Source organism: Arachis hypogaea, chromosome 20 (assembly GCF_003086295.3).
Source record: "Arachis hypogaea cultivar Tifrunner chromosome 20, arahy.Tifrunner.gnm2.J5K5, whole genome shotgun sequence".
Lineage (NCBI taxonomy): Eukaryota > Viridiplantae > Streptophyta > Magnoliopsida > Fabales > Fabaceae > Arachis > Arachis hypogaea.
In genome coordinates, this window is record NC_092055.1 from 24,358,089 (window position 1) to 24,430,177 (window position 72,089).

The 72,089-nt window shown below is 35.4% G+C and overlaps 1 protein-coding gene, 1 long non-coding RNA gene and 1 pseudogene across 4 annotated transcripts; all 3 read right to left on the bottom strand.

Moving 5' to 3' along the window:
• Positions 1 to 9,152: 9,152 nt before the first annotated feature.
• Positions 9,153 to 34,520, bottom strand: LOC112785614 (glucose-6-phosphate 1-dehydrogenase, cytoplasmic isoform-like; annotated as a pseudogene).
• A 66-nt stretch (positions 34,521 to 34,586) lies between these two features.
• Positions 34,587 to 37,361, bottom strand: LOC112785615 (protein FAR-RED IMPAIRED RESPONSE 1-like). Its single transcript, XM_025829069.1, has 5 exons — positions 37,338 to 37,361; positions 36,466 to 36,589; positions 36,206 to 36,288; positions 34,871 to 35,592; positions 34,587 to 34,758 (listed from the first exon to the last, which is right to left on the bottom strand). The coding sequence occupies exons 1-5, from the start codon at positions 37,359 to 37,361 to the stop codon at positions 34,587 to 34,589; spliced, it is 1,125 nt and encodes a 374-aa protein (XP_025684854.1).
• Positions 37,362 to 48,062: 10,701 nt separating this feature from the next.
• Positions 48,063 to 51,954, bottom strand: LOC112783150 (uncharacterized). Of its 3 annotated transcripts, XR_011878350.1 has the most exons (5): positions 51,392 to 51,949; positions 50,644 to 50,732; positions 50,376 to 50,473; positions 49,117 to 49,218; positions 48,063 to 48,444 (listed from the first exon to the last, which is right to left on the bottom strand). It is a non-coding gene; the product is annotated as an uncharacterized lncRNA (long non-coding RNA). The 3 variants fall into 3 exon arrangements; XR_011878351.1 differs by lacking the exon at positions 50,376 to 50,473 and having other exon boundaries at positions 51,392 to 51,954; XR_011878349.1 differs by lacking the exons at positions 50,376 to 50,473; positions 50,644 to 50,732; positions 51,392 to 51,949 and having other exon boundaries at positions 49,117 to 50,322.
• Positions 51,955 to 72,089: the final 20,135 nt, after the last annotated feature.

Here is a 72,089-nt window from a genome sequence, read left to right on the forward strand (position 1 = left end):
ACAGTTACCAGTTATACAGAATTTAACAGATAGGAAAACAAAAACAAGTATCCACACCCAAACAAAGCAAATAAATGCAACATGATACATGTGTGTCCTATTGGCCATGAGCTCACATGTCAGTTAAATCGCCAGAACTCGACACATCTGGTAGCTAACCCAGACATTTGTTTCTAGGTTACGCATCTCTAGGAGGATCATAAATGAAGGAGAGTGCCTTTGCACATCGAAGAAGCATGCCTTTCCACCTTCTCCTGGAGGATATACGAAGGAGAGTGCCTTACAAAGGTTAGAGTTAAATGAGACAGAAAGTAAACTGTAGGGTTAGAGTTACATTGTGACCTAGGTACCTTAGAGAGTTTTACCAAATTTATGGTTCAGTTTATTCTTCTAAGTTTATATCTGAATGTCGAAGTTCTAGGATTGTCTTTGGCTTTCTGATACCTTATTTATTATGTATGTGGGCACCTTAACCATACGGAGAATCCTCGGTTCTCATCCCATAGGATATTGTTGTTTTTTCAGATGCAGGTCGAGAGGCACCTCGGTAAGCGTCTGAAGTTCATTCTGCAAGTGAAGTGTTATATCTTAGAACTCCGTATTTTTGTCGCTTGTCTATTTATTATTCTGTATTTAGATTATCCTAGGTATATTTAACTTTATTTTGTCCCTCTTAGAGGTTGATGTGGAGAAACAGGTTGTTGTTTTATCTGTTTTGGAATATTTTTGGCTATATATATTTATGTAAATATTCTCCAGCTAACCTTGGCTTCGCAGGTTGAGCCTGGAGCTTGAATATTTGTATCTTTAACACTCCTTTTTTATTATTCATATATATATATATATATATAGGTCATAATACCTCACTTTCTCTATCTTATGACTTAAGCTTAAGATTCTGTGTAGTAGGGTGTTACATTATGAAACAAGGAAGAAAAGCTGAAGCTTTTATTAATTGTGGGCTTGGGTTGGGCCTTGGGCCCGGTTCATCCGGTTCGGCCCGTTCGGCTCAATTTTGGGCCAAATTCTTTAAAATTAGTGTCAAAATTCTTATTTTAATTAGTTCCACATCACTAAACCATCCGAGCATCTTTTGAAGAGGTATGGTTCATCCCATAAGTAGTACTTTGCATCATGCATGAGTTTTCGAGCTTGCTATCTACTGTATTCATTGGGGATGAACCTTATGGCTTTGTAGTTAGCAATGTCTGCAAACCAAGGGGCTATCCAAATTGCAAAGAGTTGCTCATGAGGAAATGTTTCAGATACCTCAGTAGAGGAAAGTGCAGTCCCTGCTACTAGCTCAATCCGAGATAAGTAGTCTGCCACTTGGTTCTTTAACCCTTTCCTATCTCTGATTTCTATATCAAACTCTTGTAGGAGTAGTATCCATCTTATTAGCCTAGGCTTAGAATCTTGCTTGGTGAGAAGATACTTGAGAGCAGCATGGTCAGTGTATACAATGACCTTAGATCCTATTAAATAAGATATGAACTTGTTAATGACATAAACCATTGCGAGTAGTTCCTTCTCTATGGTAGTATAGTTCTTCTGTGCATCATTTAGAACACGACTGGCGTAGTAAATGACATGTAGGAGCTTATCATGTCTCTGTCCCAGGACTGTGCCAATTGCATGGTCACTGGCATCACACATCAGTTCAAATAGCAAGTCCCAGTTGGGTGCAGAAATGATGGGTGCAGTGATAAGCTTGGCTTTCAGAGTTTCAAAGGCATGCAAGAACTCCTTATCAAAAAAAATGGAGTGTCAGTGATCAACAGGTTACACAGGGGCTTTGCAATTTTCGAAAAATCCTTTATGAACCTCCTGTAAACCCTGCATGTCCTAAGAAACTTTTGATTGCCTTTACATTAGTGGGTAGTGGTAATCGCTCAATTACTTCCACCTTAGCTTGATCCACCTCTATCCCCTTGTTTGAAATTCAATGTCCAAGAATAATTCCTTCAGTTACCATGAAGTGGCATTTTTTCCTATTTAAAACTAGGCTTGTTTCTTGGCAACGTTTCAGAACTAGGGCTAGATGGTCAAGGCAGGTTTCAAATGAATCTCTAAAGACAGAGAAGTCATCCATGAAGACTTCAAGGAACTTCTCCACCATATTAGAAAAAATGGAGAGCATACACCTTTGGAAGGTGGCAAGTGCATTGCATAAGCCGAATGGCATTCTCCTATAAGCACACACTCCATATGGGCATGTAAATACTGTCTTTTCTTGATCTTGTAGATCCACTGCAATTTAATTATAACCAGAATAACCATCTAGGAAATAATAGAATGCATGCTCGGCTAGCTTCTCTAGCATCTGATCTATGAATGGTAAAGGAAAATGATCCTTTCTTGTGGCGTTATTGAGTCTCCTGTAATCATTACACATACGCCACCCTGTAACTGTTCTCGTGGGAATCAGTTTATTTTTTTCTTTGTGAACTACTGTCATTCCTCCCTTCTTGGGTACAACTTGGACAGGGCTCACCCAGGGGTTATCCGAAATAGGATAAATAATCTCAGCCTCCCAGAGTTTTATAACTTCCTTTTGCACTACTTCCTTCATAGCTGGATTCAGTCGTCTTTGTGGTTGCACCAGAGGTTTGGCGTCATCTTCCAATCGCATTTTGTGCATGAATCAAGTTGGACCATTGCCTTTGAGGTTACTTATAGTCCACCCAAGAGCTGTCATGTGCTCCTTTAGCACTTGAATCAACACTTCTTCTTCCTGTAGTTCTAAAGCAAAGCTTATAATCACAGGATAAGTGCCCGCATCTCCTAGAAATGCATATTTCAAGGATGATGGTAATGGCTTGAGCTCGAGTTTAGGAGGCTCACCCTCTTCTTTAGGAGCCTTTTAAGGTCTCCTTCCTTTCTTCTGGTGCTTTTAAATCAGGCTCGACATCATAAAGGATGTCCTCTAGTTTTTCTTTGAGTCCATTGACTATATTCACTTCTTCCACTAGAGAATCAATGATATCAATGCTCATGTATTCCTCTAGGGTGTCTGGATGCTGCATAACTTTAACAGCATTCAGCACGAATTCATCCTCATTGACTCTCAGAGTTACTTCCCCTTTTTAAACGTCAATGAGGCTCCATCCCGTGGCTAGGAAGGGTCTTCCTAAAATGAGGGATGCACTTTTATGCTCATCAATTTCTAGCACCACAAAATCTGTGGGAAAAGCAAATGAGCCAACCCTGGTAATCATGTCTTCCACCACACCTAGTGGAAACTTGATAGAGCCATCAGCTAACTGAAGGCATATGCGGGTTGGCTTGACTTCTTGAGTCAAACAGAGCTGCTTTATTAATAATGCAGGAATTAGGTTAATGCTTTCTCCAAGATCACATAGGGCCATCCTTATGCAGGCGTCCCCTAGGGTGCATGGTATCATGAAGCTCCCAGGATCCTGAAGTTTCTCTAGTAAGTTCTTCTGGATTACTACACTGCAATCTTCAGTGAGGACGACTGTTTCTACCTCTCTCCAATCCTTCTTGTGACTTAATATGTCTTTCATGAACTTAGCATAAGAAGGTATCTGTTCAAGAGCCTCTGCAAAAGGAATCTTGATTTCTAGTGTCTTGAGATAGTCTACAAAGCGGGCAAACTGTTTATCTTTTTCTACTTGACGGAGCTTCTAGGGAAATGGCATCATGGTTTTGTACTCATCAATCTTAGTTGATGTAGGTTGAGTGCCTACAGTACTAGAAATGGGGTTATTGGCTTGCTTAAGAGAGGTGTTATCAGCACTTGTATGTGTCTGATCACCCCTACTTGGGTGTTCAACGCCCTTGCTACCCCCTTCTTGGCATTCAACGTCAAGAGCACTACCCCCTCCTTGGCGTTTAACGCCAGGAGTACTTCCCCCCTTGGCGTTCAACGCCAATGGCCTTCCTTCTGGGCGTTCAATGCCCTCAGAGGTGTCCTGGGCTGCCGTTTGCTTATCTTCTGTCAACCTTTCCTCCCGTTGTCTTCTACTGTTCTGAAGCTTGGTGTTTAAGGTTTTTCCACTCCTTAGTTGGATAGCCTGACACTCTTCTTTTATCTGTTTAGATAATTGCTACCTAGTTTGACTCAACTGTGTCTCTATATTCTTGTTGGAAGCCTGAGTTTCTTACAAAGCCTCTTGCAGTTCCAACAACTGTTGTGCAAGAGCCTGTGGCTGCCGAGTCAATGGGCCATTTTGTTTTGGAGGGTTGGATTCTGTAGATACTGCTTTTACCTCTCCTTTTATAGATGTCTCACCAAATGAGTACAGATGTTGGTTGGTGGCAACTGTCTCAATGAGTTCTTGAGTCTCTTCAATTGTTTTTCTCATGTGTATAGAACCACCAGCAGAGTGGTCTAGAGACATCCTAGCCACGTTTGTGAGTCCATAATAGAAGATGTTTAATTGCACCCATTCTAAAAACATTTCAGTGGGACATTTTTGTAACATCATTCTGTACCTCCCCCAAGCATCATGAAGAGATTCATTATTCTCTTGTCTGAAGCCTTAGATGTCTAGTCTTAGCTGGGTTAACTTCCTTGGAGGGAAGCATTGATTCAAAAACTTGTCTACTAGTTGCTTTCAAGTTTTCAAACTAGATTTGGGCTGGTTGTCCAACCCCTCTTTGCTTGGCATCTCACAGCAAAGGGGAAGAGTAGCAATCTGTAGACATCCTGATGTACTCCTTCAGTGTGTATTGTGTCAGCAATCTATAAGAAATTTGCCAGGAATTCAGTAGGTTCTTCTTGTGAAAGTCCAAAATACTGGCAGTTTTGCTGTACTAGAGTGATTATCTGAGGGTTTAGTTCAAAATTGTTTGCTCGAATTGAGGGTATGCTTATACTTCTTCCATAAAAGTCAGGTATGGGTGTTGTATAAGATCTAAAAGTTCTTTTGAACTGTTCATTCCCATTTGGGTCCATGGTGAACTCTTCCTATTCCTGTACACTCAGGCAAAAAAACAAGGGAATAGGAAGGTAGGTCTCTCTATATTAGGGTATAGAGCACTTCCAGTGAGATGTCTTGAGAAGACAAGAAGAATGGAGGTAGGGAGAGATGGAATTCGAAAATTAGAAGTAAAAAGGGAAACTAGAATTAAATTTTTTTTGTTTTTATTTTATTTATTTAAATAATTTTGAAAAAAGGAAAGAAATTAGAAGCTAAGATAACTAATTAACTAAGAAGATTTGAAAATTAATTGTTGTTTTTCGAAAATAGGGGAGAGAAAAAGTAATTAGGAAGTTTTTGAAAATAGAAGAGAAAGAGAGAAGAAAAAGAAAATAGAAAGAGAATAAGGTAAAACAAGTAACTAACTTAATAAACAAGAATTGAAAACAAAGTAAAAGATTTGAATTTGAATTTGAATTTTAAAAAGAAGGTAGAGATTTGAAATTTAAAAGTTTTAAAATTTAAAAGTAGATAAGATAGGAAGGACTCAAAGCAAGAAGATGTGATAAAGAATTGAAAAAGATTTGCAAAGATAAGATTTGAGATTTGATTTTTGAAAAAGATTTGATTTTGAAATTTGAAATTTGAATTTTAAATTTTGAAATTTTGAAGAAATTTTTTTTTAAATTTGAGATTAAAGTAAGATAAGATAGGATTTTTGAAATTTAAAGAAAGATAAAAGATAAGATAAAGATTTGAAATTCAAAATTTAAACTTTACTGACAAGAATACATCAAACTTAAAATTTTTAAATCAAGATAAGAAAAAATAGTTAAGATTTTCGAAAAATTAAAGAAAGATAAAAGAAATTTTTTTTTATTTTCAAATTTTAAGGAAAAAGAAAAACAACTAAGAGACACAAAACTTAAAATTTTAAGATCCATGGACACCATTTTTCAAAAATTTGAAAGAAAAACACCAAAAGACACCAAAATTTAGAATTTTTGAAATCAAACAAGAAAAATTACCAAGAACAATTCTGTTCCGGAGGTTACCTGAAACTGGAGGTCGATCTCGGACGAGATCTTCTGGAATGGTCAAGGCTGCTGTGTCTGATTTGTTGGAGCAGGGGGTGCTGATGATCCTTGGTCACCGGAGGGTGGTAGTACCTGTAAGAGACTCCGATGCTTAAGTTAGCAAGGGCTTTAGGCAGGTTTTTTGTAGAGTTGGAGAGTGAGTTATACCTGGGTGTTCCAGTGTATTTATAGTAAAGCTTGATGACCTTCCTTTGAGATAATTTGGTTATCTTATCTTATCTTTTGTGGAAGAGATCCTTATCTTTTTGGTCAGCCGCCTTCTAGTGGGCAGTGATCCTTCGTTCTGGGCCTTCTTGGGCCTCTGTTGCGATCTTTCGAACTCTTTGTGAAGAGGTTGGTAATGGGCCAACCTTCCAAGAGGTCGGTCCTGTTGTCTTCGGCCAACTCGGACCTTGTAGCTCGGACTGGTGTATGAACAAATTCGAATACTAAGATGAACACTCAAGAACAATTTCGAAAATTTAAAGAAAAGATGAACACAAAAAGGGACACCAAACTTAAAAACTGACACAAGACTCAAACAAAGAAAAAGATTAATAAAGAAACGAAAAGGTTTTTGAAAAATTTTTGAAAAAGAAAACAAAATACACAAACAAAAGAGTAACTAAACCTTAAAAAGTACCTAATCTAAGCAACATGATAGTCCGGTAGTTTGTCAATCTCAGAACAGTCCCCAGCAACGGCGCCAAAAACTTGGTGCGTGAAATTGAACTCTGCACAACTGAACCGGCAAGTGCACCGGGTCATCCAAGTAATACCTCAGGTGGGTGAGGGTTGAATCCCACGGAGATTGTCGGATTGAGCAAACAATGGCTATCTTGTAAATCTTAGTCAGGAAATTAGAAAAGATTGTTGTTTGTTAAGGAGCATAAACGAAAAGTAAATAACGAAATACCATATTAGTGTAAAAGCAATGATAGATATTCAGTTAAGGCTTTGGAGATGCGTATTCCTTCTGGATTAACTTTTCTTACTGTCTACTTCAACAACGAATGATTCATTCAATGGTAGCCGTAATTGACTAACTCATGTAGCATCCTCATCAAGTTAGTCTCTTCTAAACTATAGCAGTCCACCATATCCGAGCAACCCATGTAGCATCCTCATCAGATTAACTCATGGCTTCACGCTATAGCTGAAGGTAAAGACCTAAGCAATCCACTCCCTTTGTGATCCTACCCAAAACGCCACAGACAAGGTCGGATCTTTCGCATCAGAGAATGCTGCTTCTTATATGTCACATATCCAAAGTTGTCCAGGCATGCTCTTGGAATCTACAGTGCATTCTCTAGCTGTGGTTCAATGTTATCCGAGTCAAGACTCACACGGAACCCATGTAGAACAAGGATGATTGTCACGGGTCATTCTCAATTCATGAGATGAAGAACAAAAATGTACAAGAGAATGGAACCAAAAGTGTATTGAAATAGAACAGTAATATTATTAATTCATGAGAATCGGCAGAGCTCCTAACCCTAACTTAGGAGGTTTAGTTGCTCATGCTTTTATAGAAAGTAAAACGTGTAAAGAAAAAAGTGAGGCAGAAGATCCTAAACATGGGTGTTCTTCTCCTATAAATAATAACCTAATAACTAAGAAGTACAGAAATATGATAGAATAGACTAGAGGTGTGAACATCCATCCTTGGGCCCACTTTGGTTGAGTACTTGGGCTGAGCTTGGCATCCAACTCTGAGGAATGGGTGTTGAATTCCCATTAGGGGGTGATGGGAACTGCCTTGTGTCTTGGTGGGCGTTGAACGCCAGGAATAGGGTGGTTCTTGGGCGTTCAACGCTGGCTTGTCTCTTTGGGGTGTTGAACGCCAGCCAGGGGGTAGCTCTTTGGCGTTCAACGCCCAATATGGGCATGCTCCTTCGAAGAAAAGTATAAACCATTATATATTGTTAGAAATCTCTGGAAGTTAGCTTTCCAACGTCGTTGAGAACGTGTAATGTGGACCTCTGTAGCTCCAGAAATGCTTGTTTGAGTGCACAGAGGTTAGATCCTAACAGCATCTGCTATGCTTTCCTTACCTCTGAATTAGACTTTGCCAAAGCTCCTCAATTCCAGGCAGAAATTACCTAAAATTATCATAAAACACAACAACTCAAAGTAGAATCCAAAAATGTGAATTTTTCACTAAAACCTATGAAAATATAATAAAACTTAAACAAAATATAACTAAAACAATATAAAAATGATGCCAAAAAACGTATAAAATATCCGTTTATCAATTAACTTTTAAATTTATTTTTATAGTGAAGGTTCGTGTTACACACGAGAAATGGTCATGATTTCCTGGTTTAAAACTATGATTGTATTTTGATTAGAATGGATACTAACATCATGAGGGATGCTTCATCTATCATTGATGAATCATATGATTTTATTAACTCTCTTGCTTATGTTCACCCTCTTCATCATTTTAGAGAAAATATTTCTTGGTTACATTATCTTTAGTTAATTTGATAAGAAAATATATTAGGTGAATGGCAAGTGTACTTTGTAAGTTTATATTCCCGTAAAACTTGGAATTTAAACACTTGATATACTAATACACTCCGATGACTTTGCTGGTAGTGTTCCTTCTTTGAGAAGTGGAAATTCATCTTCTTAAAAAATCAGATGTCATTGTGTTAAGCTCTTGAACTCTAAAATCTTGTGTGTCTGGTATGCTTTGATTTTATAGTCAAATTATGCAATGGTTTATGATGTCTTAGGGTAGATTTTAAATTTGATGTCCTTAGCTTTGTATTCAGAGAGATATATGTCCTGTGATGTAAATACTTCCATATTCAATTGTAATTTACTTTTGTTTTTTTTATTTTATCAGGACCTTCAATTATAATTTTGACTATTAAAGTATGGGTTTATCTATCTGGTGTAATAAGAATACATGCTAAGATTACAAATTGAAAAAAAAAAATTATTGAAAATAAAAAAATTTTAAATTTTCAATACATTTGTTTTATATTTATTAAATGAAAAAATTAAAACCTTCCACTAACGTAAACTTATTATTATATGTCCTAAGGGTTTTTTTTTTTTGAAACAAAGGAAGCTCAACACATTAAAGTGGAGCAAATAAAAGAAAGAAGAAGACACATAACCAGCTACCAACAAATAAACCAACCCCTACTATCCCCAATACTCTCATCCTCCCCCAGGATCACCACCACTCCATTCCGTGTAGCTCATCAACGTCCTTGTGTGTATGACCTCCAGGCTTGCTCTTGCATTCTTGAAGATTCGTGCATTCCGTTCCAACCAGATGTTCCAAATCACTGCAAAGAACACTGACATCCACATCTTCTTCCCCTGTTGTCTATTATGCATTCCATGCCAACTCTCAAACATTTCTTTAACATTCCATGTCCTAAGGGTATATGTTATATTTAAACCCTTAAACTATTAAATTATTCTTTCATGTTTATGGTTGGAAGGGATCTGTTGGGAAAGAACAACAATGTGATTTTGGTTATTGGAGATGGAGCAATGAGTGTAGGGCAAGCTTGAGGCCATGAACAACGCAGGGATCTCGTTATGTTATTGCTTATTAATTCATTCATCTTGACTCAAGTTATGCATAATTTCTTATAATTGAACAAAAAAAATATCTGTTGTGTGTGCTAACTTTTCGGTGTACCTCCTTATTATTTATAGCGTTAAATAAATGAAAATCATCAATTAAACAAATGCTCAAAATTATAGTCAAGAATATAATGATCAAGATATATCTAGTCAAGATATATTTCAATAATCCAGAATATAATGATCTTATTTTCGTTGTTCAAAATATTAGAATTGGCTATATCAATTTATAACTGTTTTTACTAAAGCTCACCTAGAAGAGAAAAAAAATTCGTATACAATAACCAAAATAAATAAATAAAGTTCACCTCTACAACCTAGCTCAGCTTGGACAATGGAAGAGAAGCAAGAGGCAGAGTCAAACAAAAACTTTATCTTTAGTTTCTGGCCGGTTCAATAGTTCACCATCGGTTTTTTTATCAACGATCTTAGGAGACTAACCGGATCATGATTGCTACTAGTTCATGGTTAGAATCGGTCGGATCGGCTGGTCCAATTCGATTTTTCAGAACTATAGTTATATCAATATATCCCTAATTGTTAAAATCGAAAAATCGAGCTAGTGATCAAATCGATCAGGCTACTAGTTTACTAATTTATTAGTTTAATTGGTGGATCACTAGTTAAACTGTTTAAATTATAATCAATAAATATACATTTTTAAAATATAATTTAATTTATATATGCTATCTATTTAAAAAAAAAAGACAAATGTAATGAAGAACCAGTTGCTAGTTGCCACTATACATGTAAGAAGACGCAAGTTCAAACCTAAATATGAGTTTTTTTTGTTAATTGTTGATTTGCTGTTCTGATTGGTTCGCACCAGTTCTATCTAGTTTTAATCGATTTTCTTTTTCAAACGGTCAGAATACTAAACCAGTCCGATTTAGAACTTAATTCACCAGTTTTTTCAATCAAACTGACAAATCCAATTTGATTTTAATAATTATGGTTATATTTCTGTTTTTATATTTTATTCTTATTCTTGATATCTTATCTTATTCTCATTAAATTACTAGTAAAATGATTAGTTAATAATTATACCTTAAGCATTCTTTCTTCTTTTACTCTACTTATCTGAATGTTATTTACATAAAATAATATCTTTTGAATCATATTTCTCCAAAAAAAGAGTGTAATTTTTGTTACGGATTTTGATATGGTTATCTTTTTAAATATTATATAAATATATATACACTAAAGATTTAAAATTTTTTAAAGTGAGAAGTTAAAAACTTAATTACCCTTAAATTAAGATAATAGAATTCACACGAGTAACACCTAATCAAATTTACAAATTCAACACGAATTAGTGATTAATTATCTATTGTCATTTTACAAATTTTTTTTTTCATAATTTTTTTCCGTATATTAGTACTAGGACAACTATTTGTCGAGGTTTCGTTCCTTCATCATAATACCTTTTGTGGACATTTTATTCCTTAAATTGGATAGTAATTTTCAAAAGTAATTTATTAAAAGTAGTTTTTAAAAAATAACATTTTAAATATTATAATGGAATGAAGATAAATGGATTAACTTGCTCCATATTAAAGACAAACATAAACAAGTGTATGCAAACCAAATCCGTAACATACTCGAGCAATTCGACTTTGAAGAGAGTACAGTTCTTAGAAAATCCATAAACTATTATATATAGGAGGGCTCCATATAAGATTTTTATTGTATATATATTAAGCAACTAAAAACGCAGGCTCTTTACACAAATGCGTGTTTCAACATAGCCCGCTTTTCGCATAAGGGAGTGATTTGAACTTCCCTCTAACAATTCTATGTAATAATGGGGTGAAGATCTTTCATAATGCCTGATATAGTTAAGCACATTATATTAGTCTTTCAAAGATATATGAAACATTGTACCAAGCCACGTAACAATTTGTTACGAAAGAATTGTTGCTGATCGCCTCTAATCCTGCAAACCACGATACAATTGCTATTATTATTCAACTCAAATCTATTTCTTTCGAACTATCGAACTGATTGGTAAGTCATCCATTAGTGTTATTATGTGACTTGGATGTATAATAAAAGAAGACTAAAAAATTGATAATTCATAAAATATGAACTGGGAAAGTGAACATACGTGTTGAGAATGAGACTATCATAAGCCTCCTGAATGGTAATCCCTTCTTTCCGCCGCCAGTAGGACAAATCCTATTTGCTTTGATGTGTGGACATCTTCAAACTACCTAGCTTGTCCTGCAACAATGGATTTGTAAATAGAGCTGAGATCCGATCCGCACTAAAATAATTGGATCGGATCGGCTCAAATATTCGCAGTTTTTAAGTTTGGATCCGATATTGAATATCGGATATATCCACAAAATATAAAAATATTTTTAAAAGCTTGTTTTTGTTAAAAAGTATCAATAAAATTTATTTTTTCTATTCTTTTAAATATGTTTACTCTTAAAATAATATTAAACATACTTTTCTTAAATAATAAATTAAAATAATACAACATATATGATAATGATTAGTTGAAATAAAATATAAAAAGAATAATTACTTATTTATTTCTTTATTTTTGCAGATACAGGAATATGCGGATCGGATATGTGGATACCTACACAAAATCCGCAATCTGATCATATTAATGTGCGGATCGGATCCGATCCGATAACCTTGTGGATAGGATCTATATCCGCAATTTTCGGATCGGATTCGAATAAACACCGGATATATGCGGATTGGATCCGATCCATGAACACCCATATTTGTAAAAGTCATATAAAGCAAATGCATAATCTAAGTCTAATATATAATGGTTTTTAAATACACTTAACATTAAATTATCAAGTGAGTGATTACAAGAAATCAATAGATGGAGTGCACTTCTTCAGTGATTCGGCAAAGAAGATTTAGTCTAATTATTACAAGTTGAGATAAAAGTAAAATAATTTTGGATTTAACCGTGCCAATTCCACATTTAAATATCAAGAAATTTGATTCCATACAGTGTATTGGGAGATCTATATTTGCTATATGAACATCAAACTTCCAATCTCAATGAATGCATCTGATAATATAGAGAATCGTCAAAACGTAGGCGATCGTATACTATAAGCTTCATGTAAATAGCTTCTGAAGGCTATAGGCAGATACGAAACCCATTTCTTCTATGCTTTTGACCTAGAGATGCACAAGTTTACAGTGAGGTTTCCTTTTGCAGACATTAATATTTTGATGAACGAGGAAAATTATTTACTAGAAAACATTTATATTCACTTTCAAAGCCGATAAAGAACATGTATCTATGTTTGTCATGTTTGCGATTATGGATTATTGAGATGATCAACATCTCAATACTTTTCATGTATGAAGAGATAACACCCAAAAATGAAAAAGGTACAGTACCAGGAAAATTAAGGTAAATTTCATGAGGAATATCCTTGAAAATATCACCAGGAACATCCTTGAATTGAACTCGTAGCTCTGTTTTTCTAGAATTTAAGGCCTTCCCTGCTTTTAGTATGAAAGGAACACCTGATGCCGAAAAAAAAAAATCATGAAATGCATGACAAGATAATTATGTTTATTTTCCCTAGGGAAGAAAATGCTAAAGATTTTATCATACCTTCCCATCTTTCGTTGTGTATGCGCAGAATAACAGCTGCAAACGTTGGAGTGTTCGAATCATCAGGTACGGTTGGGTCATCTCTATAGCCTTAATATTGTCCAAGAACAATCTCATCGTCGCTAATAGGTACTACTAATTCAAGAACCTGCATTTTTTGTGACCAATAGAAAACACTTTAGACTTCGATTGGATACTATGGAATATCTCAAAATCTAGATAAATATTGAAGTGCAACTATGAAAATATCTCATTGATTCAATTAAAATTTGCAAGTATGAAAACCCGATTTAAAAGGAGAACAAGGATTTTCTGCTGATATTGATGGCCTCATATCAGAAAAGTCGAATGAAATAGCAGCATAACATGATAATTTCTACATAAATTGAAGGGAAAATGCACAAACCTTCACTCTCTCATCCCGAATGTGCTCGAATTGAGAGAAACAGGCTTTTCCATAGCAACCAAGCGGAGAACCTAAGTGGTAGAAAAGTGATGAGAAAATTCAACATATTCGATATCTTATGAGCTATGATTTAACAAAAGCATCCACTTGACAAGACAAAATAATTATAACAATGTCAAAGTGTATTATTCCATATCATTATGAAAATGAAGAGCTCGCCTGAAGCATATGGTTTTGAATAATGCTTAGGATAATTTATTAAACTATTCTTCCACCTTAGTCCATGACAATAATAAAAAGTCTCACGGCCCACAAACTCAGCCCAATAGAATACATAAATTTAGTTACAATTTTAGTCTTTATAATCTTATCTTATCTTTATGTTACATTCTTATCTTATCTTTACTTTTATCTTCATATATATATATATATATATTTACCTTCATAATTCAATCAATTAACAATCAATCAAGAAATACAAAGTATAACATTTTCATTTTTTTTATTCTTTCATAGTTTTATCATGGTATCAGAGCTCATCCATAGATAAACCAACCAATTTAGATCCTAAAATCCCTTTAACCTCCCCTCCCACTATGAATAATCAACCTTCCAATTTAGCTCAAAGCTATCTTCTTCGAATTGCCGAGCTGCCTCCCTACTCTATCCTAGGTCAAGGAGAAAGGGCACATGATGAATCCATATTTTATGATATATTTTGGTTTGATTTGAGTGGATTTCATCACATAAACCCACATTTATTCATCTAATAAATAGCATACTTTTGAGATTTCTTCCTAAATTATGCTTAAAAGTGAAAACATACTTTTTTGCACTTAATTTTAATAAATTCTATTCACTTTAATCCCATTTGGTGCCTTAATGTATTTGTTAAGTGATTTTAGATTTCCAAGGCAAGCATGGGTTGGATAAGTGAGGAGAAGATCATGCAAAAGGGAAGAAACCATGAAGAGATGGGATTTGGAAAGCTGCCAGTCCTGACCTCTCGATACTAAATTGATCATAACTTGAGCTACAGAGGTCAAAATGAGGCGGTTTTAGCGGCATTGGAAAGCTAACGTCCGGGACTTCGAAATGATATATAATTTGCTATAGTGGACATAAGTTGAAGTGTGCGTACGCAACACACCAACAACTTCATCAAAAGCCTCTTTTGGACTTCTCGTCAGCCCAAAATTTTTCTTTCATGGCACTTTCTTCCAATAAAGATACTTGACGTGCGGAAAATTGTTGATTAAGAGTTTATAATGAACTAACATTGCGAGTATAGTTCTTAACCAATGAAAATTCCGCGTATCAATTTAAAAGAGTTTGTCACAAATTTAAGAATAAAATACTGGGAGTAGAAATCCCAGGTCGTCTCCCAACGAGTTACTAAGAGAGTGTTAATTATTGGTCAGGATGTTGCTCAGAGATTTTAGAGTTGGAGAGTGGGAAAGTAAATGATTATAAATTCAATAAGATAAAAAGCCTTGACCAGGAGAAGATTAATCGGAAGTTCTATCCCTGTCGGATTTTCCCAAGATTAATTAGTAATAGGTTATTGTTTCTACTTAGTTAACCTTTACCGAATAAAGGAAAGTCAAGTAGTTGAGCCAACTTCTATTGTCCTAACCCTCTCCCTTGGGAAGGATTAGCGTTAGTGACTAGAGAGACAGCCAACAACTCCCAATTACGAATTAACTCTTGAGTTTTCCAACTCAAGGGTCTCCTATTAATCAACTCCAAGGTCAAGTTGGAAGTCTACTCCATTGACATGGATGCCATTTCCACATACACATACAAGGGGTAAAAGGAAGACATAGTAATCAAATTAATTGGAGGAAAGCAAGCAAATAATGAAACTAAATGGAAAATTGTTCTTTGCATTAATAAATCCCAAAATCAGAAATATCCAAATGTGACTCTGAATAAGATAAATGGAAATTAAAAGAGTAAGGAAATAGGAAACAAACTATAATGATAAAGACTCTAACGGAGGTAGTAACTCTCTTCAATATCCAATCCAAAATGTAGAACTAGAAGGGGTATGACTATGAAGAACCCTGGAGGAAGTAGTGTTTCTCACAGATTCAAAAACTAAAAACTAAAAACTGAGAATGTGTGAATGTGTCTTGAGTCTCTGCTGTTCCCTGGCTCTAGTCTGTGTTTCTGAGCCGAAAACTGGGTCCAAACTCAGCTCAAAATCGCCCCCAGCAGTTTCTGCAGTCGCAGAGTATTACGCACGTCACGCGTACGCGCTAGGCACGCGTACGCGTCGATGGTCTTCTTCGCGTGTCACGCGCATGCGTCAAGTACACGTGCACTTCGCTGTTGAGTGCGCCAAGTTGCGCATCTGCGTCAGGTACGCGTGTGCGCCGACCCTCACTGGTCAGCTCCTTAGTTTCTTGTGTTCCTTCCATTTTTGCGAGCTTCCTTTCCATCCTCAAAGCCATTCCTGCCTTATAAATCCTTAAAACACTTAACACACAGATCACGGCATCGAATGGTAAAAAGGGGAATTAAAATTTGACAATTTAAGGTTTAGGAAGCAAGTTTTCAACCATAGAACAAAATTGGGAAGGATTTGTAAAACCATACCTTCTCAAAAACAAGATTCCGTTAGTCTTCCAGTTGGACCCTCACCCATACCCATTGATCCACTTCCATCCAATTTTTTCTTTTCTCCAACAACCCATTTTTCTTCCTTACTACGTGTCCTAACCAACTTGAATTCATGACCCCGGAATCTATTTCAAGTCATACAACCTCCTCTCTTTCTGCAATAGACACTAACCCACCATCTCCTCTTCATCCCACGTCACCTTCCTCGCCACCTGAGCAATCTTATCCTCGTCATTTCGACCGACCTCACCGACCTTCAGCATATCTCTCTGATTACTTGTGTAATTTCTCTCTCACTTCCACAAATCTCTCTCCCTCAAAATGTCGTTATCCTCTATCTTCAGTTATGTATTTTTCTTCTCTTTCATCTTCTCATCATAAGTTTCTTTTATCTCTACATTCCGATGTTGAGCCAAAGCCTTTTAAAGACGTCAATCAACATTCTAATTGGCGTAGTGCTATGAAAGATGAGCTGGATGCTCTTGAGTTGAATAAAACTTGGCGTCTTGTTGATTGCGCTACAAGCATTAAGCCAGTTGGATATAAATGGGTCTATCGCATAAAAAACAAGCCTGATGGTTCAATTGATCGATATAAAACACGCCTTGTGGCTAAAGGGTTCACTCAGATTGAAGGTGTTGATTTCTTGGAAACTTTCTCCCCTGTTGTCAAGCCTGCCACCATCAGATTAATTTTAGCATTGGCCTCTATGAAGTATTGGCCCATACATCAGTTGGATGTCAATAATGCTTTCTTACATGAGGATCTTTTTAGGATGTTTACATGACTCTGCCACCCAAGTTTACATCTCCTCAACCGAATCAATACTGCAAGCTGCTGGAGTCACTATATGGTTTACGACAATCTAGTTGTATGTGGTATGACATACTTTCTCATCTTTTGCTATCTCATGGATATCAGCAGACCTTATCTGATTATAGTCTATTTGTTAAATTCAATGGAACTCAAATTTCTATCCTTCTAGTCTATGTTGACAACATTGTTCTCACTAGTAATTCTATTTCTGGAATTGCTGCCATTAAGTTTATTTTGCACCAACACTTTCGAATTAAAGACTTGGGTCCATTAAAATATTTTTTGGGTATTTAGGTCACTCAATCAGCGAAGGGAATTCGCTTATCTCAGAGAAAATATTGTCTTGATCTTTTGGAGGATTCTGGTTTATTAGGTGCTAAAATTGCCTCTGTTCCAATGGATAGTACCACAAGACTATATCAAGACAAAATTCTCTGCTATCTGACCCTTTTATATATTGCTGTTTGGTTGGGCGTCTTATCTATCTCACTACTACTCGATCAGACATCATGTATGTCACTCAATAATTAAGTCAATTTATGGCATCTCCTACTGAATCTCATTTTCAAGCTGCCAAGCATGTGTTATGATATCTGAAAACTATCCCCGGCAAAGGACTTTTCTTTCTAAGAGAATAAAAAATTCAGCTTCTCGACTTCAGTGATTCTGATTGAGCCGGATGTCCTAACACTTGACAATCTTTAACAGGCTATTGTTTCTTCTTAGGCAGCTCTTTAGTCTCTTGGAAGACCAAGACACAAACTACCGTTGCCCGCGCATCCACTGAAGCAGAATATCGTGCACTTGCCAACACAACTTGTGAACTTCAATGGATACTGAATGTGTTACAATTTTTACGCATCTCTCCTATCCGCCCACCAATTTGATATTGTGATAATCAGAGTGCTCTTCATATTACTACTAATCTAATTTTTCATGAACGGACCAAATATTTAGAGGTTGATTATCACTTGGTTCGATAAAAAGCTCAAGTTGGAGCGATGAAACTTCTCCTCATACCCTCTTCTAGACAGCTAGCTGACATCTTCACCAAACCTTTATCTTTTCAACTCTTCCATCTTAATCTCAATAAACTTGGTGTTCTTGACATCTTTCATCCTCCAACTTGCGAAGGTGTATTAAATCATTCTTCCACTTTAGCCCATGACAACAATAAAGAAGTCTCACGGCCCACAAATTCATCCCAACATAATACATAAATTCAATTACAATTTTAACCTTTATCATCTTATCTTATCTTTATGTTACCTTCTTACCTTATGTTTACTTTTATCTTTCGTAGGCAATGACTCTCTCTCTCTCTCTCTCTCTTTTTACCTTCATAATTCAATCAATTAACAATCAATCAAAAAATATAAAGTACAATATTTTTCATCATTTCTTTTCTTATTCCTTCATAATTTTATCATAATTCTGCCAAATTAAAAGTTGTATACTAATGATTTATACCTCCACACGCGTAATAAGAGAAATTCTATACAAAACGAATAATAGATATTTAATATTAATGCATGTAAAAAAAATGAAAAATCAAGTTCAACTTTCAATATCATCAGTGAAAGTAAAATTGCTATACAGAAATTCTTTTCATTAGTATCCCTTTTATTATCTATTCGCATCACTTGTCATTTGAAAGCATCATTGAATAATTTGACTAAATCAAAATTCTACACATACCCCCATATTGGTCAAAATATCCACCATGGACTTTAGTTCTAAAATCCTCTTTGAAAATTATCTGCAATGAAATCAGCAGCAAAATGTTCATTTGGTGTGCACATAAAAAAAAATGTTGACAAGATTAACCCTTAAAAGTTACAACCTTGGGTGAAACCATTAAGCCAATTTCGTAACTTTGACTTAAAAAAAGAATCTCACATGTACATTGTCGATGTTGCACGGTTCCAAAGAGACAAAAACAATTGATTTGTGAAATGAAGTACCAACTGCCGATATGAATAAAATGAAAAGGGTTTAGACAGAGCTCATGGAGCAAACAATAAGTATTAAGTACATCACCATAGATTGTAACTCTTACATTTATTCATGCTACAAGTCTTGATCATCTTGCAAATAGATGGATATACCGAAGGAGGAAGTTCAAGATAGAAAAGCCGCCGAAACGAACCCTCTCCGCTGTCTTTTGAATATTCATGCTCTGAAATCTTTGTCCAACAAGCGAAAACCTTTCTCAGAATCGTAAGAGCCACTTATGTATTTGATCTAAATGAAAGAGAAAAAATGAGACAGAATGAACATTTTAGGATGATAAGAAGTGTTTTTTAGTGAGACTAAAATGAAATTTATATACAAGTACAACAACGCAAACAAGGGAAATGCTAACCAGATTCAGAAAAGAATCTTTGGCAGGAACAAGATACCTGCACGAGTCATGTTTGTTATGCTTACAAAACTTCATATCATTGAAAAAAATAATTCTAAAGATATAAATGATAAATAAATCTCCAAACAATAAAATTAATTAAATATTAGATATGTATATTCAAAAGGAGTTAAGAATTGAACTTTGCAAATATAAATGAAAAACTAAAATCTTTTCATGTTTAAAACTTAGAAACTTCTACATCAAATTATTTTTTTTAAGAATAAAACTTTACATCCAAGTAAAATCCTTATCCAAGTCTATCCAAGTTATTGTAACAACTTTTCAAATCACGCACTCTTTTTCCGTTTCTTTCTCCTTCTCCTTCTCCTCCTTCTCCTCCTCGTATTTCTTCTTCTTCTTCTTCCAAATTCGTGCAGGTTCTTCTTCTTCCCTTCTCCTCCTCTTTCTTCTTCTTCTTCTTCCAAATTTGTACACGCAAATTTTTCTTCTTTCCTTCTTCTTCCCCTCCTCTTAGAGATTATCAATTCACTTCAATTCATAATGAACCAAACATATTATTAAGGTGAAATAATTTTATAATACTAAATGAACGGAACGTTATCCATTATATAAAATCAAATTCAGAATATCTTTCTACATAATGAACCGAACCGAACACGTTATTAAAGTGAAACAATTGTATAATACTAAATGAACAGAACATTATCCATTATACAAAATCAATTTCAAAATACTTGTGTCTACAATTTAGAGATTATCAATTCAATTCAATTCAATTTAAAATACCTGCATCCATTCAATTCAATTCAATTCATAATGAACTAAACATATTATTAAGGTGAAATAATTGTATAGTACTAAATGAACAGAATATTATCCATTATATAAAATCAAATTCAGAATAACTTTTTGCATAATGAACCAAACACGTTATTAAGGTGAAACAATTGTATAGTACTAAATGAAGGGAACATTATCCATTATATAAAATTAAATTCAAAATAGCTTTTTGCATAATGAAGCGAATACATTATTAAGGTGAAACAATTGTATATTATTAAATGAACAGAACATTATCCATTATACAAAATCAAATTCAAAACACCTGTATTTACAATTTAGATATTATCAATTCAATTCAATTCAATTCAATTCAGAACACCTGCGTCCATTCAATTCAATTTAGCAATTGCAACCATTCAATTCGATTAAAAAAATAATCTATTAGCAAAATTTTGGTGTTGTTGGTGATGACGATAACGAAAGAGAAGAAGAAGGAGGAGAAGTAGAAGAAGAATATGCGTGCGCGGAGAAAGAGGAGGAGGAGGTATGCGTGAATTTGAAAGAAGAACAAGAACAAGAAAAAGAAGCGCGGGAGAGGAGAAGAAAAAGCGCGTATAATGACGCTTTTTTAATGAGAGTGGTTTTTGTTAGTGTTGGACCTATTTAAATAAACTTGGATGAAAAAATATTTAAATGTGTAGTAATCCTGTTTTTTTAAATAGTCAACATTAATTTCAAAAATTAAAAGACCATTTTAACATTAATATTAAACATGTCTTAAATTCTAAACTATAAATTCGAAGTATTAAAAGACCTTTTTTTAACATTAATTGTTTAATAGTCTAAATTTCTAATGAGTTGAATTGTTTAGTTATATACCTAAATTTTAGACACTTGAATTTCAATATTTCAATTCATAGTAGAAAATAAAAAATAATGTTATCGTATTTAACAAAAAAGTAAATTTTTATTTTTTTTAAATTAATTCTGTAATAATATTTCAGAAATTATTAAATTATGGAATCTTAAAATAATGAATTAATATTAATATAGTATTTTTTATTTCTATCTATTAAACTTATCTAAATAATTAAAGAATTATTTTATATTTTTTTCAATAGTACATCATTGTTTTTTACAATTCAAATCAATAATAATAATAATAATAATAATAATAATAATAATAATAATAATAATAATAATAATAATAATAATAATAATAATACTTTTTATCAATAAAAATAAAGTAATAGATTGTGCAATGTCTTTTAAATCAGTAATTTAAAAGACAATCCTTCTCCGATTTTTAGTCTACTTGAGGGACTAAAAAATTAAATGAAAATATTGAAAAGTTAAGATAATTTTTTGTATTTTTTAAAAAATGTGATTATTCACAATTAAAATATTTTTAAAAACATTCACTTGCTATAATGAAATTATTAAATTTTAAAGATGAAAATATTTTTTTTAATAATAATTATAAAAATTTGCATCAAAATTTAATTTTAAAATTTTTTTAGAATATATATTTAATTATAATCATACTTTAAGACGGTAATGTCCACCTGAAGGTTCCAAAATGTATGAGTCGTAATTTTTAGCTATAGATATTCAAAATATATACTATTTGATTTATTTAAATATTTAATAATACTCTTGTCATAATTATTTCATCTTATATATTCCCTCAAATAAATTATCTAAAATATTTTCAAATACATTCAACTTTAGTGTAACAACATCAATTTATTATATATACATTCTGATATATAATAATTAATAAAATTTATTTATAATTTTATACTATTTTTTTGTATTCTCATTTTAATTATTTTTTCTAATTATCTCCAAACACCAACAACTAAAGAAAATCTCAAAATTATTTTTTCTAATTCGACCCTTAAATAATACAGCATTTTTAAATTATTATAAGATAATTAGTTTAGCTTCCTATGTATTTCTTAATCTAGTGTTAGATAAAGATAATTGACATAGGAAAATCAGAATCACCTTTTTTTTAAAGACATACTTTTCATATATTTTTATCATTTATAGAATTTAGATTCACCATAATTTATAATTTATTATATGGAACTAAATATGTATCATTTTAACTTTTAGCACCTCATGATCGTACTTAAAGTTCGAGTGCTACTTACCTCTAAACCTTTTTATTATATACTAACTTTAATATTGAGCCTTCGCGAATACAAACCGAAACTTTAATTAAGAAAAGGAATATTCTTTATGTTAAACCACTTAATCACAAAAGTATATATATATATATTCACATAGCAACTTATACATAGACTTATTCCAATATTCTGAAAAATAAATCCTACCCCTCTAAAAACCAAAACAATAAACAACGAGGGAAAAATAAAATCTAAGATAACTTAACTCGTAAACTCAATCTTCTATGCTCCTGTAACTCCACACTAAACCTTCACACCTGTAGCTGAAAGGGGTGGAAATAGGGAGTAAGAACTGGAGAGTTCTTAGTATGGTCAAGATAGTTAGTTAAGTTCGTTATCCAAATTTGAAACTCATATTTTCCTTATAAAAATTTCAAGCAAATTGACATTTCATATATTTCACCGCTTACTAAGAAACTATTTTAATCAAAGCCTACCGTTGGTCCTTCCAATCACGGCCTTTGTCTCAAATCAAATCAAGTCGGCCTACGGCCCAATTCAACACGAATCACCATCAAAACTCAATCATAAAACAGAATCAATCATAGGCACAAACAATACAAGACAAACATAAATCAGAGAGCAATTATAGAATATAGAATCCAATCACAAGCACACACAATCATGAAAACATAATCACAACAAGAATGAGCGAACAAGTATAATACATGTCTAGTCCTATACAAGTCATGAGCTCATGTGTCGGTTTGTCGCCCGATTCCCGACATTGGTCCTGAGATAAGCATTTCGTACCGCCGTCCTTATCTCAGCCAACGTCCCCTCCATGAGCGTTTGATGGGTTGAAAATGGATTCCAACACCTAAACTTACCGGCAAGTGTACCGGGTCGCATCAAGTAGTAATTACTCACAAGAGTGAGGTCGATCCCACAGGGATTGATGGATTGAGCAATTTTAGTTAGATGGTTGATTTAGTTAAGCAAACAGTTGATGATTTGAGTGAATTGTAACCAACAGAAACTAAATTGCATGAAACTAAAAGGGAGAGGGAGAATTGACAGTAAATTAAAGAGCAGAAGAAGTAAAATAACTGAATCTTAAAGTGCAAGTAATGTAAATAACTGAAACTTAAATTGCAAGAAATGTAAATTGCTTGAATAATAAAGGGGTGTGGGATGCTGGGATTCAGAATTTAACAACAGAAAGTAAAGAAGATGAAGTAAGTGCAGTAGATCTAAACAGAATTGGAAAATTACAGTGAAGATCAAAACAGAAAGTAAATTCAACTCAATTGCAAGAGCTAGGAAAGAAATTCAAGAGCTCAGAGGCTCAATGAGACTAGAAAACAAGTCTAGATCTCAATTCCTTCCTTGATCCAACAGAGAACAATTTGCAGAAGAAAAGAAGATGAAAATAGTAAAAGAAACTCAGATTCAATTATTGGAACAATTGAGAAGAGAGGTAAAGATGATTCTCAAACTTAGAATCAATGAAGCTCTTCAATCTCAATTCAAATTCCAAAACAGAAAGCAAAAGTAGCAGAAGAAATGAAAATGAAAATAGAAAGCTAAATCCAATTCCCAAATCTTAGAATTATGCAGAAGAAAACAAAGATGAATTGTAGATCAATGATTGAAACAGAATTCCTTCAATCTCAATCCACAATTCATAAACAGGAAGTAAGAAATTTCAAAAGTAAGAACAAGGAGGAGAGAACTCAGCTCTCAGTCTCAATTCCCCAATTCAAGCTAAAAACTCCAAAAAAAAATGAGAATTCAAAAGTGAAAGTAAAGGTAAAACAAAAAGGTTCCTCTCTAAATCAAACTAAGTCCTATTTATACACTTTCTATTTTTGATCTTCAGAATTTGGAGTGGGCTTTTCATTTGGTGAAGAATTGGATCCAAAATGGTAATTGAAGTGAAATTGGCCCATGGTGCACCTCCCAGGGAAGCGTTCAGTTAACTGAACCAACTGAGCGCCCAATGTTTGTAAAATTGATCATGGTGCTGGCTCTAGGCATAGCACTGAGTTGAGTGTTTTAACTCAGTGCTCAATGCTTGTGTCCTTGGCCCAATTCCCTTGCAAAGTGAAGTAGCACTCAGTTAAGTCAATTAACTTAGCGCCCTTGCTGTTTGAGTGAGGCTCCTACTTCGATTTCCAGTGAAGCCATTGTGTGGCAAATTTTCTTGGCCAATTTTCTTTTCACAAGGTAGCGCTCAGTGAAGAAGTTTCACGCAGCGCCCTTGCTTTGGTATTTGAGGCTCCCTTGTTCGAACCCTGCTTGCAGCATTTGTGACTAATTTCTTGCAAGTAGCGCTCCTCTTGGTTCTTGGGTGCTTGGTTCGAACCCTGGTGGCTTCCTTTGCTGTGTTGCGCCTTGCTTTTCTTTTTGGATGAAACACGAAAAAGTTAACAAATTTAACTTAGCGCTTGGCTTCCTTTGATTCCTTGTATGAGCGCTCAGTTCATACAATTAACGTAGCGCTATGCTTGAGTGCTTTGCTTCCTTGTTTTCATTGCCAACTTGGTGCCCATGAATGCTAATGCTCATTCATTTATTCATTGGCTATTAATAATCATGCATGCATTCATTAATTAATGCCAATGCATTACGTTAAAGCATGATTGGTTCCTTTGCTAACTAGCTTTAACGGCATTCATGCATGCTTTAAGTAATGCCGTTTTGCATTGCATTCATTGTATTCTAATTAATAATGCCAATTGAAAAATAAATGTATGGCTTTAATTAATAATGCTATGCATTAACGTTAAAGTATTCATCCATTTAATTCATTGGCTTTAATAATTTTCGTGCATGCATTCATTTTCAATTAGCATTAGTAATTAAAATGTTTCATGCATGCATTCTTTTATTGGTTCGGTCATTAATAATTTATGCATGCATGATAATTCATGAAGCTAATGCCAAGGCTCCATAGTCATAGGCCACGCTTTTAAAAGCATGGCTTAAGGTTTCAAAGTGTGCTTTAACTTTAAAAGCGTATTGAAGATTCCTTTTTCCACCATTTCTTTACCTACAAGTAATCAAAACAACCAATCAAAGCTTCAACAATTCACAAGGTCTACAAATCATTCAAAAACCAACTAATTTTAGCTCAAACCTCATGATTTAGTGTCAAATAAAGGATAGTTGATTGATTTAACAAAACCATACAAAACCACTCCAAATTACTTACTTCTATTGCATGAAAGTGTATAAAACCTAATGAAATAAGTGAAAAATGCTTAAAAAGCTAGCATAGGATGACTTGTCATCACAACACCAAACTTAAACCTTTCTTGTCCCCAAGCAAGAAAAGAGTTATGCTCAAAGGTTCTTTCAATTGGAATGGATTGAAGAATAACTTGTAATATCCTGTGAGTGAAGTGATTAAGTGACAGTGGGGTGAACTCTAAATTATATGCTCATGCAAGGGCTTCAGTGCTTACTATCCCCACATCTTGGAAGTCTTAGATCCTTGGACTTTCATCCAAATGATATCATGGAGATCTCTCTATAGGTAATCACCTTGAAGCAGCTTATAGTTTCTGTGTTTTGGTCTTGACTCTAAGTGTCATGTCTCAAACCGGCTCTTTAGATAAGCTTTCAATCAATACTCCTAAACCAATTGGTTTTAAGATATTAGGTGTTAAAGCACCCCTAAAGATTTACTTGCTCAAGCCTCTCTCTTTGACACAATTCGACCACAAGCATTTACTAGGATAATAACTCTTTGAGTTCTTGTTTCTTTCTTCTTTTCTGCCTAGTAATTGATGCTCAGAGCCTTGGGCCATGTTCTTTTGTTTTTGTATTTTCTTTATTTTCTTTTGTTTGCTACTCCTTAGATCAATAAATGTTTGAGAATCTCCACACTACTTCTTTGAACTCTATGTCCTGCCTATGAGCTCCCATACAAGTTTTCATAAGCATGCAACCTCAATACAAAATTATACAACTAGAACCACCATTTCTCCTAATCTTTTGCTTGCCTCAAAACTTTTTAATTCCTCAATCCTTATTTTCAAAGAACTATCCTTTGATGCCTTTTTGAAATATTGAGTGCAAGCAAGTTTTGAAGAGTATAGTGTTGTGAACTATCAAGCATCTCAATTATTGAATTACAGAGAAATTATACTAGACAAACAGACAGGGGTACAATATCACTTCCAATCATAGCAGTGTCTGATGCAAAATAATCACTTAACAATACAACCTTTTGGAGTTTACTTGCTTTACTCCTCATCATCATCATTGCCAGTCTTCACATTCCTCTTTATCTCTTTGGTTGATGATGCTTAATCCTTTCAAAACTTGGATGATCCTCTGCAATGATATTGAAAGTTGCTTGTTCCCCCAAGCACTTGAAAAGTGGTTAGCATGCATGTATGTTTGTAGACTTTTGAACTTAGATTGGTGTGTGAATACCAAACTTAGTTCCTTGCCTTATACAGCAGTTTGTACATATGCAAAAAACCACATGTGCTCTTAGTAAGAAAGCATACTATAAACTACAAAAGCAAACTATGAACCAGAAAATAGACTACGAACTAAAAACTAAACAATTGATAAGTAGCTTCTCTGGTGGTTTGGAGCTGGCAACTGATTATGCAGAAGGTGAAAATGTATTTTCAAATGAGATTTTTGGTGGAACACCAAACTTAGCACCCTTCACTCTTCCTCAAATTGTTTTGGTGTGAAACACCAAACTTAGCTCCTTGCACTACAGATAAAACTACTCTACCTTTTTATTGAAATAGCTATGAAAAGATAACTACCTCAGGTTGGGTTGCCTCCCAACAAGGGCTCTTTTATTGTCACTAGCTTGACATCCTTCATTCTTTGATCATGGAAGCTGAAAATCATGTTGCCTTGGATTTTCTCCTCTTACTGTGGGCTTCCTTTCCTCTATCTCTTCTTGTGGAACTTCTCTGTGGTGTTTTTCCTGGATAATGGATTCTTTTTTCATAGTCTTCTCACTTTTCTCTATGATTGCTTTCCACTTCTCCCACTTTGTAGCTTTTTCGTTGTCTCTTGAGTTGTTTTCAGTGGCTCTGGAGGGGGTATTCGCCCTCTTCTCACTCAGTTCTGAAATGTATTTAGCAACTTGCCCCAGTTTTCCTTTAAGGTTTCTGAGTGCTGCTTCTTGGCATTTGTTTGCCAAGGTTTGATCGTCCATGAGCTTCTCCATTATTATCTCTAGGTTAGAGATTCTTTGAGAGCACGGAATTGGTCATGGTTGTGTGAACTGAGATGGTTGATTAAAGTTGTTTTGGGAGAATTGTGAGCTGTAATGGGGTTGGAGGGTTGTGTATTGTGGTGGTGTGTAATGGGTGTTGTTAGTATGGGTGTGGTTGTGCCTGTTTGTAATGCTGGGGATGTTATAATTGAGGTTTCTTGGTCCTTGATTTTGGTGCTCATAGTTGGTTGCTCCAAAACCTTTTTCAGATTGATTCCATCCATGTGAGATTTGAGATTGGCTTTGTGCATTTACCACAGCAATTTGCAGCTCATTGATTTTCCTGACCATCAGCTCCATTTGTTGCTGAAGTTGTTGGTGCATCTGTTTGTTTTGGGTCATGATTGTATTTACTCCTTCAAGTTCCATTACTCCCTTCTTTTGTGTGAATGATTGCACTTCTGCTTTTAGCTTGCTGATTTTCTGGGGTGGGTCATCGTTGGCCACTCCCTCTAGTGAATTAGAGGGATTCTCTTCCATTTCTTGCTTCTCTTCTCAACATTTAAAGTATCTCAAGATCAAAGGGTGTGAAGTCATGGCTTCTTCCTCCTGGCATAGATTCAAAAACATAAACAAAGCACTCTGTAGCTTGAGTGCAGTTAGGATTAGTAGAGACAAAGTCTCGAACAGTTAGTGTGCTTATTAAAAAACAAAGAAAAACAAAGAAAAATTGCTTAATCTAGACCACCACCTTACTTAATCATTGTTAATCTAATCAATCCCCAGCAACGGCACCAAAAATTGGATGGGTTGAAAACGGATTCCAACACCTAAACTTACCGGCAAGTGTACCGGGTCGTATCAAGTAGTAATTACTCACAAGAGTGAGGTCGATCCCACAGGGATTGATGGATTGAGCAATTTTAGTTAGATGGTTGATTTAGTTAAGCAAACAGTTGATGATTTGAGTGAATTGTAACCAACAGAAACTAAATTGCATGAAACTAAAAGGGAGAGGGAGAATTGACAGTAAATTAAAGAGCAGAAGGAGTAAAATAGCTGAATCTTAAAGTGCAAGTAATGTAAATGATTAAAACTTAAATTGCAAAAAATGTAAATTGCTTGAATAATAAAGGGGTGTGGGATGATGGGATTCAGAATTTAACAACAGAAAGTAAAGAAGATGAAGTAAGTGCAGTAGATCTAAACAGAATTGGAAAATTGCAGTGAAGATCAAAACAGAAAGTAAATTCAACTCAATTGCAAGAGCTAGGAAAGAAATTCAAGAGCTCAGAGGCTCAATGAGACTAGAAAACAAGTCTAGATCTCAATTCCTTCCTTGATCCAACAGAGAGCAATTTGCAGAAGAAAAGAAGATGAAAACAGTAAAAGAAACTCAGATTCAATTATTGGAACAATTGAGAAGAGAGGTAAAGATGAATCTCAAACTTAGAATCAATGAAGCTCTTCAATCTCAATTCAAATTCCAAAACAGAAAGCAAAAGTAGCAGAAGAAATGAAAATAAAAACAGAAAGCTAAATCCAATTCTCAAATCTTATAATTACGCAGAAGAAAACAAAGATGAATTGTAGATCAATGATTGAAACATAATTCCTTCAATCTCAATCCACAATTCATAAACAGGAAGTAAGAAATTGCAAAAGTAAGAACAAGGAGGAGAGAACTCAGCTCTCAGTCCCAATTCCCCAATTCAAGCTAAAAACTCCAAAAAAAATGACAATTCAAAAGTGAAAGTAAAGGTAAATCAAAAAGGTTCCTCTCTAAATCAAACTAAGTCCTATTTATACACTTTCTATTTTTTATCTTCAGAATTTGGAGTGGACTTTTCATTTGGTGAAGAATTGGATCCAAAATGGTAATTGAAGTGAAATTGGCCCATGGTGCACCTCCCAGGGAAGCGTTCAGTTAACTGAACCAACTGAGCGCCCAATGTTTGTAAAATTGATCATGGTGCTGGCTCCAGGCATAGCACTCAGTTGAGTGTTTTAACTCAGTGCTCAATGCTTGTGTCCTTGGCCCAATTCCCTTGCAAAGTGAAGTAGCGCTCAGTTAAGTCAATTAACTTAGCGCCCTTGCTGTTTGAGTGAGGCTCCTACTTCGATTCCCAGTGAAGTCATTGTGTGGAAAATTTCCTTGGCCAATTTTCTTTTCACAAGGTAGCGCTCAGTGAAGAAGTTTCACGCAGCGCCCTTGCTTTGGTATTTGAGGCTCCCTTGTTCGAACCCTGCTTGCAGCATTTGTGACTAATTTCTTGCAAGTAGCGCTCCTCTTGGTTCGTGGGTGCTTGGTTCGAACCCTGGTAGCTTTCTTTGCTGTGTCGCGCCTTACTTTTCATCTTGGATGAAGCACGAAAAAGTTAACAAAGTTAACTTAGCGCTTTGCTTCCTTTGATTCCTTGTATGAGCGCTCAGTTCATACAATTAACGTAGCGCTATGCTTGAGTGCTTTGCTTCCTTGTTTTCATTACCAACTTGGTGCCCATGAATGCTAATGCTCATTCATTTATTCATTGGCAATTAATAATCATGCATGCATTCATTAATTAATGCCAATGCATTACGTTAAAGCATGATTGGTTCCTTTGCTAACTAGCTTTAACGGCATTCATGCATGCTTTAAGTAATGCCGTTTTGCATTGCATTCATTGTATTCTAATTAATAAAGCCAATTGCAAAATAAATGTATGGCCTTAATTAATAATGCTATGCATTAACGTTAAAGCATTCATCCATTTAATTCATTGGCTTTAATAATTTTCATGCATGCATTCATTTTCAATTAGCATTAGTAATTAAAATGTTCCATGCATGCATTCTTTTATTGTTTCGGTCATTAATAATGTATGCATGCATGATAATTCATGAAGCTAATGCCAAGGCTCCATAGTCATGGGCCACGCTTTTAAAAGCGTGGCCTAAGGTTCTAAAGCGTGCTTTAACTTCAAAAGCGTGTCGAAAATTTCTTTTTCCACCATTTCTTCACCTACAAGTAATCCAAACAACCAATCAAAGCTTCAACAATTCACAAGGTCTACAAATCATTCAAAAACCCACTAATTTTAGCTCAAACCTCATGATTTAGTGTCCAATAAAGGATGGTTGACTGATTTAACAAAACCATGCAAAACCACTCCAAATTACTTACTTCTAATGCAAGAAAGTGCATAAAACCTAATGAAATAAGTGAAAAATGCTTAAAAAGCTACCATAGGATGACTTGTCATCAGCGTTACGCATCACCGTCCTCATGGGGGAACCTTCCTTCTGGTCTCCAGTGAGCGTTACGTATCGCCGTCCTCACTGAGCCGTCCTTATAGTATCAAGTGAGCGTTACGTATCGCCGTCCCTGCTAGACACTTGGCACTAAGGCCCAAATAGCACTCAATTTTTTTTCAATCTTTGCTCTCTACTCTGCTGCGGTAGAGATCCCTTTATTTAATACATTCTTTTCTATCTGCTCTACTATGGCAGACGTTCTTTAGTTTCTTTTATTCTTTTAATTCTTTTGTTTTCTGTTCTTTATTGAATTATATTTTCACTTAACTCAGCAACCTTTGTCTGAGTTTGGCTTTCAGTGTCATAATCTCTGTAAGCAACCTCTATCTTACAAGTGCGACCATCTCCTGGATTGGCCGATGTATCTCTAGAAAGCAAATCTCGATGGACTCACCATCATATCTCTGCTTATCTTTCTTTCTTTCTTTCTTTTCTTTCTTATCATTCTATAATATAAATTGTCTTCGCATTATTCCCTCACCTTTCCCTAAGTGTCTTATGGAAAAGAATTATAAAATTCTTTAATTAAGTTTGTGTTCTCTAAAGTTTTTAAGATTACTCTGCTTGCTTGCTCTAACATATAATAATATTAATAATATCTTTACTAGATAATATTCTTAATAAAATAATAATAAGAATAATATAAATAAGATATTTTAAATAGTAAATAAATAATATAAATATCTTTTCTTAAAACTAAGTTTATAAAACATTACTTTTAAACTTTTATCAATTACTTTTTAAATCACGAATCTTTTAATGTTCTATTTTTCACCTCAATATTCTATAAAATTTTATTTAAATCTTCAATTATTTTCATATTTATAAAAATAGCTTGAATATTTATAAAATACCCATTTTACCCTGAACTTTACTTATTATCCAAAATATCCAAAAAACGTATATAATTATAAAACTAACTTCAATTTTTATTAAATTACTATTTCATTCTCAAATATAAATCTTAATTCCCCGATTATAACTTTATCAAAGAACTGAATCTCATTTTCAAAATTCTTCAAGTTTTCAACTTGAGTTTTAAGTCTTTTTTTTTAACTTTACTATTACCGATTGGTGCACGAAATCACAATCACACTTTTACAATTCCGCACAACTAACCAGCAAGTGCACTGGGTCGTCCAAGTAATACCTTACGTGAGCAAGGGTCGATCCCACGGAGATTGTCGGCTTGAAGCAAGCTATGGTTATCTTGTAATTCTTAGTCAGGATATCAGTAATGATTCTTAGTTTTAATTGTAAAAAGTAAAAGAACATGAAATAAATACTTGTTATGCAGTAATGGAGAACAGGTTGAGGTTTTGGAGATGCTCTGTCTTCTGAATTTCTACTTTCCTACTGTCTTCTTCTTCACGCACGCAAGTCTCCTTCCATGGCAAGCTATATGTTGGTGGATCATTGTTGTCAATGGCTACCATCCATCCTCTCAGTGAAAAGGGTCCATGTACATGGCTAATCATCTGTCGGTTCTCACTAATGTTGGAATAGGATCCATTGATCCTTTTGCACACTGTCACTGCGCTCAGCATTCATGAGTTTGAAGCTCGTCACAGTCATCCCTTCCTGGATTCTACTCGAAATACCACAGACAATGTTTATACTTTCCGGATCTTAGGAATGCTGCCAATTGATTCTAGCTTATACCATGAAGACTCTGATCTCACGGATTTGAATGCTCTGTTGTCAGGAGAAGCAGACAAACTCGTGAACCAGGTACCCAAGAGATATACATTCAATCTAAGATAGAACGGAAGTGGTTGTCAGGCACGCGTTCATAGGTTGAGAATGGTGATGAGTGTCACGGATCATCACATTCATCATGTTGAAGTGCGAATGAATATCTTAGAGTAGAAACAAGCATGATTGAATGAGAAACAGTAGTAATTGCATTAATCCATCGAAACACAGCAGAGCTCCTCACCCTCAACCATGGAGTTTAGAGACTCATGCCGTCAAAGATACAATATGAAATGTATAAAAATGTCATCCGGTACATAGTAAGTCTCTAAAAGTAGTTTTTATACTAAACTAGTGACATAGGTTTACAGAAAATGAGTAAACTAAGATAGATAGTGCAGAAATCCACTTTCGGGGCCCACTTGGTGTGTGTTTGGGCTGAGCATTTAAGCATTCACGTGCATAGGCTGCTCCTGGCGTTTAAATCCAGCTTTTGTGCCAGTTTGGACGTTTAACTCCAACTTTTATGCCAGTTCTGGCGTTTAACGCTAGAATAGGGTAGAGACTTGGCGTTAAACGCCAGTTTGCGTGATCTCAACTTGGGCAAAGTATGAACTATTATATATTGCTAGAAAGCCCAGGATATCTACTTTCCAACGCAATTGAGAGTGCACCAATTGGACTTCTGTAGCTCCAGAAAATCCATTTCGAGTGCAGGGAGGTCAGAATCCAATAGCATCTGCAGTCCTTTTTCAGCCTCTGAATCAGATTTTTGCTCAGGTCCCTCAATTTCAGCCAGAAAATACCTGAAATCACAGAAAACCACACAAACTCATAGTAAAGTCTAGAAATGTGATTTTTACATAAAACTAATAAAAATATATTAAAAAGTAGCTAAATCCTACTAAAAACTATATGAAAATACCTCCAAAAAGCGTATAAAATATCTGCTCATCACCGATTTTTCTCAATTTTTAATTTAATCTTTCAACTACCAAATCTCATCAATTTCCTCAAAAATAGCATATCACAACAGTCCCAAAATCATTAAAACAACCACTGTTGAGCTATTTTTCAAAGCCAAACTAACAAATCACAAGCAACAACAATAATTCAACATAAACTAATTTAAACACAAACAATTATTAACCAAATAAACATTCACTTATCAAATTCACATTTAATTATTATAAATTTACCAAACTCTACCTCCATATGAAATCAAACCAACGGGTCCTTCGGAAAAATTTTCTGACCGAGCTGCTGAAGAAGAAAACGTCAGAAATCGTCTGTGCCTCCTAGAACTCCAATTGGCCGAACTCAAGGGAAAGAGGAGCTATGCCACCGTCAACTTCTATCGAATGAAAATAACGCCAATGAATAGAGTCTGCATAGGCGAGGTCGTTGCACAAGGAATTACCACCCTCGAGTCTGCAGCATCATCCTCCAGTTCCCTCTGCTCCTTGACTCCAAGTACATTGTCATATTCGTGAACAAATTGAACCAAGCTAGTTTTACTGTGTAAGTATCCACCATAGAATGCGTGCATGCTCTCACTCCTTTGCGTACTCCGTATTGCTGCCCAAAATTCACCCTTAAAGTATATTGGGACCCACATGCGTCAGTCATCATATAGATCTACAAGAAATAAATAATCCCAAATTAAGTATAGAAAGCTAGCACCAAACATATTACTACACCTGAGAAATGACCATCCACAATCACTGATATATTAAACATCCAAATGTATACTATAATGAACATCCATATAATTGTCATCCAAAATTACTGATAACACTAAACATTCAAATGCCAACTAATTGCAATTAAAGCGTGTGAAGTAATCGTACAGTAACAAACTTGATAGCCATGTGTTGTCATGTAAGTTATACTCATCTATAAAATCAGCCCACTTATCTTCAAATGACTCATCGGTCTGAGAGTTCCACACAATGTCGTTTAGGTCACCATACAAAGCTCCGTACCGGCGGTAACCCCCAAGCTTGGAAGGTAACTTATTCATAATATGCTAGATGCACCACCGGTGGCGTGTGTCGGGTAAAGTATTTTTTATCGCACTGTAAATGGATCAACATTGATCGGTTATGATACACTGTGGAGCAGTTCCCATGCACTTCACCCATTGGCTAAAAACCCACTCATAACTTGTGATTTCCTCATTACCCAACACAGCACAACCGAGGAGGGTCGACTTACCATGGTGGTTGACCCCAACGAATGACACAAACGGTAATCCATGCCTACCAGAAAAACCAACCAGAAGTAAGAAATGCCAATCACGATCGAATAGCGTTTTATCAAGAAAAGGAAAAAAACACCAACTTAACTACTACGTAACTATTTGTACTGTACGTGCTATCAATTGACACGACGTCTCCATAGTATTCATACGACGCCCTACACCTTGCATCAACCCATACTGCGCTCTTAAATTTACAGTCCTCGTCCAACTTCACCGCGTAAAAGAAGTTTGGATTGATGTCCTTCATTCTCATGAAGTAGCTCATCATCTCCCTGACATCCGCATTCACGTTGCTAGTTCGGAGCCTTGCTGTTATATAGTTTTTTAAATCCTTCTCTGAGAATCCCAAGTTAGAGGGGCCACCAGCCTCATTTGACAAAGCAAGGAATGTCTTATTTGGTCGAATCTCAGCCTCATCATTATCCTCGATCACGCACTTCGCATGCATGGTCAGCTTCCTATACTCATGGTAGTGCACTGCCTTTCTCGGTGAACAGGGGTGTGAGTGCATCAAGTTAACCTTGAACAAAACCCAGTCTTGCACGTCTTTATCAAACTTTACATATATCCTTGCCTTGCACCCAGCAGCTGAAATTGTATTCTTCCGCATTGGTGCTTTAACACGAGACTCGTGGATCTCATCGCGATTACAGTGTATAGCTTGGTTAACGGGAGCCTTTGTGATCTTGTCAAATGTTGTTGTCCTTATCTTAGTTGCAAATCCAGCTTTCTTTGCATAGGTAACATAAAAGTCTTGAGCCATCTGTAACTGATCAAACCGCATTCCAACTCTTGGTATCTCGTCTTCTTGTAGGAAACCATGATCTGGTAACTGTATTTTATATTAATCCGAGAGTCCCAAAAATTAATTACCATTAGTTATCAAATCAAACATGAACATTATGACTAGGGGTGTTCGCGGTGCGGTTTGGTTCGGTTTTTGAGGAAAAAGCCATCCGATCCGATCGTTTAATTAAACTACGGTTCGGTTTGGTTCGGTTTTTTTGTCAAGGTCATCCGAACCAAACCAAACTAATTAAAATCGGTTTGGTTTGGTTCGGTTTGTTTGGTTTTTTCAATCAAATCAAAAAATAACCACATACTATTATGCAAAGTCATAACATTGAAATTATAGAATACAAGTACACCATAACTAACAAAAGTCTTGATTCAATGAAATTCAACAACAAAAGAAATTAAAATACGACAATTAAAGAAGTTTAAAGGTTCAATAGTCAACACAACAAAAAATAAAAACAAATTTCCAGCAACAGATAGCCACGTCTTGGTGTCCTCTCCAACAAAACAATGAAACTTCTTTAAGCAAACCTACCTGAAATCAAAAGACAATTACATAATAAAAACAATAATAATTGGAAAAAGCACTTGATCATGTCACGAGTGAATCTTCACCATCATCTCTTAGGACCCATTCTAGGGACTACCTTATCAAACAATGTTAAAATTTCACCACTGACATGTTCAATACTCCAATCAGAAAAGATCCACACACATAGACCACTACAACCTTTATTTAAAGTGCACTTGATTTTATGATTAATTTGAACAATTATTTCAAAAAAAAAAAGATTAACCATTGTACTTGTCAACCTAAAATTTACTTAAGAGGCCTACGATCAAGATCTATGGAAAGCACATTCGAAACTATGCTGTTAGATTGAGATGAGTTTAAGTAAATAGTTACCATGAATGGCAAGATCTATAGAAAGCACATTCGATGCAAGACCACCATGAATAGTTCCAAGCTCAGATGCCAAGGGGTTTGTTGCTCCAATCAACTTTCGGCCAGTTGCAACAACACCTTTACCCTCCCAAACCATGGCAACAATAGAACCAGAGATAATGTATTAGACCAATCCATTAAAGAAAGGCTTTGTAATTACTAGCAATTTGTGGAGTTTCTAAGCTAAATTGTTAGCACGTATGTTAAGTAGTAACAAAAACAAAAGAAGTTACCTTTCAAGTAAAATCCCTTCTCAAATTTACTAATAATCTCCCCAACCTAAAACAAAAAGTAGCTTTTTTTCAAATATTATAAAGGGAAAAAAGAACAACATTGAGCTATTTTACAAAATAGCTACCTTCATCAACTTAATTACTAACAATTTCAAACAATTAGTAATGAACAACTAATTAAAAAATCAGTAATGAACAATAAACAACAACCAGCAATCAACAATGAACAATGAATAACTATCAACCATGAACAATGAACAGCAAAGTAATTACTAGAAATTTCAAAAAATAACAACAAATATATAGAACAATGAAACTGAAATTATTGATTTATTGATTAACAAGTTAACAACAACCAGCAGCAAGCCAGCAATCCATCAATGAATAACCAAGTCAGCAAACAATTCAACAAATAGAACAAAATCAGCAACAATGAATCCAATTACCAAAATAAATCAATAATTTAACCAGTAACAATACCTAACAAAATAAATCAATAACCAGCAACAATGAATCAAATTAACAATGAATCAACAAGTCAGCAAGTCAGCAATAAAGTAAACAGTATCAATGAATCAACGATTTAACCTAATTACATACCTGACTCGGTGGCTCGGGCTCCATATCTGACTTGAATCGGTGGCTGGGTGGGAGACTTGAATCGGTGACTGGTGGGTGCTGTGTTGTGGGTGGCGACTGGCGAGGGTTGTGGCTCTGATACTACTGGGTGCGAGGTTGCGAGGGTCGGGCTCTGCTACTGTTGGGTGCGAGGAAGGAGGCTCGTGCTCTGCTACTGCTGGCGCTGGGTTCGAGCTTGCGAGGGACGAGGGTTGTGCGCTGTGTGCGAGGGTCGTGCGCTGATGAGCGGATAATTTATACGCTTTTTGGCATTATTTTTAGATAGTTTTTAGTATGATTTAGTTAGTTTTTAGTATATTTTTATTAGTTTTTAAGCAAAATTCACATTTCTGGACTTTACTATGAGTTTGTGTGTTTTTCTATGATTTCAGGTATTTTATGACTGAAATTGAGGGACCTGAGCAAAAATCTGATTCAGAGGCTGAAGAAGGACTGCAGATGCTGTTGGATTCTGACTTCCCTGCACTCAAAGTGGATTTTCTTGAGCTACAGAAGTCCAAATGGTGCGCTCTCAATTGCGTTGAAAATTACACATCCAGGGCTTTCCAGCAATATATAATAGTCTATACTTTGCCCGAGTTTAGATGACGCAAACTGGCGTTCAACGCCAGTTCTCTGCCCTATTCTGGCGTTAAACACCAGAAACAGGTTACAAGTTGGAGTTAAACGCCTAAAACAGGTTACAACCTGGCGTTTAACTCCAGAAATAGCCTAGGCACGTGTAAAGCTCAAGTCTCAGCCCCAGAACACACCAAGTGGGCTCCGGAAGTGGATTTCTACACTATCTATCGTAGTTTACTCATTTTCTGTAAACCTAGGTTACTAGTTTAGTATTTAAACAACTTTTAGAGATTTACTTTGTACCTCATGACATTTTCACGTTTCACATTGTATCTCTACGGCATGAGTCTCTAATCTCCATGATTGGGGGTGAGGAGCTCTGTTGTGTCTCGATGAATTAATACAATTATTTCTGTTTTCTATTCAAACACGCTTGTTTCTATCTAAGATGTTCATTCGCACTTCAATATGATGGATGTGATGATCTGTGACATTCATCACCATTCTCAACCTATGAACGCGTGCCTGACAACCACCTTCGTTCTACCTTCGATTGAATGAGTATCTCTTGGATTCCTTAATCAGAATCTTCGTGGTATAAGCTAGAATCCATTGGCAGCATTCTTGAGAATCCGGAAAGTCTAAACCTTGTCTATGGTATTCCGAGTAGGATTCAGGGATTAAATGACTGTGACGAGCTTCAAACTCACAAGGGTTGGGCGTAGTGACAGACGCAAAAGGATCAATGGATCCTATTCCAGCATGAGTGAGAACCGACAGATGATTAGCCGTGCGGTGACAGCGCACCTGGACCATTTTCACTGAGAGGACGGATGGTAGCCATTGACAATGGTGATCCACCAACACACAGCTTGCCATAGGAGGAACCTTGCGTGCGTGAAGAAGAAAACAGGGGGAAAGCAGAAATTCAGAAGACAAAGCATCTCCAAAACTCCAACATATTCTCCATTACTGCATAATAAGTATTATTTAATCCATGCTCTCTTGTTCATTTGCAAGTCAACTGATAATTATAATTGATATCCTGACTAAGAGTTACAAGATAACCATAGCTTGCTTCAAGCCAACAATCTCTGTGGGATCGACCCTTACTCACGTAAGGTATTACTTGGACGACCCAGTGCACTTGTTGGTTAGTGGTACGAATTGTGAAAAGTGTGAATTACAATTTCGTGCACCAAGTTTTTGGCGTCGTTGCCGGAGATTGTTCGAGTTTGGACAACTGACGGTTTATTTTGTTGCTTAGATTAGGAAAAATTTATCTTTTTAGTTTAGAGTCACTAAAATTGCGTCTTCTATTATTGTTTTTGGTTGAAATTTTTTTTAAATCCTTATTTTCTCTTTTTAAATTTTCGAAAATTTTTATAAACTAATAATTGAGTTTTTCTGTTTGAGTTTAGTTTCATATTTTAAGTTTGGTGTCAATTACATGTTTTTATTTTCTTTTAAATTTTCGAATTTGTGTTCATTGTTCTTTCTTGATCTTTAAGTTGTTCTTGCTATTTTTCTTGTTTGATTTTTAGTTTTTCCTGTTCTGTGTATTTTCTTGTTTTTCTTGTGCGTTTTCAAATTATCAGTATTAAAAAAAATAGTTTTTCTCTGTTTAATCCTTGCATTTGTTGAATGTGTCTATGTTCTTGTGAATAGTTGCTCCTTTGAGTCTTTCTTTCTAAAATCTTTTCAAAAATAATTTTTCTTTGATTAAATCTTGTGTCAAATTTTAAGTTTGGTGTTTTCTTGTCAGTTTTTATTTCATTTTCGAAAATTTATTTTTGGTTTTCTAAAAATTTTAAGTTAAGTGTTCTTTTTTTATGTTCTTGAGTCCTTTGAGTCTTTGAATTTTTGTTCTTCGTATTCTTGTGAATCTTCAAGGTGTTCTTGAGTCTTTCTTGCGTTTTGATCTTAAATTTTTTATGTTTGGTGTTCCTTGGTGTTTTTCCTCCAAATTTTCGAAAATAAGGAGCATTAGATCTAAAAATTTTATGTTTTGTATCTTTTTATTGTTTTTCTCTTTCCTCATTGAATTCAAAAATATCTTTTTCCTTTATTTTAATTGATTTTTTGAATTTTCCTTTTAAAAATTCAGATTTTATTTTAAAATTTTTTATTTTATCTTACCTTAGTTTTAAAATTTCAAAATTCAAATCTTTTTCAAAAAAAATCATATATTTTTCAAAATCTTATCTTATCTTATTTCAAATTTCAAATTTCAACTTCCAAAATTCAAAATTCAAATTTCAAAATTCAAATTTCAAAACTTTTTAATTTAAATTCCTTATCTTCTCTTACCTAGCTTATCTTATCTTTTCTAATCTCAAATCTTAAAATCAAATCTTTTTCATATCTTTTCTTTTTTTTATTTTATTTTATTTTCTTACAAGTATCTTTAATTTTAAGACATATCTTTTTCAAAACTTCCTAACCAATTTCTCTCTATTTTTTTCGAAAATCCTCACCCACATCTTTTTTTCAAATCTTTTTAATTAATTAATTTAGTTTTCAATTTTCTTTTATTTCTTTTTCTTCAAATTTTTGAAATTATAAGTCAATTTTTCATTTATTTTATTTTATTTCCATTTCGGTTTTCAAAAAAAAATTATTTTATTTGCAATCCGCATCATCTCCCTTTCTCCATCATGGACCTAAGTGGAAATGAACAGTCCAGAAGGACTCTGGGGTCATATACTAACCCCATTACTGCTGCATATGGGAGTAGCATCTGTATACCTCCCATCAAAGCAAGCAGTTTTGAGCTAAATCCTCAGCTCATTGTCACGGTGCAGCAAAATTGCCAGTATTTCGGTCTTCCACAAGAAGAACCTATTGAGTTTCTGGCGCAGTTCTTGCAAATTGCTGACACAGTGCGTGACAAGGAGGTAGATCAGGACGTATACAAGCTGTTGCTGTTTCCGTTTGCTGTAAAAGATCAAGCTAAGAGGTGGTTAAATAACCAACCCACAGCAAGCATAAGAACATCGAAACAGTTATCAGACAAATTCCTGAATCAATATTTTCCTCCAATAAGGATGACACAGCTAAGGCTGGACATCCAAGGCTTTAAACAAGAGGATGATGAATCCCTTTATAACGCTTAGGAGAGGTATAGAGGGATGCTAAGGAAATGCCCCTCTGAAATGTTTTCAGAGTGGGTGCAGTTAGATATCTTCTACTACGGGCTTACAGAAAAAGCTCAGGTATCTCTAGACCACTCAGCTAGTGGATCTATACACATGAGAAAGACTATTGAAGAGGCTCAAGAGCTTATCGATATAGTTGCTAGAAATCAGCATCTGTACATAAGTAATGAGTCCTCCATGAAAGAAGAAGCCAAGGCAGTATCAACTGACTTTAGTCCTCAGGAACAAGTTGCTGAACTCAATCAGCAACTATCTTCTATAACAAGGCAGTTAGCAGAAGTTAAGGAGATGCTACAAGAAACCGAAAATGCTAACAAGGATATGGAATCACAATTGAATCAGACAGAACAGCAGTTATCAAAACAAATAACAGAGGAGTTCCAAGCAGTTCAATTAAGAAGTGGAAAAATATTAAATACCTCAACTCAAGGCAGCAGAAAGCCAAGAAAAGAATAGCTAACAGAGGATGAGCAACCTGCTACCCAAAATCCCTTTGAGGATAGTAAGAGCCCAGAGAGGAATAAGTCTGGCGTTCAAACCCCAGAAAAGGGTGAAAAACTGGCGTTAAACGCCCAATCCATGTTCAGTTCTGGCGTTCAAGTGAGAGATCAGACACCTGCAAGTGCTGATAATAACTCCCTCAAGAAGGATTCTCAACCTGCCTCTGTAGGAAATAAACCTGCAGCAACTAAGGTTGAAGAATATAAAGCCAAAATGCCTTATTCTCAGAAACTCCGCCAAGCGGAGCAGGATAAGCAATTTGCCCGCTTTATAGACTATCTCAGGACTCTTGAAATAAAGATTCCATTTGCAGAGGCACTTGAGCAAATACCCTCTTATGCCAAGTTCATGAAAGAGATCTTGAGTCATAAGAAGGATTGGAGAGAAACTGAAAGAGTTCTCCTCACTGAAGAATGCAGTGCAGTCATTCTGAAAAGCTTCCCAGAAAAGCTTAAAGATCCCGGGAGCTTTATGATACCATGCATATTAGAGGGAAATTGCACCAAGATAGCTTTATGTGATCTTGGGGCAAGCATCAACCTAATACCTGCATCCACTATCAGAAAGCTTGGTTTAACTGAAGAAGTCAAACCAACCCGGATATGTCTCCAACTTGCTGATGGCTCCATTAAATACCCATCAGGCATAATTGAGGACATGATTGTTGGTGCGCAGAAATTGTGATTACACTTTAATTATGTAAAATTCATCGCTCTTTCTTTCCCTGGTAATGACGCCAAAAACATGATGCCAATACCATGGTTCACAACTTCGCACAACTAACCAGAAAGTGCACTGGGTCGTCCAAGTAATACCTTACGTGAGTAAGGGTCGAATCCCACGGAGATTGTTGGTATGAAGCAAGCTATGGTCACCTTGTAAATCTCAGTCAGGCGGATATAAAATAATAATGGAGTTTTCGAAAGTAATTAATAAAATAGGGATAGAAATATTTATGTAATTCCTTGGTGAGAATTTCAGATAAGCGTATAGAGATGCATTTGTTCCTCTGAATCTTTGCTTTCCTGCTATCTTCATCCAATCAGTCTTACTCCTTTCCATGGCTAGCTTTATGTAATGCATCACCATTGTCAATGGCTACTTTCGGTCTTCTCTCGGGAAAATGATCCAAATGCCCTGTCACAGCACAGCTAATCGTCTGGAGGCATCACCCTTGTCAATGGTTTACATCCTATCCTCTCAGTGAAAATGGTCAACGCACCCTGTCACGGCACGGCTATTCATCTGTCGGTTCTCGATCATGCTGGAATAGGATTTACTATCCTTTTGCGTTCTGTCACTACGCCCAACAATCGCGAGTTTGAAGCTCGTCACAGTCATTCAATCATTGAATCCTACTCGGAATACCACAGACAAGGTTTAGACCTTCCGGATTCTCTTGAATGCCGCCATCATTCTAGCTTACACCACGAAGATTCTGATTAAGAGATCTAAGAGATACTCATTCAGTCGAAGGTAGAACGGAAGTGGTTGTCAGACACGCGTTCATAGGGAATGATGATGATTGTCACGTTCATCACATTCAGGTTGAATTGCGAATGAATATCTTAGAAGCGAAATAAGATGAATTGAATAGAAAACAGTAGTACTTTGCATTAATCTTTGAGGAACGGCAGAGCTCCACACCTTAATCTATGGAGTGTAGAAACTCTACCGTTGAAAATACATAAGTGAAAGGTCCAGGCATGGCCGAATGGCCAGCCCCCTCTGATCTAAGAACCAGGCGTCCAAAGATGATCAAAGGATCAAAAGATTCAAAGATAATCCAAAGATGTCTAATACAATAGTAAAAGGTCCTATTTATAATAAACTAGCTACTAGGGTTTACAGAAGTAAGTAATTGATGCATAAATCCACTTCCGGGGTCCACTTGGTGTGTGCTTGGGCTGAGCTTGAATGTTACACGTGCAGAGGCTCTTTCTGGAGTTGAACGCCAGCTTTTGTGCCATTTTGGGCGTTGAACTCCACTTTGCAACTTGTTTCTGGCGCTGGACGCCAAAATTGGGCAGAGAGCTGGCGTTGAACGCCAGTTTGCGTCGTCTAAACTTGGGCAAAGTATGGACTATTATACATTTCTGGAAAGCACTGGATATCTACTTTCCAACGCAATTGGAAGCGCGCCATTTCGAGTTCTGTAGCTCCAGAAAATCCACTTTGAGTGCAGGGGTCAGAATCCAACAGCATCAGCAGTCCTTCTTCAACCTCTGAATCTGATTTTTGCTCAAGTCCCTCAATTTCAGCCAGAAAATACCTGAAATCATAAAAAAACACACAAACTCATAGTAAAGTCCAGAAATGTGAATTTAACATAAAAACTAATGAAAACATCCCTAAAAATAACTAGATCCTACTAAAAACATACTAAAAACAATGTCAAAAAGCGTATAAATTATCCGCTCATCAATTGTCAAGGTTGAGCCATTTGCTTTCCCTACTGACTTTGTAGTGCTGGAAATAGAGGAGCACAAGAGTGCAACTCTCATTCTAGGAAGACTATTCCTAGCAACTGGACGAACCCTCATTGACGTCCAAAAAGGGGAGATAACCTTGAGAGTCAATGAGGATGAGTTTAAGTTGAATGTTGTCAAAGCTATGCAACATCCAGACACATTAGAAGACTGCCTGAGCGTTGATATTATTGACTCCCTGGTGGAAGAGGTCAATATGACTGAGAGTCTCGAATCAGAGCTAGAGGACATTTTTAAAGATGTTCAGCCAGATCTGGAGGAACCAGAGGAAATAAAAGCACCTCTGAAAACTCCTCAGGAAGAGGAGAAACCTCCTAAACCCAAGCTCAAACCACTACCACCATCCATGAAATATGCATTTCTGGGAGAAGGTGACACTTTTCCTGTAATCATAAGCTCTGCTTTAGAGCCACAGGAAGAGAAAGCACTAATTCAGGTGCTAAGGACTCACAAGACAGCTCTTGGGTGGTCCATAAGTGATCTTAAAGGCATTAGCCCAGCCAGATGCATGCACAAGATCCTATTGGAGGATGATGCTAAGCCAGTGGTTCAACCACAGAGGCGGCTAAATCCCGCCATGAAGGAGGTGGTGCAGAAAGAGGTCACTAAGTTACTAGAGGCTGGGATTATTTATCCTATTTCTGATAGCCCCTGGGTGAGCCCTGTCCATGTTGTCCCTAAGAAGTGAGGTATGACAGTGGTTTATAATGAAAAAAATGAACTGGTTCCTACAAGAACAGTTACAGGGTGGCGTATGTGTATTGACTACAGAAGGCTCAATACAGCCACCAGGAAGGATCACTTCCCTTTACCATTCATAGACCAGATGCTAGAAAGACTAGCAGGTCATGAATACTACTACTTTTTGGATGGCTATTCAGGTTATAACCAAATTGCAGTAGATCCTCAGGACCAAGAGAAAACAGCATTCACATGTCCATCTAGAGTATTTGCATACAGAAGAATGCCTTTTGGTCTGTGCAATGCACCTGCAACCTTTCAGAGGTGCATGCTCTCTATCTTCTTTGATATGGTAGAGAAATTTCTGGAAGTCTTCATGGATGACTTCTCAGTATTTGGAGACTCATTTAGCTCCTGTCTTAACCATCTAGCACTTGTTCTGAAAAGATGCCAAGAGACTAACCTGGTTTTAAATTGGGAAAAATGACACTTTATGGTGACTGAAGGAATTGTCCTTGGGTATAAAATTTTGAACAAGGGAATAGAGGTGGATCAAGCTAAGGTAGAGGTAATTGAAAAATTACCACCACCCACCAATGTTAAGGCAATCAGAAGCTTTCTGGGGCATGCAGGATTCTATAGGAGGTTTATAAAGGATTTTTCAAAAATCGCAAAACCTCTGAGCAATCTGCTAGCTGCTGACACGCTATTTATATTTGACACAGAGTGTCTGCAGGCGTTTGAAACTCTGAAAGCTAAGCTGGTCACAGCACCAGTTATTTCTGCACCAGATTGGACATTACCTTTGGAACTAATGTGTGATGTTAGTGACCATGCCATTGGTGCAGTATTGGGACAGAGGCATAACAAGCTTCTGCATGTCATTTATTATGCTAGTCGTGTTTTAAATGATGCCCAGAAAAATTACACAACCATAGAAAAAGAGCTGCTTGCAGTGGTTTATGCCATTGACAAGTTTAGATCATACTTAGTAGGATCAAAAGTGATTGTGTACACTGACCATGCTGCTTTTAAATATCTACTCACAAAGCAGGATTCAAAGCTCAGGCTCATAAGATGGGTGTTGCTTCTGCAAGAGTTTGATATAGAAATAAGAGACGGAAAAGGGACAGAGAATCAAGTAGCTGATCACCTATCCAGGATAGAACCAGTAGCAGGAGCATCCCTCCCTCCTACTGAGATCTCTGAAACCTTTCCGGATGAGCAATTGTTTGCTATTCAGGAAGCTCTGTGGTTTTCAGACATTGCAAACTATAAGACTCAAGGTTCTCCTTCTGTAACCATGGAGAGGAAGCATGAAAAGCTTCTCTCAATACAGAGTCAAACAAAACCCCCCACATTCAAACTCTAAGTTTGGTGTTGGGAGGCCACAACCAAACTCTAAGTTTGGTGTTGAGAGGCCCCAACCCTGCTCTGATTATCTGTGAGGCTCCATGAGAGCTCACTGTCAAGCTATTGACATTAAAGAAGCGCTTGTTGGGAGGAAACCCAATGTTATTTAATTATATCTATTTATTTTCCATTGCTATTTTATATTTTCTTTAGGTTGATGATCATGTGAAGTCACAAAAACAACTGAAAAATCAAAAATAGAATAAAAACAGCATTAAAAATAGCTCACCCTGGAGGAAGAGCTTACTGGGCATTTAAACGCCAGTAAGAAGCATCAGACTGACGTTTAACGCCAGAAAGAAGCATCAAGTTGGCATTAAACGCTAGAAACAAGCACCAGACTGGCGTTTAACGCCAGAACAGAGCATCAAGTTGGCGTTTAACGCCAAGAAAGGGAGAAAAGCTGGTGTTTAACGCCAGAAACAAGCAGTAGTCTAGCGTTAAATGCCAGGATTGCACACTAAGGGCATTTTTGCACGCCCCAATGGAGCAGGAATGATAAGTCCTTGACCCCTCAGGATCTGTGTATCCCACAGGATCCCCACCTGCCACACCTTTTCATAGACACTTCCCCCACCCTTGGCAGAACCCACCACACATCTCCATCTCCTTCTTTCCTCCTTCTTTTGCTCGAGGACGAGCAAATATTTTAAGTTTGGTATGGAAAAAGCATTGCTTTTTTTTGTTTTTCCATAACCACTAATGTCCCAAGGGATGCACTTTCCTCCACAAAACTATTGGGAGCAGATTAACACCTCCCTAGGAGAATTAAGTTCCAAAATGGGACAACTAAGGGTAGAGCACCAAGAGCATTCCATCCTCCTCCATGAAATTAGAGAAGATCAAAGAGCTATGAGGGAGGAGCAACAAAGGCAAGGAAGAGACATAGAGGAGCTCAAGAGCACTATTGGTTCTTCAAAAGGAAGAAGACGCCACCCTCACTAAGGTGGACCCGTTCCTTAATCTCCTTGTCTATTTATTTTTTCTGTTTTCATTCTCTATGCTTTATTTATGTTTGTGTCTTCATTACATGATCATTAGTATCTAGTGTCTATGTCTTAAAGCTATGAATGTCCTATGAATCCATCACCTTTTTTAAATGAAAAATATTTTAATTACAAAAGAACAAGAAGTACATGATTTCGAATTCATCCTTGAAACTAGTTTAATTATTTTGATGTGGTGACAATACTTTTTTGTTTTCTGAATGAATGCTTGAATAGTGCATATGTCTTTTGAATTTGTTGTTTATGAATGTTAAAATTGTTGGCTCTTGAAAGAATGATGAAAAGGAGAAATGTTGTTGATAATCTGAAAAATCATAAAATTGATTATTGAAGCACTACAACAAATAAGGGTTTTCGCAACGGTCAAAAACCGTTGCCGTAGATTGAAAAACCGTTCCTAAAACTTTAGGCAATGCTTTGGCAACGGTTTTTGACCTGTGGTATATGCGGCCGTTGCCAATGGTCAAAGGCAACGGTTTTTTACCTAAGGCAATAGTAACCAAAAAACCGTTGCCAAAATTACTGGCATAGACAACGGTTTTGAAAGAAAATTTTAAACAACGGTTTTGAACCGTTACTCGATAAGCAACGGTTTTAAAACGTTCTCTTTCATAATCCAACGGTTTAAAACCATAACTGAATAGGCAACGGTTTTAAACTGTTGTAGTTTTATTATTCACAAAGCCAACGGTTTTAAAGCGTTACTGTTGGTGTCGTTTTTTGGCAACGGTTTTAATATCATTGCCATTTTATAGTCGTCTAAGACAACGGTTTTAAAACGTTACCATTTGTGTCCTTTTTTGGCAACAGTTTTAATTTCAATTTTTTTAATTATTTAATGTCAATAAATAATCTAAACTATTTGAATAAATTCACTAAAGAAAAATAATTGCACATTTCCCATTAAATTTGACTTATAAACATTGTTGTCAGATCCACAATCACATTATTTGCTAGTAAGAATAAAATATATGTATATGTCCTTATGTTTCTAAAAGAAACAAGACTAATATTCTCAATTGAACATATTCCCAAATAGCTTCTTTATCTTTAATCCTCTTGCAGTTTGTGAAAATTAATGGACAAATATTTGAATTCCTTGCCACTGTGCCCAATTTGCTCAAGTTGTTTACAGCTTCACCAGTAGGACCAATTGCCTCTCCTTCAATATCTAGAGTAATTTCTTCTCTATCTTCCAACTGTCCTGCATGAATCTTCAAGCATTCTGTAGGTCCTCATGTTTTCTTCACTGTTGTCTCTATACAAAGAGACTAATTAAAATTACCATAATATATTTAAAGATACTAAAACTACTAGAAAAGATGCAGAATGAACTAGAAACTTCCCCAAAGAATGAACTAGAAACTTTTCGAAAAAAGAAAGAAGAAAGAATGAACTAGGACTAAATAGAAAAGATGCAGAAGCTAAAAAAATAGATAGCTTGCAGTGAAAGTAAACTGAACTATTATTTAGAAAAATGATAGCAATTACACCTCAATTACATAGAGAGAGAGTTATTTATAGCCTAGTGCATCAAGTAAAAATCACAGACTCTCACAACTGCTATAAGAAAACTAACTATTTAACACTTGAGTCTTGATTTTCTTGTTCAGGTTTTGCTATTTAACTTGAGTCTTAATTTTATTGAAAGCCTAGCTCAAATTAATCAATTCAAGTAAATTAATTGTGCTTATTAATGAAAATAACAAAAAACCATGTCCTCACATACAACCATTTTCATCATCATGCTCACCAAACACTCTTTTTCAACCCCCGCCCTGCCGCCCCTCACCAATTAATAGATCCAATAAATTATTTATTAAAATATATCCCTATTATACAAAGAAGTTATCATATATAAATCTTTCATAGCAGTAAATTTAAAGAGAAATGATGTCATAAAATGTTTTTAAAGAGATCAAAAATTTACCTTTCACAGTATTATCTATGACCTTAGTCTCAGTTGGATTAATATAATCCTTGTCCTGCTCCTCTATATTATTTCCTTCATTCTCATCCAATTGCTCTTTACCTGTAGTGTAGCTCAATTGTAGAAGATTTAAATTTTGGATTCATTGTGATTCAATATGATTAAGAAAAAAGTTCAAATAGTAAAGACTATGATAGAGAATATAAAAAAAATAAATAAATATGTTAAAACTTATAATATCAGTGCTAGAAGAAGCTATGAAAGTACTAGTTTTTGAAGAAGATAAAAAGTATATACCAAGTCAATTTATGACTATTAAAGCCAAGACTTATTACATACTCATCTTTTCATATATTCCTGAGTATGGTATCTATATCCTTCTCACAGTAAATGATCCAAAAGAAAAAAGATACCGTTTGATTTCTCTGCAACACTCATCAAGAACTATGAGTTAGTTATAGCATTTCCTAAGGCATCTCTTGCACACTGCTACCTCTGATATCAAGGTAACGCAAGCTTATCAAATCACATATTCTTTTAGGTAAACTTGTGAGTTTAGGGTAGTTTTTCAACAATAGTATCTGCAAATTATGCAGATCACAAATGGAATCTGGTAGTGTCTGCAATGGAGTGTTAGAGAGGTCAAGAAAACACAGATGAATCAGTTTTCCAATACTCTTATCCTATTCTGACCAAAATCAGAATAGCACTATACCAAATCAATGTTAAAATTAAAATAGCATTTCCAGAGAACCAATTTCCAAATCAAAATCAAACAGCATTATACTACATCAATATAAAATTAATATTAAAACCAAAACAAAACCAGAATAACATTTTCAGAGACCTAATTGCCAAATCAAAATTATAACAGTATTATAACAAATGAATATTAAAATTAAAACAAAATCAGAGCAGCATTGACAGAGAACCAGTTACATACTAAATCAATATTAAAATTAAAATAAAATCACAACAGCATTTTCAAATAATAATTTAGTGAACAAAAGCAACAGCAAAAGATTAGTAAATCCCACATTCCCATACTTTATTCCACTCCCTAATCGCAACACCATAATCAGTTAATCACATCTCATCTCATAATCCAAACTCTAATCACTATTCAAAGGACTGAAACAAACACAAAAGCAAAAACTCACACACCACTTTCCTTTCTTCTTCTTAACTCCAACAAAAATGGCCAACAGCCAAACACGCCCTAACTAAACAAAAGAAAATCAGAGAAAAAGACCACTTACCACAGATGACAACCCACAATCAGCCAAGGCGGTGAAGCAGAAGCAGCGAGGTAGAAGCAGGGAAGCAGAATTAAATATAATACTAAGTTCTCCCTCACCTTTATAATGATTTTCCAGTGAACAAAAAAGTTAGCAAATTAAATATAATACTAAGCCTAATGCTAATAATGTTTACTAATAGAGAGAGGGAACGAGGAAAAGAAAGATAACTATTAGGATAAAATTTGTGGAAAGAAGACTAAATAAAACATTTAAACAATTCGACTACCTGATGTTTCTCAGAGCAGTACCACACTTGTCTGCAACCACTGCAGAGTTTATCTCCTTTCCATGTTACACACCAATTGCAAAAAGCAGCTAAAAGAAAAAAAGATTCCCATCTTTTAATAAGATGTGCCTAATCAATAGAAGTACTAATACACTGATCTTAATGTGAAAACAGGTCATATATTATACAAAGCAAAAATAATAGTAGAAATAATGCACAGTATAGCAACAATAAAAATACAATGTAAGAGCAGCTTGTTCAGGGCATCAAATTAAGTCTGAGATTGAAATGTAGCAAAAGCATAGTGCCACAAAATAAAAAAGATGGATTGCATGTATTCATGAACTCTATAACTCATGCAATAACTCATTAACTCTAGAATGCTACTCCTCATAAGGAAATAGTCACCAGTTATAATCCATCTCCATGTTTACAGTATCTTTAGGGTGGTGAAGTGTGATAATCCATCTCTATGTTTATAGGGAGTGTTATAAAGCTTAATTTACATAAAAGTTGCATCACTCAATCACCTAGAATATTATCACTGAGAGAACCCATCATTTAAACTCAGAGAACTAGTGACCAAAATAGACAGCATTATACCAAATTAAAATTCCAATCAAAACAGAAACCAAATCAATTAAACTCCAACAACAGTGACCATGGTTACAGCAAAATGGAGAATTCAAACTCAATGGAATCAAAAACAGAAATGAATTCAATGGAATTCAAAACAGAGACAGCTTACAATAAAAGTACGAAGCAGCAGCAACAGGAGTGGCAGCCCCCTTCTCCCCGGTCCGTGATTCCGGCGACCAGAGGCACGGCGGTACGGTGTGTTTTCCAGTGACAATCGACGGTGGCAGCGGCTCTTCTTTTGGTGGCGACAAGCATGAACGGCGGCTCCTCTCCACGGCCACGGCGACGGACCTTCGACGGCGATAGTGGAATTCATACGCGACGGAGCTGGCAGCACAGGCGGCGTCTTTTTTCTCCCCTACGAGCTTCCTTCCTCACGCATCTCTTCTCCCTTGCGACAGCAATGACATCACGGCAGCGGCGGTGTGACGGGTTCAACGGAGGCAGAGCGACGGTGACGCGACGGTGCGGCTTCGACGGCGTTCGGCTCCTCGGCGGCTTCAGATCTGACGGTGACATGACCTCTCTTCTCTTCCTTTGCTGTGTGTGCATGGGTTGAAAGAGAAAAGGGGGGTGAAGGGCTGCGTGTTTCATGCTGGGAAAAGGAGAAAATTAGGGTTTCTTTTGTTTAAGGTAGGAATTTAGGGTAAAATGAAATTGGGAATTTAGAGTTAAAGGAATTTGTTGTATCAATTTATTAATTGATTTTTAATTATGCATTCTCATTTAAAATTATAAGACGAAATAATTAATTTTTTACTCATAAAAAATAAAGTATTAAATTACATGAATATCAATTATTTAAATCAAATTATATAATGTAAAATATTCATAATAAGGAATAAAGTATTAATAAGGAACTTAATTAAATCATAAATTATTTATAATAAAAGTTATTTAACTTAAATTATATAATTCTTTTTTATTTATTAATTACTGAAATTATGTGAAACATTCAATTATAATAAAAATTTTAATAAAATTTAAATTAATTTAAATTTTAATTTTCATGAAACTCTAATTAATTATTCTCAGTCAAATAATTTTCTTAAAATAAAATTCTCAACAATTATAATAAATTGTAAATAACTCATTATTTAATTTTTTGAAAATTTGGATTGTTACAGCTCTGAGTCTGATGGCTTAATTGGTGTACGTTAGAGTTACGTTGATGGTGGAGGGAGGAAGAGCGCGCTCTGATATTTTTTTTTAAGAGATCAGTGTCCTTAATTATCTTAGAGAGAAATTTTTTCAATAAATATATAATATTTATTCTAAAATTATTTTAATTTTATTTTTTTATAATAATATTTATTATATATTTATAATAAAAATATAAAATATTTATTATAAATTAATTTTATTTTTATTTTTTTAAATAATATTTGTTATATATTTATAACAAAAATATATAATATTTATTATAAATTTATTTTAATTTTATTTTTCAAAAAAATATTCGTTATATATTTATAACAATAGTTTTTGAGTATTTTATAAATTCAGTATTTATAGAAAAATAGTTTTAATTTATATGATTATTTAAAATTATTTTTATTGGTATTGTTTAATTTGTATAATTATTTAAATAATATTAGAAAATTGTTGTTTCATAAACAATTGTTGTAATGGTTATAAAACCGTTCTTTAAAATAGTCAAAGAGAACGGTTTTATTTCATTACTATAGCATAATAAAAAATTGAACTTCAACAGCAACACTGTAAAAATCGTTGTCTAAGACCATCTAATAGAACGGTTTTAAAGTGTAGCATTTTGGCAACGGTTTTTATGCGTTTTCTTTGTACAATTATTTAAACAACGATAAAAAATCGTTGCTTAAATACAAATCATGGTAACGGTTATAAAACCGTTCTTTAAAATAGTCAAAGAGAACGGTTTTAATTTGTTGCTATAAAATAATGAAAAATTGAATTCAACGGTAACACTATAAAAAACCGTTGTCTAAACCTATCTACAAGAACGGTTTTAAGATGTTACAAAATTTGGCGTTGCTAAAGGCCATATTTGTTGTAGTGAAGCAAGAAAAAGCAGTGAATACCAAAGCTTGCAAAAAAAAAGGAAAAGAAAAATGGCAAAAAAAAAAGAGGGAAAAGAAAAAGCAAGCAGAAAAAGCCAAAAGCTCTTTAAACCAAAAGGCAAGAGCAAAAAGCCAATAGCCCTTAAAACCAAAAGGCAAGGATAATAAAAAAGGATCCAAGGCTTTGAGCATCAATGGATAGGAGGGCCCAAAAGCAATAAAATCCTGGCCTAAGCGGCTAAACCAAGCTGTCCCTAACCATGTGCTTGTGGCGTGAAGGTGTCAAGTGAAAACTTGAGACTGAGCGGTTAAAGTCGAGGTCCAAAGCAAAAAGAAGAGTGTGCTTAAGAACCCTAAACACCTCTAATTGGGGACTCTAGCAAAGCTGAGTCACAATCTGAAAAGGTTCACCCAGTTATGTGTCTGTGGCATTTATGTATCCGGTGGTAATACTGGAAAACAAAGTGCTTAGGGCCACGGCCAAGACTCATAAAGTAGTTGTGTTCAAGAATCAACATACTAAACTAGGAGAATCAATAACACTATCTGAATTCTGAGTTCCTATAGATGCCAATCATTCTGAACTTCAAAGGATAAAGTGAGATGCCAAAACTGTTCAGAGGCAAAAAGCTACTAGTCCCGCTCATTTGATTGGAGCTAAGTTTCATTGATATTTTGGAATTTATAGTATATTCTCTTCTTTTTATCCTATTTGATTTTCAGTTGCTTGGGAACAAGCAACAACTTAAGTTTGGTGTTGTGATGAGCGGATAATTTATACGCTTTTTGGCATTGTTTTTAGATAGTTTTTAGTATGATTTAGTTAGTTTTTAGTATATTTTTATTAGTTTTTAAGCAAAATTCACACTTCTGGACTTTACTATGAGTTTTTGTGTTTTTCTGTGATTTCAGGTATTTTCTGGCTGAAATTGAGGGACCTGAGCAAAAATCTGATTCAAAGGCTGAAGGACTGCAGATGCTGTTGGATTCTGACCTCCCTGCACTCAAAGTGGATTTTCTAGAGCTACATGAGTCCAAATGGCGCGCTCTCAATTGCGTTGAAAAGTAGACATCCAGGGCTTAACAGCAATATATAATAGTCCATACTTTGCCCGAGTTTAGACGATGCAAACTGGCGTTCAACGCCAGCTCTCTGCCCTATTCTGGCGTTAAACACCAGAAACAGGTTACAAGTTGGAGTTAAATGCCCAAAATAGCCTAGGCACGTGTAAAGCTCAAGTCTCAACCCCAGCACACACCAAGTAGGCCCCGGAAGTGGATTTCTACACTATCTATCGTAGTTTACTCATTTTCTGTAAACCTAGGTTACTAGTTTAGTATTTAAACAACTTTTAGAGATTTATTTTGTACCTCATGACATTTTCACGTTTCACATTGTATCTCTACGGCATGAGTCTCTAAACTCCATGATTGGGGGTGAGGAGCTCTGCTGTGTCTCGATGAATTAATACAATTATTTCTGTTTTCTATTCAAACACGCTTGTTTCTATCTAAGATGTTCATTCGCACTTCAATATGATGGATGTGATGATCCGTGACATTCATCAGCATTCTCAACCTATGAACGCGTGCCTGACAACCACCTCCGTTCTACCTTCGATTGAATGAGTATCTCTTGGATTCCTTAATCAGAATCTTCGTGGTATAAGCTAGAATCCATTGGTAGCATTCTTGAGAATCCGGAAAGTCTAAACCTTGTCTGTGGTATTCCGAGTAGGATTCAGGGACTGAATGACTGTGACGAGCTTCAAACTCACAAGGGTTGGGTGTAGTGACAGACACAAAAGGATCAATGAATTCTATTCCAGCATGAGTGAGAACCGACAGATGATTAGCTGTACGGTGACAGCGAACCTGGACCATTTTCACTGAGAGGACGGATGGTAGCCATTGACAACGGTGATCCACCAACACACAGCTTGCCATAGGAGGAACCTTGCCTGCGTGAAGAAGAAGACAGGGGGAAAGCAGAGATTCAGAAGATAAAGCATCTCCAGAACTCCAACATATTCTCCATTACTGCATAATAAGTATTATTTAATCCATGCTCTCTTGTTCATTTGCAAGTCAACTGATAATTATAAGTGATATCCTGACTAAGAGTTACAAGATAACCATAGCTTGCTTCAAGCCAACAATGTCTGTGGGATCGACCCTTACTCACGTAAGCTATTACTTGGACGACCCAGTGCACTTGCTGGTTAGTGGTACGAATTGTGAAAAGTGTGAATTACAATTTCGTGCACCATGCGCCACTGGTTAGGGCTCACTTCTGCTCAGTAATCGCGCTCAAGGGAATTGGGGTTTGGCCGTTTGGGGGTGGGGGGGAGTGGGTTGGTTTTTAAGGGTTTTTTTTACTAAACCGGTTCGGTTCGGTTCAATTAGGGTTTTCCTGGTCAGAACCGAAAACCGAACCGAACCACAAAAAACTGCAAAACACATTTTCGGTTGGTTTTGTTCGATTTTCGGTTTTTTCGGTTCGGTTGGTCGGTTTAGTTCGGTCCAGATCGATTTTGAACACCCATAATTATGACTACACAAAAGTAAGCTAGACTCCAATACCTCATCACCAAGCTCCATATCTTCACTTCCAACATCCGTAACATCCGACAACTGCGTGACCTATAGCTCCAAAACAAACAGAGTACCAAAAGGAGGAAGATCCTTATCAAAACTCATTTAAATAAAATCCCTAAAACAATCACCGAAAACACATCAACAGCTACAAATCAAGCCAAGAGAATTGTTTTTACATAATTAGTTAATCTATACAAATGTAGGATACACATAACCATATAATCTCATAAGAATGAAAAATATTAAAATAATATGCAGGACGCATATCAGCATATAACTAAAAAAATATGCAGTGAGCATATAAGCATAAAATTAAATCATTAAAACACTCATATAAGCATTCCATGGTTAGCATGTTGCAAATACAAGTAGCATTTACTTCAATTCAGTAAACAAATTCAGCCACTGCATCACCCTATGGTTATCTATTTTACATACTTGCATGATCATCATGTATGGATAATATACACACACCATAGATAAAAAAGCATTCATATTAGCATACCAAAAAATTAAATTATGCTATCCCATCATCCATATAAGCACATGTAGGATACACATAACCATATAATCCCATAAGCATGAAAAATATTAAAATAATATGCAAGAAGCATATGAGCATATAACTAAAAAATATGCAGTGAGCATATAAGCATAAAATTACATCATTAAAACACTCATATAAGCATTCCATGGTTAGCATGTTGCAAATACAAGTAGCATTCACTTCAATTTAGTAAACAAATTCAGCCACTGCATCACCCTATGGTTATCTATTTTACATACTTGCATGATCATCATGTACGGATAATATACGCACACCATAGATAAAAATGTTAGATTTCTTTATAAAACCAGTAATTTACGTACCTCCAGCCATTGCCAATAAATTCTTTGATTTAATTTGGAACTTCCAATTCTTGAATCACAGAGAGCCAGATGGAATCAAGGTGTATCTTTTTTCTTATGATCAGAATTGGGGACCCAAATTTTATAAAGTTTATGATGAACATTCGTGTGTTCTTTCCATCAAAGAACAGACCAACTGTCAATATAATAATGAATAATTACAATACCACCCAAACTAATTTCTATATTAACAAATTGGACCACAATTAGAATAAAAATTCTAACAATCTCCCACTTGGTCCAACATTTGTTACGTATAGTTTGTAATTACATACTATGCTTAAACAATTAAGACAAATTACACGAATCATAGCGGTAGTTTTTCATTAATCGAGTATTACCTTCTATGTATTACAATGTAATATCTCCTAACTGAATAAACTCTTCATGTGGTATTTCTGTAGGAATAAGCCCAATGCTTATTCCAGGTCTTTCACTGAATTTTATTTGTCATTCTCAATCATGTATGCGTATATATACTGACCAAATGAGAAACAAACAATAATAGGAATTTCATATCCAAATATGTCATATAATATAACATAAGTCATATAAGTGACATTACAGAACATAAACCCATACTAGTAACATGATCCTTAAACAATCCTGGTGGCATGCCTTTTGTCAAAGGATCCGCTATCATCTGTTTAGTACTAATATGCTCTATCTGTACCTCATTAGACCTAACTCGGTCTTTAATGGCTAAGTACTTAATATCGATGTGCTTACTTCGACTACTATTTCTATTATTCTTAGCCATAAATACAGCAACTGAATTGTCACAATATATTCTTAATGGCTTAGAGATACAATCCATAATCTTAAGCCCAGAGATAAAATTCTTTAACCAAACACCTTGTGATGTAGCCTCAAAACATGCAATAAACTCGGCTTCCATGGTAGAAGTGGCTACAAGTGATTGTTTTGCACTCTTCCAAGATACTGCTCCATCAGCAAGCATAAAGATGTATCCTGACGTTGACTTTCTAGAATCAACACATCCCGCCAAGTCTGAATCTGAGTATCCAACAATTTCCAAATTTTCGGTTCGTCTATATGTAAGCATGAAGTTCTTGGTCCCTTGAAGGTACCTTAAGACCTTCTTTGTAGCTCTCCAATGGATAATTCCTGGATTGCTTTGATATCTTCCTAACATGCTAACAGCAAAAGCAATGTCAGGTCTTGTACAGACCTGAGCATACATTAGGCTTCCAACGGCTGAAGCATAAGGAATATTTTGCATCTGTTTCTTTTCAAGTTTATTTTTGGGACATTGATCTAAGCAAAATTTGTCACCTTTCACAATAGGTGCAACACTTGCTGAACAATTTTGCATTTTAAACCTCTCAAGAACTTTATTAATATAGGCTTCTTGAGATAAACCTAAAATTCCTTTATGTTTATCTCTATGAATCTTTATGCCAATGACATAAGATGCATCACCCATATCTTTCATATCAAAATGTCTAGAGAGAAATTGTTTCACTTCATGTAACAACCCTAAATCATTTGTTGCAAGCAAAATATCATCTACATATAAGATGAGAAATATGATCTTGCTCCCACTAACCTTGTGATATATACATTGATCAGAAATATTTTCAATGAACCCAAATGAAGAAATCATATTGTGAAACTTCAAATACCACTGTCGGGAAGCCTGCTTAAGACCATACATTGCTCTCTTAAGCTTGCAAACTAACTCCTTACCAGCACTTGAGATGAACCCTTCGGGTTGTCTCATATAGACCTCTTCTTCCAAATCTCCATTAAGGAATGTCGTTTTCACATCCATTTGATGCAATTCCATGTCAAAGTGTGCTACCAATGCCATAATGATGCGGAAAGAGTCTTTCTTTGAAACAGGAGAAATGGTTTCCCTGTAGTCAACTCCTTCCCTTTGAGTAAATCCTTTGGCAACAAGTCGAGCCTTGTAGCGCTCAATATTTCCTGATGAATCCTTCTTGGTTTTAAAGACCCATTTACAGCCAATGGCCTTTTCCCCATCAAGCAATTCTACAAGATCCCAAACTTGGTTATCTGCCATAGAATTCATTTCATCCTTCATAGCATCTAGCCATAAATTGGAATTACGACTTTTCATTGCTTGTGAAAATGTCGTTGGGTCATTTTCATCACAAACATCATAGTCAGACTCAGCAAGATATACTACATAGTCACTAGAAATTGCAGGCTTTCTAATTCTTGTTGATCTTCTTAATGTTGCATCATCAACCTCTTGTAAAGGTAGTGGCATAACAGGTTCTCCCTCTTCTTGAAGTTGCTCTTGAGCAATATGTTCTTGAACAACATTTTCATTATGAAGAGTTTGATCCTCCACTATATGATCTACTTGAACATTATCTTCATGATGTGGAACATCAGTAACAGGTTGTTCTGTATTGAGCCTATCTGTATGGGCATTGTATTGAATAATCACTCTTGTACATGGAGAGGTTTAACAAACATTATCATTCTCAACAACTTTAGGAGGATGATTTCTCCCACTTTCCACATCATGCTCTAAAAAACTTGCATTTCTAGATTCAACTATTTTACTTGAATGGGAGGTACAATAAAATCTGTAACCCTTAGACTTTTCTGCATAGCTGATAAAATAAGCACTTATCGTCCTTGGGTCCAACTTCCTTTCTTGTGGATTATAAACCCGAACTTCAGCAGGACAACCCCAAATGCGTATATGATTCAAACTAGGTTTTCAACCTTTTCATAGCTCAAATGGCGTTTTAGAAACTGCCTTTGTTGGAACTCTAATTAATATATACGCAGCTGTCTTAAGGGCTTCACTCCACAAGGATAAAGAAAGATTGGAGTTGCTAAGCATACTCCTCACCATATCCAGCAAAGTCCTATTTCTTCTTTTAGCTACACCATTTTGATCTGGTGTGCCAGGCATGGTGTATTGTGCCACAATACCATGCTCTTGAAGATACTTTACAAATGGACCAGGTGCTTGCCCACTTCCAGTATATCTCCCTTAGAATTCTCCACCTCTATCTGATCTCACGATCTTAATTTTCTTTCCGTATTGTTTCTCTACTTCAGCTTTATAAACTTTAAAAGCGTCCAATGCCTCATATTTATTATGAAGCATATAGAGATACATATATCGTGAATAATCATCAATAAAGGAGATGAAGTATTTCTGACCACTTAAGGACATATCAGGACAACATATGTCAGTGTGAATTATTTCTAATATGTCAGAACTCCTCTTAGCACCTTTTTGAGACTTTTTGGTTTGCTTTCCCTTAATGCAATCCACACAAGTATCAAAATCAGTAAAGTCTAGAGTTTCAAGAACTCCATCACTTACTAATTTCTTTATTCTCTCAATGGAGATGTGTCCTAACCTTCGGTGCCATAACATGGAGGATTTTTCATTCATACCATTACCATGCATAACCATAAGATTAGATGGAATATTATTAGCTAAATGGACTTTAAATAAATCACCAATTAAAGTACCACGTCCAATAATATTAGAATTTTTAATAATGTCAACAGAATCATCATAAAAATTTATACATAATCCTTGTTTTACAAGCTTAGATAAAGAAATTAAATTTTTAGAAAAATCTGGAATATAAAAGGTTCTTTCTAAATATAAAATATAACTAATACTTAATACAAGCCTAAATGTTCCAACAGCTTCCACACGTGAACGCATCCGATTGCCCATATAGATGCTTAGTTCACTTCCTATCGGTTTTCTTTTCCTTATGAAACCATGCATGGTATTTGAAATATGAATTTCAGCACCAGAATCAATCCACCAAGTGTCATGACATATTTCAACAAAATTAGATTCAAAACACACTGAAGGAATAAGATCACAAAGGTTAGTACCTTTCTTTTCAAGCCAAACTTTAAATTTTGGGCACTCCTTCTTCATGTGTCCTTTCTTTTTACAAAAGAAACACCGTGCGCTTTCTTTCTTCATAGGATGGGATACAATACCCTTTCCTTTCTTCTTATGAGCTTACTTTTTACTACCCTCAATTGTCACTAATAGTGCACTTTCACCAAATTCCTGAATTAGCCTTCCTTCCTCTTGCACACACATCACCAGTAATTCGTTAATGGACCATTTTTTCTTATGTGTATTATAAGAAATTTTAAATGGTCCGTACTGGGCAGGAAGAGAATTTAGAATAAGATGCACCAGAAATGAGTCAGAGATCTCAACCTCTAAAGCTTTCAGTTGTGCTGCAATGTCTCTCAACCTCATGATGTGTTCACGCACACCTCTTACGCTGGTAAGCCTCATAGATGACAATTGTGCCATTAGGGTGCTTGCAAGTGCCTTACTAGAAGACTCAAATTGTTCATCAATAGCCTTCATATAATCCTTGACATTCCTATAATCAGGAATTGAACCTCGGATACTAGCTGAAATACGAGACTTAATGAACATCATACTTAAACGGTTGGATTTCTCCCACCGTTCGTATAATGCTACCTCGGCTTGAGAACTATCATCAGTAGGTGTCGGAGGCTCTTCCCTACGAAGAGCATAGTCAAGGTCTGCACACCCTAAGTAAAAGAGAATCTTATCTTTCCATTCTTTATAGTTGTCACCACTTAACAAATGAACTTCAGATACAGTTTCAGATATCATTACCGCTGCAAATAATAAATCATGCTAACATTACTCAACTTTAAATAGGCACATCAAAATCCATAATATATGATAATACATGCCAATGCAAGTCATATCAAAATAAATATAAATCATAGTGTCATTAAAATCTATCTGTGGGCAAAGATTTTAACACACATAATATTCACTATATGAACTAAAGTATTGAAACTAGAAAATAAAATACTATTTCTTAATACCTGTAGGCTAATTAAGAAGTAAAAAATATTTTCTATTTCAATCTAATTATATGTGAATAACATAATAAATTCCTGTGGGTAAGTTTATTATATAGTTCACAACAATTACAAATATATCATATTAATATTTATGTGATTTCTTTAAATATAATTATTATTAAGGATGTTGTGGCTACTCCTCAATAAATCATATATTAATCACAATATGATATGCAGCAGAAGAATTTATATTGCATGCAAATATAATCATTAAATAAATAAATTCAATAACATGATTAATATCAAAAGTGAAGATGATCTAGTGGATAACTATTTTGCCAATATTTAGAAGATCCAAGTTCAAACCTCACTCCAACCAAAATTTAAATTTGAAACACAACAACTTCAACGTAAAAGTAGAAAGCATTTAATATTATATAACAAACAAAATTTCTTCTCTCTTCCACCGTCTTCCCTTTCTTCTTCTCTCTCTCTTTTTTTTTCTTTATTCAAGAATAAGAAAACTTATGGAAATCATGGAAAATTATACTATTATGAAGAACAACTACCACACAAATTTAGAAGATTCCTTCTGAAAATATTATTTATTATTCCCTCTTCTTATGGTACGTCAACTTTAATTTCAATAGTTTTTCTTACTTATTTCAAAATTCATACTATACATTCTTCTTTTGAAAATAATTTATCAAAATAATGCACAGTAATTAAATTTTTAAATGGCAAGGCAGAGACAATTTTGCTCTGATACCACATGTTAGATTTCTTTATAAAACCAGTAATTTACGTACCTCCAGCCATTGCCAATAAATTCTTTAATTTAATTTGGAACTTCCAATTCTTGAATCACAAAGAACCAGATGGAATCAAGGTGTATTTTTTTTTTCTTATGATTAGAATTGGGGACCCAAATTTTATAAAGTTTATGATGAACAGTCGTGTTCTTTCCATCAAAGAACAGACCAACTGTCAATATAATAATGAATAATTACAATACCACCCAAACTAATTTCTATATTAACAAATTGGACCACAATTAGAATAAAAATTCTAACAAAAAATGCATTCATATTAGCATACCAAAAAATTAAATTATGCTATCCCATCATCCATATAAGCACATAAGTCCATAATAGGATGATTAGCAAATAAAGATGCCATTATACAAAAACACGTATGAAAATATGCTTCCTAGATATAATCATATAAGCATGAAATGATTAATTAATTTCACCTAATCCTCAATGCATATAATCATACCATTAAATATAAAACAAACATAAATTTAGTTGCATCTCAACTGATCGATTACAATTGCATGTTTCAATAAACATACAATTAAAGAACTCACTTACATTGTGACTAAACATAAAAATTAAACGCAAAATAAATATCCATGACAGAATTTGAGGATCCTAATTTCTCACCTTGTTCGACTTGTGACCGTGACCTGCGACATCGCCGGCTAAGTTTTCTTGTTCGTATGATAAATTTTCTGAAACGTCAGAGGCTACACATACTAACGGTTCAACTATATCTACCTCCATTAATAAATTTCGGGTAGGTGATATGCATAAAGGAGGACCCTCACTTGAAACACGCTCTTCTTGCAATTCTGCCATTCTGAAGGAGTCAAAACCTGCTGCGTTCTGTGTGGATGAGAGGGCGGCGCTGGTTGGTTAATTGTTATTGGCGGTGGACTGTTCGATCGTAGATGAAGGAGGAAATCGATCAACATGAGGCAGTGCTAGGCAGTGGACTGCTCTGGGAAGTGGAAAGATACGCATAGGGCAGCCGTGTGATCGTGGAGGAGACCACGCGAGGAGATTCTCGTTTTGACCTAATTAGTTGATTTGAATCTATAATTAAGATTAATCCTAAATGGTTTTAAATTTCAAATTAGAAATAATACAAAATTAATTAATAACCCATGATTTATTTTAAATTTCAATTAAACCCTCATTGTATGCATTAACACTACAACATTTTTGGCCTAAGGTAACCCTTATTCGAAGCAACATTTAACAAAAGTTGCCTTAGATAGGCAAAGACAACATTTTTGACGTGTTACCTTTGAATAAGGCTAAGATAACTGAATTTTTGGCCACCCACAAAAATTGTTGTCTTTGATATCTAAAACAACACTAAAAAAATGTTACAATATAAAATATTTAAGACAATATTTTTAAATAAAAATACAACATTTTATAAAAGTTATAAAAAAAATTGAATAAATAACATTTATAAAAAGTTGCCTAAAATTATTCACAGTTACAAATTTTAAAGGGAAACTTTTCATATTCCCACCAATTATTTTCCAATCAAATAACTTGAAAAAAAAAAGGAAAGAAAAGACACAATTCTCTTCATCAGTTCATCACTTCATTCCTTCATCACTTAGCTTCCTCATTTCATTAGATACTGTAACCCTAACATTATCACACAGACGGCCACACCACCGATCGCGGCTCTCCTCCTCATCGACCACAACTCTCAATTGCAGTGTTTTCCACTCCAAACGGTGATGGCGCAGTTCTCCCTTTCACGGTTGTCGGAATGTTGCTCTCATCCACGGGCTCCTGCGCGGTGCTCTCCTCTACGGGTGTCGACGCGATGCTCTCCTCCACGGGCATCGGCGCGGTGCTATCCTCCACGCACGCTGCTCCACGGCTCCCCCTCTTCCTATCTCGGCTCCACGTACAGGGTCTTGTTTGAGAAACCCCTCTCCTTCTCCCGCTTCCACTTCTTCCCCTATCTCGCCTTCTCCTCTTCGCAAGGTCTCAATACTACACGCAGCTGTAACCCCCTCCTCCTCCTCTGCTTATTGGTAAGAAAGCTTCTTAATTTTACCATGGAATGAATATTCTGAATGCATTGATTGTGAATGAAGAATTGGGACTGTTCTGAATTTTAGTATGTAAATCGAATTTCTGAATGCATGTCTTTTTAAGGCTTCTCAATAATTCTGAATTTAGGGGTTTGCTTTCAATTTTTCTGAAGTTTTCATGTGGATCAACATCTTCCTGGTGCTTTTTCAGTTCCATCTTTTTGACCCTGGTCAAACAAATTTCCACTATTATATTTTTCTTGCAGCTTCTATTCTAAAAGCTGTGTTAAGGTACGGAAAGAAGCAGTTTGCGGTTGATGAGACCAGGCGTGATACTTAGAATTGTCTAGTGCCTTCATGCAATGAACCACCAGTATTGACTAATTGGTATGAACTTTTCTTATTGCTTTTTCTCTTTTTCTTATCTTCGTGAACTAGATAAAACAAAATTGGAAGCATATATCAAGTATAGAGTCATCTTTTGCTTCTTACTTAGATTTTTTTCAACATCAGGTTGGTAAGAAAGCTTCTAAATTTTACTATGGAATGAAATTTCTGAATGCATTTATTGTGAATGATGATTGGAAATGTTCTAAATTTTATTTTGATTATGAATTCTGAATGCATTGAATCTTAATTTTTTGGGGCTTCTTTATAATTCTGATTTTAGGGGTTTTATTTCAATTTTTCTGAAATTTTCATGGTTCTGATTGTTGCTTCTTAGGGTTTTCTGAATTTTTGTGCATCTTAATTCTGATTTCTGAAGCTGTTTCCTGGGGAAAAATACGAGGATCTGCAAAAACTGTTAAGGTACATCCTCTATATGATTTCACAATTTCTTTTCTTTTTGTCAGAATTCTCTAAATTGTTGCGGTGAATGCTATGGCTATAGTTTCATACTTTTGGGTTATTGTAGCCAGCTAATATCATCAATCATCATCCTGATTTAGAATATGACTGAAAATTCCAAGGTTCATCTAATTTTATATTATAAAATACAACCATGATTTCTACTAACATTAACAGAATTGCAAAATATGCTGATGTCCATAGTTCTTGTTATATTTGTTGGACTTCTAAAGATTTATGTAACGTAAGTCGGTATATTTTTATCTTTTTTCCAACTCATGGCCAAATTTCATGTTGGAGGAAAAGATGTATCACAATTCAGACCTTATTTATTTTTCTGAATCATATTGCTATGCCCGTACTTGTGTTCTTGATTGTATATATGATTTTGAATACAAGTATGTGCAATTCCTGTTCTCTTTTTTACATAAATTCTTAGATATCACCAAGCATCTAACCTACATCAAGCAGTTAGAAAATTAAAATCTTAACCCATATAGTTCAATGTTACTATATATATATATATATATATATATATATATATATATATATATATATATATATATATATATAATTTAATCAAATTTCAATTAGCACAACACAAACTGGGCATGCAAATCATACATTTAATTTATATCAATCAATAGAAATATATAAATCAATATAGAGAGATAAAGGGATAATTAAAAAAATAACCATATAAATTAAATTATAATACTTGGATCTCAAGACAAACCTTACCTTGAACCTTTTAAATCTTTAAGTTACTCTTAAAGTCTAGTATTATGTTCCATGAATTACAAGACTTTATGTAGCAAAAGTTGTAACTAAAGAGTTATGGAATCTTGGGTTTTCACTGTATTTTTTTTCAGCTGCTCAAAAACAGAATTAAGTTCATGCCATTCTTCTTGGGCTTTATTCTTAAATTCTAGGAAACATTTTTTGTGCAGAGAAAGGAACAAGGAATATCTATTTTTGAATCAGAGGATGATATTTGATAATGACACTAATCTATTTTTGTGTTTATCCTCAATCATGCGACATTATATTTTGTGTGTCTGTGCTTAGAAGGCAAGCAGCATGTTTTATTTTATTATTTAAATTGCATAAGCTTTTGTTCTTGTGTTTGTGTTTGTGTGTACTTGGTGGAGGACAGTGCCTTGGACTTTTGTTCGATTATTATTTTTTGTTTGATTTTTCTTTTTTCCACATGGAGTAATGTAAATTTGATACTTTCCTCTGTTATACAGAAAGATTGCTTCAGGGGAGTTTGAAGAACATTGGTGGACATTCTAGGACTTGAAGATTGCAATTTGTTTAGCCATGACTCCGTAAGTTTTTTTTATCTTACTTATACTTGTATGTTTTCATATGTATATTATGACCTTTGTGCAGTTTTTTTTCATGTTGAATGTCTTTTATGTGTCTTTTTCATTGTTTCTTAATTTTAATAATAATATTTTTATGTGCCTTTTTTATGAATTTATATACTTACTGTGCATAAACATTATTATTTACATGGTTATTAGTTAAATAGTAGTAATAATATATGAATAATTAGATTTTCCTAAGACCTAGAAAAAGATTGGATGAGTTTACCGAGAGATAAAGCTGAGTTTAGTAACGGTGTCAATGACTTCTTAAACTTTGCTTACTCCATCGGATACCCACAAGGAGAGGAAATCTTATGCCCTTGTGCAAAGTGTTGTAATTTCTTGTGGCACAAAAGACAAACAATTTATATTCATTTGATTGCCTTTGGATTCGTTAATGGTTATACGAGATGGATTCATCATGGGGAAAGCGTAGTCGGCATGGATGTTGATAGCGATAGCGATAATGAGATTGATAGTGAGAGTGAGACTAACTCGTATGACGACATGGATGCCTTGTTGAACGATAGATTTCGGGATGTGGCACAAGCGGAAGGGATAAAAGAAGGTATGAATGAAGATGCAAAGAAATTCTATAACTTGGTTGAAGAGGCTAGCAAAGAACTATATCCCGGTTGCGACGGGTTTTCTACGTTGTCTTTCACCATCTGACTATACTTGTTAAAGTGTCAACATGGGTGGAGTAATGCCTCTTTTACTTCTCTCTTGGAGTTGCTAAAAGAGGCTATTCCTAACTTAAATATTCCTACTTCTTTCAATAAAGCCAAGACTATGGTGAGAGACTTAGGTCTTGACTATAAAAAGATTGACGCATGCCCGAACGATTGCATGCTATATTGGAAAGAGTACGAGAAGGACACATCTTGTCATGAATGTGGCACTTCGCATTGGATTGTGCATCCTGTAGTTGAAGCTGATGTTTTGCCTTCAAAAAAAATCACAATATTCCTGTGAAGACGTTGCGACACTTTCCCCTAATTCCCAGGCTTCAAAGACTATTCATGTGCTCAGCAACAGCTAAAAGCATGAGGTGGCATGACGAAGAACGCAGAAAAGATGAGAAGTTAAGGCATCCCGCTGATGGGCAGTCATGGAAGGACTTTGACAATCGTCATACAAATTTTGCTCTCGATCCCCGTAATGTGAGACTTGGCTTGTCAAGTGACAGATTCAATCCATATCGAAACCATGAGCATATCTCATAGCACGTGGCCTGTTGTTTTAATGGCTTATAATTTGCCGCCATGGATGTCTATGAAACAGGAATACTTTATGTTGTCGTTGCTAATCCCTAGACCAAAGTCACCAGGAAATGATATAGACATTTACTTGCAACCTTTGATCGAGAAGTTGAAGGAGTTGTGGGAGGACGGGGTGGAAACATATGATGCATCAAAAAATAAAACCTTCCAAATGTATGCAGCTCTTATGTGGACAATTAGTGATTTTCCGGCTTACGCAATGCTATCTGATTGGAGTACAAAAGGGAAGCTAGCTTGCCCTTGTTGTAACCATGGGACTTGTTCTAACTATCTTAAATATAGTCGCAAGACATGCTATATGGGTCATCGTGCCTTTTTGCCTGAGGATCATCCATGGAGAGCTAATAAGAGATCTTTCAATGGAAAAGTAGAATATAGGCAAGCTCCACCATTATTGTCGGGTACTGAAGCTTTAAGTCAGTTGGAGTATGTGGATAATTCATTTGGGAAGCTAAAACCAAAGAAAGATGGTCCATGGAAGAAGAGGTCAATATTCTTTGATTTACCTTATTGGCAATATAACATATCACGACACAATTTAGATGTGATGCACATAGAAAAGAACATAGTTGATAGTATTCTTGGAACTCTCTTGGATATTTCTGGCAAGACAAAAGATCACACAAATGCTCGATATGACTTGCAAGAAATGGGCATTCGAAAGAACCTTCACCCCAAGAAAACAAATGGTAGGAAAAAGGTGAAGCTGGCAAAGGCATGCTGGTGCGGTATTTACAACCACACTACTAACCGGCAAGTGCACCGGGTCGTACCAAGTAATACCTTACGTGAGTAAGGGTCGATCCCACGAGGATTGATGGATTAAGCAACAATAGCGTTTGATAGGATTAGTTAGACAGACAGAAAATAGTGTTTGGAAGTTCAAAAGCATTAAACAGTAAATTTAGAATATTAAAGATAGGCAGATAAATAAGTTGGGAATAAAATATTGAGAAGGTAGTTAAGGTTTCAGAGTTATCTATTTTCTGGATTGACTTTTCTTATTAACTATTTTAATCATGCAAGATTTAATTCATGGCAAACTATTTGTGACTAGACCCTAATTCCTTAGACCTTCCTAGTCTCCTCTAAAATTCATCAATTGCCAATTCCTTGGTCAATTAATTCCAATTTAGAGGGTGATGATCAAATTCCAGTTTATATGCCACAAGAATCCTAATTGTCCAAAAATAAAGGGATTATATGTCACGTATCCCGTTAAATACAAACAATTAGAAATTCAGGATAATATGTTTTCAAGCTATTGTTCAAGTAAAGAGCTTTTCCAAGTTATACAAGAACTCAAATAGAACATGGGTCATACTTCCGTTCCACCCAAATTCATAAAATACAGAACGAAAACAATTATTGAAATATAAATCAAAACATGAATTAAAATAGAAAAATAATATTATCAATCCATACAATAGACAGAGCTCCTAACCTTAACAATGGAGGATTAGTTGCTCATGGAATATGGAATGTAAATTTGCATGGAATAATGTTGTGGAATGTTGTTCTGGAACCACCCTATTGGGATCCCTTTTATAACTAATCCTAATAATTTAAAAATCAAATTTTTAAAATTAAAATTAAAATAATATCTTTTCCTAAAATAAGAATTGAATTTAAATTCGAATTAATTAACAAGTCTTCAGCTGATGGGTGGGGACCACTTGATTTGTCCCTTCTGCAGCTTCTAATCTGTGATTTCTGGGCTAAGAACTGGGTCAAAACAGCCCAGAAATCGCCCCCAGCATTTTTCTGCATTTCTGCACGTGGCGCATGTCATGCGTATGCGTCGGTCACGCGCACGCGTCGATGGTCCTTTTTCGCGAGTCACGCAGACGCGTCGGTCACGCGTTCGCGTCATTTGTGCAGATTCCAGTCCACGCGTTCGCGTCAGGCACGTGATCGCGTCATTGCGAATTCCTCCATTCCGCGCGGTCGCGTGAGCCATGTGTCCACATCGGTATTCGCTGGTCATCTCCTTGGTTTCTTCTCTTTCTCTGCAGAAACTTCATCAAATCCATCCGAATGCTACTTAAAATGAATAAAATTGCACAAAACTCAAAATAGCATCCATAGTGGCTAAAATATAATTAATTCTTAATTAAACTCAACAAGTTAGATGCAAATTCACTAGGAAAAGATAGGAAAGATGCTCACACATCACAACACCAAACTTAAACTGTTGCTTGTCCTCAAGCAACCAAAAACTAATATAAGCTTAGGATGTGAATTTGCATGAGAATGAGAGTTCGATTAAACTCATGTCTCTTCTTATAGTGGGGTTTACAACTGCAATCCTGAATAGTTTTGGCATCTCACTTTATCCTTTGAAGTTCAAAATGATTGGCATCCATAGGAACTCAAAATCCAGATAGTGTTATTGATTCTCCTAGTTCAGTATGTTGATTCTTGAACACAGCTACTTTATGAGTCTTGGCCATGACCCTAAGCATTTTGTTTTCCAGTATTACTACCGGATACATAAATGCCACAGACACATAACTAGGTGAACCTTTTTAGATTGTGACTCAGCTTTGCTGGAGTCCCCAGTTAGAGGTGCCCAGAGTTCTTAAGCACACTCTTTTTGCTTTGGATCACGACTTTAACTGCTCAGTCTCAAGCTTTTCACTTGACACCTTCATGCCACAAGCACATGGTTAGGGACAGCTTGATTTAGCCGCTTAGGCCAGGATTTTATTCCTTTGGGCCCTCCTATCCATTAATGCTCAAAGCCTTGGATCCTTTTTACCCTTGCCTTTTAGTTTAAAGGGTTATTGGCTTTTTCTGCTTGCCTTTTTAGTTTTTTTTTTCTTTATTTTATTTTATTCTTTTTTTTCTTTTTTTTTCGCAAGCTTTGTGTTTTTCACTGCTTTTTCTTGCTTCAAGAATCAATTTTTTGATTTTTCAGATTATCAATAACATTTCTCTTTTTCATCATTATTTCAAGAGCCAACAATTTTAACATTCATAAACTTCAGTATAAAAAATATGCACTGTTCAAGCATTCATTCAGAATCACAGAAAATACCACCACATCTAAGTAAGTGAGACTATTCTAAAAATTAAACTCAAATTCTCATGCACTACATATGTTCTTCTTTCTTTTTGATTTCAAGCTTAGTGGGCAATACATGAGACATCTTTCAGAATTAAAGCACTTAACAGAAAAATTAAACTATAACCTATGAATCTACTAATAAAGGATCATGCAGCAAACAAAGCAAACTAGTAGAAAACCGAAACATACATAATAAAAGCGGGAAGGAAAAAATGAAAGGAACTCAACCACCTTAGTTATCTGAGCGGTCATTTTATTCTTCAGGTTGTGCTCCTTTGTGAAGATGATTCGCCTCCCTTTTGGTGCCATAGGAATAAACAGAAAACCCTTAAGCGAAGCGTCAACACCAAACTTAAAGGTTTGCTTGTCCTCAAGCAAAGAAGAACTGAAAATAGAAGGAGACAAATATTATTATGAAAGAAAAAGGAAAGGATAAAAGAACAAGAGAGAATAGGGATTGGGAGAGAAAGAGAGAAAGAAAACTGGGCGGTGCAAACGACGCGTTCGCGTACAGCACGCGATCGCGTACGTCGCGCATTCTTCATAATGACGCGTTAGCGTCAGGCACGCGTCCGCGTGCCCTGGATTTTGTGCGATTCGCGCGAAGCCAGCCGCGTGCCCGCGTGACTTTCTGTTCGCATGGCTTGGGAGCCAAATTCTCATACGACGCGTTTGCGTCGTGCACGCGCTCGCGTGGATGGCCGTATGTGCAACTGACGCGAACGCGTCAGTCACGCATCCGCGTGACCAAATTTGTGCTTTTAGCACACTTCTTGCCCCAAGCCGGCACAACTCTCTGCCCAAACGCTCTTTTACGTCGAATTTGCAGGTCACGCGTTCGCGTCGATGACGTGCCCGCGTGAATGGCAAAAATCACAAACGACGCGAACGCGTGGGGTACGCGTTCGCGTGGGATCGTTTATGCGAAAGGCATGAATCCAGCGCCACTCCCGTGCAACTCTCTGTCAATTTTTATTTTTTACACACACATGATTGACG

Coding starts and splice junctions, on each gene's coding strand:
- LOC112785615 (XM_025829069.1), bottom strand. CDS start 37,361: ATGGAGCCCGAGCCACCGAGTCAG. Junction 36,590..37,337: donor AGCCCGAGCCACCGAGTCAG/GTATGTAATTAG, acceptor ATGGTTTGGGAG/GGTAAAGGTGTTGTTGCAAC. Junction 36,289..36,465: donor TATAGATCTTGCCATTCATG/GTAACTATTTAC, acceptor CTTTAAATAAAG/GTTGTAGTGGTCTATGTGTG.